The sequence below is a fragment of the Adiantum capillus-veneris genome, chromosome 16, assembly GCF_014529385.1.
Source record: "Adiantum capillus-veneris isolate H3 chromosome 16, ASM1452938v2, whole genome shotgun sequence".
Taxonomy (NCBI): Eukaryota; Viridiplantae; Streptophyta; class Polypodiopsida; order Polypodiales; family Pteridaceae; genus Adiantum; species Adiantum capillus-veneris.
In genome coordinates, this window is record NC_140946.1 from 44,930,339 (window position 1) to 45,002,427 (window position 72,089).

At 43.2% G+C, this 72,089-nt stretch overlaps 1 protein-coding gene across 1 annotated transcript; it reads right to left on the bottom strand.

Annotated features, from left to right (window-relative positions):
- Window positions 1–3,733: 3,733 nt before the first annotated feature.
- LOC147438949 (uncharacterized) lies at window positions 3,734–47,500 on the bottom strand. The gene is made up of 2 exons (XM_086484909.1): window positions 45,798–47,500; window positions 3,734–5,488 (listed from the first exon to the last, which is right to left on the bottom strand). The coding sequence occupies exons 1-2, from the start codon at window positions 47,374–47,376 to the stop codon at window positions 4,104–4,106; spliced, it is 2,964 nt and encodes a 987-aa protein (XP_086341035.1). The 5' UTR covers window positions 47,377–47,500; the 3' UTR covers window positions 3,734–4,103.
- Between the last annotated feature and the right edge of the window lie 24,589 nt (window positions 47,501–72,089).

Here is a 72,089-nt window from a genome sequence, read left to right on the forward strand (position 1 = left end):
TCGTGGGATAAAACACCAATGTACAGTGCCTTATACACCTCAGCAAAATGGTGTTGCTGAGAGGAAAAACAGGTCACTTACGGAAATGGCACGATGTATGGTCAAAAGTCAAGCTTTGTTGCATTCTTTTTGTCTTGAGGTCACCATGTGTACCACTTATGTACTAAACAGGTGTCCTATGAAAGCTTTGCAGTATATTACTCCATATGAAGGATGGCATGATAGAAAGCCTTCTATTGAGCACATGCGTGTTTTTGGTTGTTTGGCATATGCTTTGGTGTCACAAACACAGCGCAGAAAATTGGATAATAAGGCTATCAAATGTATTTTTTGTCGGTTATAGTGTTGGAAGCAAAGGTTATAGGTTGTATCATCCGCAAACAAAACGTATTCTGGTTTCACGCGATGTAGTGTTTGTGGAAGATTCTATTCAGCCCTTGCTGTCATGTACTAGAGACAGTAATGTAAGCTCACAGGACATTTATGACACTTTTTGCCTCTTTTCAGTGGTGGAAATACGAATGTAAGTTCCAATAAGGCAAATGTACAGCCTATGGGGGTTTCTTAGAAAGTTATAGATCAGCCTATTACTGATGCAGATGTACATGATGTACTTGATGAGAAAAGGGCTGAAAATAAGCAGACTAGAGGTATGCCAAAATAGCTGGTGCACACTTTGCGTGACAATAAATTGGATGCACCTTTGTCTAGTCATACTCGTTCAGAATCTTGCCATGCATCTTATGCATCAGTTTGTTATGCTTTGGATGTGTCTAGCTTACATGATGTTGAGGAGCCTCTCTTTTGATGAAGCACAAAATTCAGAGAATTGGATGGCTGCCATGCAATCAGAATATGATGCACTTATAGAAAATGACACATAGACTTTATGTGATTTGCCTTCTGGCAAAAAGGCCATTGGTACGAAGTGGGTGTACAAGTTGAAACGCAAGCCAGATGGTGAGATCGATCGCCATAAGACTTGTTGCAAAGGGTTATGCACAGCAAAAAGGCATAGATTATAAAGAGACTTTTGCTCCCACTTGTCGTATGACTATTGTACGTTTTCTATGTGCATTGGCAACTCATTTTGGTTGGGATGTACATCAATCAGACATTGTTACTGCTTTCTTGAATGATGACAGATTTGAGAAAGTTTATGTAATGCAAACTCGCGGTTTTGTCAAGAAAGGACAAGAGGACAAAGTGTGCAAATGTAACAAGGCTTTGTATGGGTTGAAGCAATCTCCTCGTACTTGGTATGAGAAAGCTGACACTCATTTGGTCAAACAAGGCTTTCGTAACAGTCCAACAGAAAGCACATTGTATGTAAAGCGTAAGGGTGATGTATTTCTCATTGTGGTTCTTTATGTAGATGATTTGCTGATCACTGGACCAAATGAGAGACATATTGCTGAATTTAAGGCTGATTTGAATACTACTTTCAAGATGAAAGATTTGGGGTTGTTGCATTATACAGTTTAAGCAGTGTGATGGTGGTATTGCCTTGTGTCAGAAAAGTTACATAGAGACATTGCTATGTAAGTTTGGACTTGAGGATTGCAAACCTATTGCCACTCCCATGGAAACAGGTATGAAATTAAGTCTTCATGACGCTGGTGATCCTGCTGATGTCACTCTTTACCAAACTGTTGTTGGATGCCTCATTTATGTATGTAACACGAGGCAAGATATTCAGTTTGCAGTCTCACAAGTCAGCAGATTTATGCATAGCCCAGGGTCTAAGCATTGGCAGGCTGTCAAGAGGATTTTTCGCTACCTTAGTGGCACTTTACATCTTGTCTTGTTGTATCCCAAGGGGGGATCATTGCCGCCAGACTTACATGCTCGAGTGTCCACAAGTGGTTTTTATTTCATGCTTGGCAATTCATGTATATCATGGTTGAGCAAGAAGCAACCTACTATGGCCACTTCGAGTTGTGAGGCTAAGTACAGGGCAATCTTTACAGCTATGGTTGAGTGTGTATGGCTCAAACGCCTTATGGCTGATTTGGGTGTTGGACAGGACACTACCAACACTATCTACACCGACAGTCAGAGCATTGGTAGTTGCGAGGAACCCAGTTTTTCATGCTCGCACAAAGCACATTGAGATGCATTACCACTATGTCAAGGAGAGGCTCTCAGCAGGAGAGATCAGCTTGGCTTATGTCCAACACAGGACAACCTTGCAAATCTTTTCACAAAGGCATTGTCTCGTGAGAAGTGAGAAGCTTTCCGCAAAGCTTTGGGCTTACTCCCCTTTGTGGACTGATCATGTCCTCCAGGCATGGCACTTCCCTTTACTCATGTGCCAACTCTCGTTCACCGCATCACTCCAGGGGGGATTTGTTACCATACACATGTGGTAGTGATGTGTGTGAGCACAGAAGGACCGCCGGGGCATTTTTTCCCTCTTTAGGAGTTTTTTTCCCCGTGCATTGTATATACGCCCGTCACTCTAGGGCTATCTATCTTTCCATTACACACTAAGTAACACACTCTCTATTGTGTGCCTTGAGCTTCCTTCGTCTTCTCCAAGCTGTGTGTGTTTCTCTGCAACCCTAATTCCAACAAGGCCCCTATAATGCCGCCAATAGACATAGCCTTCGAGCATGCATCACTTTGCCAATCAACCCAACAACTAACCTACCACAACATCCACATCTAGAGCAATTCATATATCCACATCTAGGGAAATTTATATGTCCACAATATTTTTATTAAGGCCCCCATAATGCCACCAATAGACATAGACTTCAAGCATGCATCACTTGGCTAATCAACCTAGCAACTAACCTACCACAACATCCACATCTAGAGCACTTCATATGTCTATGACATATTAGTCAATAGTGACTTAATCCATAGATATCAATCACTTTTTGGTGCATCAATGACTTCTTATTGATATATAATGCATGTGTGATCATATTTGTAGGCGTCTAAGAATGCCTCCTCACTCAGTAGGAAACAAGCATGGATGCACTACTAGGATGCTTTGTCAATAGAATACTTTTTAGCATCACATAAGCGACAAAAATAGCGTCTCTATTTGTGTCGCTATAAGATCGTTGCGTAAGAGACACTCATAGCAATGAAAAAGCATCATATAAGCAATAGAAAATGGCATCGCTTAAGCGACTCCCATCATTGCTTATGCGAAATAAATAATAACCATTTCGTGGAGTCATTTAAGCGACACACTATGAAATACAATGCTCAAACGGCGCTATTCTTTTTTTTTAGCACATATTTGTCGAGCTCTTTGGATCCTGGTCATATATTACTTGCTTAATTACCAAGGCTCTCACACAAAAGAATTTCTCTCTCTCTCTCTCTCTCTCTCTCTCACACACACACACAAATCTCTCTCTCTCTCTCTCTCTCTCTCTCTCTCTCTCTCTCTCTTTCAACAACAAGATTTGAAGCAAGAAGTACACACTCGGGAGAGTTCTACATACACTACAACAAAAAGATAACCGGTAAGTTTATGCAAACACAAAATCAAAAGTATGAATGATCACGATATGATCTTTTCTTCCTTGACACTATGCGATTAAACAAAAATGATTGAAATAAATTGAATATGAACAAACAAAAACGATTGAAACAAATTGAATATGAATGAAGAAACTTAACAGCCTTATACTACAAGTTCACTAGAATTGACTGAAACATAATGAATATATAGATCATCAATGTAAGTATATAAACAATGTCAAAAACCAGATTGTACATTTAAAGAACTAAAACATTTATTGCTTGGTGCCATAATATCTACATAGGTTTGAGGTTTGATGCATAACAAGTTATCTAGGTGAGTAACACAGCTTCTTGTGCAATCGAGGGAGACGGATGAGGAAACAAGTAGGGTAAACGTCCCTTGATGAAGACACCCAAATTGGACACCTAATACGAGGCTTATAATAAGGACACCCAAATTGGACACCTAATATGAGGCTTGAAACAAGAGAAGCCTTGATTTTTGTTACGGAGATATCTGGATGAGGAAAAGTTTCTCTTGTTGTTGCAAGCCTCAAGGCGCCCAATTTGGGTGTCCTTATTATGGGAACTTGTTATTACAGAGATGAGATAGTTGCCTAGGAAATCACCAGGTTTTCAAGGAGGTGGAACTTGATGAGATTGCTTTTGAGCATCTTGCGTAACTCGGAGGAGCCGCTGAAGCAGCCGATTTTGGTTACGGGTTCATTACTACTAGCACAATCACCCTCCACGGCCACCGCTTCAAATTCAAAGCCGAGATTATCACGAGCCGGAGTGCCTGTTTCAGGCCGCACGAGCACCTCCGCAGGAAATACAAGCGAGGCACAGAAGCTGCCCACTTCGTTTCTCTGCAAGAGCTCAACATCATTGCCTTGCCCAAATGTCCGCACTGTCGGAAATTCGAAGAATTCCTCTATGTACATGCGCACTCCCAAGGGATCGTGCAAACCACACCGACTCAGATTGTCAACTCTCTTTGTGTCCATAAAGAAGTATTGCCGCATGGCTGCAACCCATGTAGGATCCACCGATTTTGTGGAGCAATAACAACAGAAAGATGCCTCACGCCAGTCCATCCTCTGCGCTGCAGATGATATTGAATGAGGCACATTCCCAATGATAACTTGCACAGGTGTGTCGTCTCCCTCCAGGCATATTGCAGAAATTGTAATGTCTTTGTTACCTAGCAGATGCTCAGAGTATTCCTTCAAATGCTCTTCCTCCCGGAAAGGCTGATGAGGGGGGACGAGAGTGGGGAATAAAGCCTGGCCTACCACTTCACCAGTACTCGGCCATAACACTTCACGGAAGAACATGTCTACTGGACCAATTTTAAGTGGGAGTCTACGCAGAAAAAGGCCGAGGCAGCCATCATCATCATTCGACCTGTGAATTAAATTTGCTAGTTCTGCATCGTCAGCGGCACCCACGCTGCACTCAGTTCCGCTTTTTCTAACCTCCTGCGGACCTTTCTTCCAATAGAACCGCACTGGCACACACACCAGTGATCCTGTGAGTTTGATATGGCCATTCTTTAAGACGTCAAACTCGGTGTTGCCTGTGTTGAAGACGTTGGCTCCTCCCTCTTGGAAGTGAGAAAGTGGTAGGGATATGCTCCCACACAAACTAGGAAGCCATGTCCGGCCATGAAAGGAATGCTCCTCCAAGGAGGGCGGTGCATGATGGTTAGTTGTGAAGACTGCAAATTCAAGGCCTTTCTTGCCCACCCTCTTGAAGAACTCCACTGTTGAAAGCTCGATCTGCTCATCCTTATGGACGCTGAACTCTTGCACCCCAGCTAATGCAAGAATGCTGTTTATGTGGTCTCCAGGGTGCTTTGAATCACGACTTGAGGAGCTCTCTATAGCATGCACCATGGTTGGGAAACAGAAGAGGCCACTTTCCAAAAGGTTGAGCATTGACTCTAGACATGAAAACCAAGCCTCCACTTTGAGAGCCCCAACGGTAGTATTCGGAATCCCTGAAATCATGAAGTTCAAGAGGACGATATTACTGTCAGGACTCGTAATTGAAGCAGAATTAACTCCAGCAAAAACATTGTGCAGCTTTCGTTACCCGTCACCACTCCAGCAACAAAATTTGGGTTTGAATCTCAATGAAACTAATTCTCATGCACCACCTTTTGCACCATAAGCATGATAAGAGGTTTGACAATGTGATCTTCATCACGGGATAGTCCCTTACTCTTGTAACAACCATTGTAAACAATTTGAATTACCTTTCACCTGATATGATGCCCAATTGCCTCTGTGTATGTGGCAGAATACACACAGCGAGCACTACATCTCGTAATTGAAAGCCTACACCCACTTTTTTCTGAGGATATGAGAGACATGCATAGATGTGCCTGCATGGAATGATTGCATGCATACATGTATGCATGCACACATGTATTGTATGTATTATGTTACACAAACAAGATGGGTCTCCCTGAAAGCTCCAGATTTTCAAGACAAAGCACTTAGGAGCCGCTGGAAGGAGCCAATGAAGGACATAATAGATCAAGATCGTGTAGCAGACAAAATGTGAAAACGACACAGCCTGGCTGATTGAATTCTAATTTAAAATCCCTCGAGGCCAAAGACATTAGACGTCTGATAGAGCTTACATGAATTTTCAGAGTTGGTTGTCTTGAATCTTGCACATTCTCTCCTCCCAAGAATGAATTCAGTGGCATTTCTGAATGTGATAATATGCCCTTGGAGTAGCTGAGTTGGGCAAAGACGCAAGCAGTCCAGCCCTAGTTGCTGTGAACTGCTGGCTAAGTACACCCTTCACACCCAAAGCGTAGCATACCAGGAAATTCCACTTGCACACATCCAGGTACAAAAGTGCTCCCCGCTTGCGAGTCTTTCCTAGTAAGTAGTGATTTCTATGGCATGATTGTCACAAAAAGATGAACCTTCCCAAGAGGTCACCCATCCCATTACTATTCCTAAACATACACGCTTAATGCAATGTTCCATAACCTGGTCAACCTTTTAGACCCCAAAACTTGAAGATGTTAGGACCTCCAGTCTAGCAAATTTATGTAAGCCTCATAGCTAGGCAGCATTGATAGTTCACGTTGGGCTTACCCCAAGTTCCCAACAACCATCCCCTTAAGCCAAACTTGGGACTTCTTCTCTGTCCTCTTAGTACCAAGATGGCCCGGTTTCTTTGACTTAGAGGTTGAAGTAATCCACAACTTCAACATGTCCTTAGCCCAAGAGGTTGAAGTCATCCACAACTTCAACATGACCCTTTCTACGAACTTAAGGGTTGGACTTCGAACCACAGCCTTGATTCCGCTTGAAGGTACATAGGGTAACCCCTTCCCAAAAGGTCGCCCATCCTAGTACTCTTCCTACACATACACTCTTCAGTGCAATGTTTCACAAATTGGTCTAGTCATCCAACCCCAAAGCCAATCTATGCAAGTCTGCACCATTGATAGTTCACAAGTTGGGCTTACCCCCAACACAAGCAACATGAATACCAACATGGATGATCTATCATCTATTTTCATCTCCTATGTAGTACATTTTGCGAAGGCTTGAAGTCTAAGAAATACATGCATACCCACTTTCATTAGCCACATCATGTTCATCATACAATGCATATGTGCATGACCCTCTTTAAAGACCGTGAGTGCCAATGGTTGAACTCATGTTCCAACGGAAGTAAGAGCTAAGCCATTTGTCCATACCCAAGGAAGAGCAAAAGCATGGGCAAGTAGCAATGATTGTGATTTCTTTATCGTATTTCAACATCACGGTCTTCTAGGTATAGCATCTACTCAACTCTCGCACATGGAACAATCTGCTCTTGCGATTAAACGGCTCTAAATTGACTAGGAAAAATAAGCAAGAATGGCTATGGGATTGCATTAGGAAGGGCATGGGGTTTAAGGGGGGCTCTTTATTTGCCATGGGATTAAAAAGGAGATTATGGAAGGGGCAAATCGGTGGATGTTATGTGGATTGAAATGGTGGGTATGGCAGGGCCTAAAAGTAAGTGGTCAAACTTGTACTCTTTTATAAAATATAAAGAGAAAACTTTTTATAAATTTTAAAAAATGAACTTTTCTCTAAATAGTTGGGTAAAAACCAATCCTTTCTCTCTCTAGTGCCTGCCAGTTTCTCCTTCCCTCTCTCCTAAAAGGGGGTCCCTCCAAAAAAGTGTTGATCATTCCCTCCCTCTCTCTCTCTATTGTACCATCTCTCACTTCTCTTCACTTCACCTTGCAAGTTGCTTCTCTTTCCTTTTTTTCACTTTCCCTCCCAAGAGCTCTGCAACAACAGAAGTTTGAACCTCCTTTCCCTCCTCAAGCTTGTTGCATTCTCCTCAAGCTGAAGTTCTCCTTTTCTCCATGAGCCTCACTAAACACCTCTGCCTAAAGCTAAAGATCTGCAACATATCTTTCTGCTAGATCCTCCCTCTTTCTTTTTCCAACAGGTTTTCTGCTCCTTCTCCATTAAGCTCTCTAGAGAAGATCTACTTCCCTCTTACGCTTTGCAACATTATCTTCTCCATTAAGCCAAGCCGCAGGAGGAGCAGTATAGCAGTAAGTGGCATCAACCGTCTTTGTGTACCATCAAGAATCTTGCTCTTTATACAGCTGAGAACATGGATGTGCAATGATTAATCAGAAGTATTTGTCTGCAGATTGTGCCACTATTCCCCATGGCATCACCATGACCTAGAAGTGTCATGACTCCATTTCATGCAGCAATGTCCAAGACGATAGTGGATGTTGGGTGACCATGGAGTTCAAACGATTGATGTGAGTGACAATGTAGCCCACCTCAAGAGGTGCACACAAGGTCTCAAGGAGACACATGGCTTCTCGAGCATACCATTGGAAGGGAAGAATCATGGAGTTCAAGCAAACACAAGACGGCAAGCGGCTTGCAAAGGTGCAACATGTGTATGTTGCTTCACAACTGAAGCTAGAGACAACAGTGGCTCCATCGAAGTTTCTTGCAAACTGTAATTTTACTCCTCTGTCAAGTTTCTAGATTGTCTATTTTGTATTTCTATCGTTTACGTTGCTTTTTATGAATGTAAGATTTCCATTGCTTGTTCATGTTTGGAGATGTTTTCCCATCCGATTTTGTAGAGTGGGAACCAATAGAGTCCTTCACAAGCCATCTACGCTGACCTTGGCAAGTTGCTCTATGATGGTTGTCCATCCTCTGAGCTTGCCTCACAGGACATTTTTTTTATAACCATACTTATGTCACGCCTAGGCGAAATGGATATGGTAATCTTTCTCTGGTTCACTCGCCGACGTTGCAATCGCCTACGCCAGACAGTGCCTTGATCGCAGCAACCAAAAGGAGAATCGAGGCGCATGTGCAAGCAGCAATGAAGTGTATCTATGGTTCCCACAAAGCCACGGTAACATGGTTTATGTCTCTTCATGTGTTTGTGTTTATCTTTTGACTGTAGAGTGTTCACAGGAAGCCAACAATGTGCAAAGGAGGAAGTGCGATCAGCGAATTCCTTGCAGTTGGATGGGAGACCAAAGTGGTCAACCACCAAGGAGATAGAACCAAGTGATCTATAGTTGCTAAGAATGTGGTGTTCAGATACCATATTGTGAAGCAATGTCACGTGACACATCCAACCCTATGTGTCCGTGGACAAGCTACAACATGACCAGGGTTCAGTCCAGTCAAGTCAGTCTAGAATAGGAAGTGATCTGGCACTTTTGTGAGTCTGTTCGCAGACCGTGCATGTCCAGACACTTAGATTAGATACATATCCTCTGGTTGCACACAGCATGATCATCAAATTACAGTCAGAACCCATCAGGAGCATTTTTCCAATGCATAGACCTATTTTCCATATTTTTGACATTTTTCACCTATTATTTTGAAGTGACTTTTGTTGGAAACTAGGTAGGGCAATTTCGCTAAGTTTGTATAGATAGAAGCCTAGCGCTAGCACTTTCTGGCAGAAGAGGCAACGGGAGCACCTTTGCTCAACAGGCAACTTCTCAGCAAGACTCACTCCAGCAGTAAACCTAGCGCTTTTGCTCTGGCAAGGCCTAGCGTTTTTGGACAAGATCAGCCCTGGCATTTCTGTTCAACAGAACAGCCTCGGCTACCGCAAGACAGCAAAACTTAGCGTTTCCAACAGCAACACAGCAGATCATCTCTAGCGTTAGCAGATTCCACAATAGCAGAACAGTTTTCAGCCCTAGCGTTTTTTAGTTGCAGATCAACCCCGGTGTTTTGTAGATTCACCGCGACGGAACACCAAGAAGCATCAGCGTTTTCAGTTTTCATCAGTCAGACTCTGCAAAATAAGTCCCAAACCTTGCAGATCTCACCTTCCCGCAACAGATCCTCGCCGCACGGTCAGATTCCACGAAGTTCGCACTTTCAACCTGGAAAATGCAGATTTCAGCATCTGCGTTTTCAGCTTGTCGTCGTCATACCATCATCATCGACATCGTCGCCGACATAGAGTCAGAATTCAGCAGATAAAGATTTGCAGATCTCAGCCCTTAGCATTTTCAGATTTCAGCCCGTCTCGTGGTCGTCCTCATCGTCGTCGATATCGTCGGCAAGTCCAAGCATTGTAGAGATTTGTGCAACCATAAGTAGACCGCTCTCGCCAGCTCTCCAAAGGTCGGTAGAAAAGGTTGCCCCTTAGCTCCTCTCCTTTTTGTTGTAGCAATAGATGGTCTCAATTGTTGCAAAAATCAAGGCAGGGCTCATCACTTTTATGCAACGCTTCCCGATCCAAGATTAATAAGTAAAAGACATGGGTTTAGCCCACCAATAGGAACATCCCCTTTTGGTTTACCATGCTGGCTGTTCCACTATCCAAGAAGGCCCAATCTTTCGACTTTTAGGTATACCCATGGGTTTTGAAGTGTCATACAAACAAAGGTGGAACTCGGTTTGTAACGACATTAGAACAAAACTGAACGGATGGATTGGCAGTCACTCATCAAAAGCTCCCTATGTCACGTGCGTTCAAGAGATTCTTAATAATATCCCAATATGCATGTTACATTTACATTGTGGGCCTATTTAAAGAACCCCACCCCCCTCTAATGTATACACAAAAGCATACATTTTTTTTTAGTATTAAGAATCCTCTTCGGTAAACTCACGTGATATGATATGCACTTTGAAAAGTGACCGCCCCAGTGACCACCCCGGGTCATCAACCACTTCCTCATCGCATACATAGTGTTCTTCCTTTCCCACTGGAAGCCCCCGGACTACCATCTAGAATAAGTGATATATGCAAAAAATTTATGTGGGCAAGGGACCCCTTACCTGCAAATCAGCCAAAGTAAATGGAATTATTGTTGCCTTCCTAAGGAGAAAGGGGGGCTTGGCATCATAGACGTTAAGCTACTAGCTGATAAAATGGCTATTAAAACATTGATTATTTGCCCTCTGTTCGCCTAGAAGTAAGTGGGAAACCCTGTTGCTGCTACGCCATACCAACAAGTTCAAGACCACTACCTCAAGGGGATGGGCCAAACTCTCACTTACCATCTTCTTCGGTAAACAAAGTATCATCTCCCAAGCCTCTTAATTGTTGCGCTCTGTAACAAACTTGGACACCCAGATCAAGATTCTACCGCGACACAACAGAGATTCACTTCAAAACAGTTCACAAAATTGACACGGCTCAGCGTAATTCCATGCCCAGAGTTATTGGCCCCAAAGATTGGCACCCCTTTCAATATTTCTTTTTGTATTAATCTGTCTTCAAAGTAGAAGAGAGCGGGTAGGTGCTCACTCTCAAACTCTGCGTCCAAATGCACCTACAAGTGAGGCCACCTCGCTTATTTATAAGTACAAGGGATGCCCAAAAGTAGAGCCCAAAAAGCATTTAACTAAAAAGCTTTTTAACTCAAAAGCAATTGCCCCAAAAGCTACCAGCAAATTCAGCCAACGCAATTTACGGAAATCCCTACAAAATGCCACGTCAGCAAATCAGCATTTTCTGCGAGGCAAATTCCGAGCTGCCATGTCAGCATTCAGTCAACGCATATTCTGGCGTTCGTACAGCTGCCACGTAGACAATCAGCCTTATGGCGCAGTTCTGGGGTTCCTTCAAGATGCCACGTCATCAATTTGTGTGTGTGTCATACCCCCCTCTTAAAAGAATTGTAATCGCCCTAGATTACGCCTGCAAAACAGACAGAGGCCATAAACTGTCTTAGTAGACACTGACTGTTAATACCGACGCACTACGCACAACACATCTAGCACATGTACCAATGGACAGTCACATTAGCAGACATCACATGACAAATCACATTCAAATTCATTCCAAATCTCAGACCATGATTAATCGGCAACGTATTTAGTGATCGCATCTAGATCCAATCGGGACCTCACAGATGCCCGATTAACTAATCCATATTGCAATCATGTCTACAGAGATTTATGAGATCGAAATGCTGCACTCATTTCGTCTTTCAGTTCCTGCACTCAAACAAGTCAAGTACAAATCAATCAATATCATTTTCATTTTCGAGAATTCCAGTAGTATCCCTGAAACCCAAAGAGACATTAGTGACTATTTGTCAAAAATCGGGCTAATCTGTTGACAAAGGAGCGGAGCAACTCCCCTCTTGTGCAAGCCTGTTGCACAAGATTCACCCATGCTTAAATCAGGGTCTATCGGAGTAGACTATGCTAAACCGAATGCTTCAAGGTAAAGTTCCACAATCTTAGGAGTATCTGCTAGGTCCTCCTCCTCCATCCACTTCGCATCCAATGCAGAATAGTTCTTGAATTTAACCAAGAACCGCCTAATCACTTTAACTTTAATCTTTCTATCTTTATGTGCCAATATCTGTTCTGGAACGAGTATCTCCTTGCTTTCCTCCACTTCGGGTTGCTCATCAGGCTCCCCATCATCGGGCACATCGACTTTAAAAGGCTTCAAGAGACTCACATGAAAAGCATTGTGAATTCTCCTAGTATCGGGCAGCTTATTTTTAAGGAGACATCATTTATCTTTTCTGTTATCTAGAAAGGTCCATAGTATCTCATGCTAAGCTTTGGAAAAAGCTGCTCCTTTCCCTTTTTCTTTCTCAAGCGTGCCTCTCAAATCGTAAGAGCACCCAATCGTCTTCCTTTAATTTCAAATCGCGACGGTGTTGATCTGCTGCCTTCTTGTGTCTTTCATGAAATTTCGCTAAAGCCTCCCGGACCTTGGCAAAAGCAGTGTCCAAGTCCCTCGTGTACTAGTCGGCTTCAAAAATCTTATCTTTCGTGCTTAGGAAGGGTGTAACCTTCGTAGCACCTTCAATAATCTCAAATGGCGCCTTCTCCATCGAAGAGTGGATCGTGTTATTTTAGGCAAATTCCACTAAGGGCAAAAAGTTTTTCCATTGAGTCTTCTGATCAAAAATGTAAAGACTTCAATAAATCCAGTACGATTGAATTTGCAATCTCAGATTGCCCATCGTCTGTGGGTGGAAAGATGACGAGAACTAAAACTGTATGCCAATGTTCTCCCAAATAGCCTTCCAAAACAAATTCGTGAATTGGAGATCTCTGTCAGAGACTATTGTCTCAGGCATGCCATGTTATCTGTATATCTGGGCAATGAACAATCTCGCTAAATGATCCGGCTTGACTGTTTCCTTCACTGGAATGAAATGAGCTTGCTTGCTAAATCTGTCAATAACAGCCCAGATACCACTCTGTTTTCGGGATATCAAAAATGAAATCCATAGCAATACTTTCCCAGGGACGGGTGGAAATGGATAAAGGCTGTAACAATCCCTGTGTTTTATGCCTGTCAAACTTGACCTTTTGGCATACCAAGCAACTGCTTACAAAATCGTCCACGTCCTTCTTGAGTCTCGGCCAAAGGAAGTAACGCTCCACACCTTTCAAGGTGGTATCAATGCCGCAGTGACACGTAAATGGTGGACAGTGGCATTCGGTTACAACCTTTTCCCTCAACGGCTGTGTAACGCCCAACATCATTTTTTTCATCAAGTAGCCATCCCATATAGAATATCCCGCTACTACCTCCCCATTCTGTATTCGATTGAATACATCAGAAAAATCTTGATCTATGGCGTACTGATCGACCGTGTCCTCGAAGCTTCTATAATGAATCGCGAAAATAGCCATGACTAACAGCTTCCGGGACAAAGCATCTGCCACCAAGTTCTTTTGTCCCTGTACATAGACAATCTGGAAGTGAAACTGTGACAAGATGTTAGTACACCGCATCTGCTTTTCCGAAAGCTACTTCTGTGACAAGAAGTAGCATAAACTCTGATGATCAGTGAAGACCGTAAAATCGGCTACAAGTAGGTAATGCCGCTATTGAGTAAGAGCATGGATAACCGCCAAAAGCTCTTTCTCATAAATCTGTGCTGTCAATTCCGGCCTTGAAAACAATTGGCTCTCATAATGGCCTTCTTGCATTAAGACCACACCAAGACTATGACCACAAGCATCACAATATACTTCGAATGACTTTTGCAAATCCGGCAAAGTGAAAACTGGTCTTGTAGTCAATGTCTCTTTCAAAGTCTGCAAGGCAGTCACCTCTGTGGGTCCCCACGAGAAAGGGACTCCTTTCTGTGTCAAAATATGCAAAGGGGAAGCAACCTCTGCAAACTTTCTCATGAACCGCCGGTAGTAAAAACATCAGCCCAAAAAGCTTCTTACTTCATGAACATTCTTCAAATCGAGCCAATCACGTATAGTCTCAATCTTGGCCGTGTCCATCTGTACTCCTGCTGTTGAGACTATGTGTCCAAGAAAGTGGACCTTCGGTAAGAAAAATTTACTCTTCTTGGCATTGATTACTAACTTGTGATCTCGCAATGCCCGATAGACATGTAGCAGATGTTGTTTATGTTCTGCCTCAACCTTGGAGAAGACTATAATGTCATCAAAGAAAGTGCCAACAAAAAATCTGTACTCTCTGAAAATCCTATCCATCATTCGGTTAAAAGTCGTTGGAGCATTGGTAAGGCCAAAAGGCATTACCAAAAATTTATATAAACCGAAGCTCGTCCGAGAAGCTGTTTTGTAGACATCTTGTAAGGTGCAGCGGAAGTGAATGTTTGAACTTTGCTCAAGATGAGTGCTCCGAACTGTGCTCAAGGTTCCTTTTGTTCCTATGGAAGGGAGAGCCTTCCGTTCTTAATGATAGAGTGCAATGAACACAAACAGAGTGAATGGACAATGTACGTGAAAGCATATGAGATTGAGAGATAGAGAAGAGAATACAACACCAGAGACGTAAAAACCTCCTCCGAAGGCCCCACTCTCTATGGCGAGAGCGGTCTACTTATGACTGCACAAAATCTCTACAATGCTTGGACTTGCCAACGATGTCGACAACGATGAGGACGACAACGGGGCTGAAATCTGAAAACGCTAATGGCTGATCTGCAAATCTTCTATTTGCTGAATTCTGACTCTATGTCTGTGACGATGTCGATGACGACGATACGACGACGACGACGCGCTGAAAATGCAGATGCTGAAATCTGCGTTTTCCGGGCTGAAACTGTAAACATTGCGGAAACTGACCGTGCGGCAAGGAACAGCTACGGGAAGGTGAGATCTACGAGGTTCGAGACTTCTTCTACGAGTGCTAACTGCTGAAAACTGAAAAACGCTGATGCTTGTGGGGATTCCGTCACGAAGATCTGCAAAAACGCTGAAGTGTCTGCAGATGCAAAACGCTAGGGCTGAAAATCTGCTGCTGGGGAAAATCCACTAACGCTAGGGCTGATCTGCTGTCGTGAAGTGGTTCTACTGTGTCTACCAATGCCGAAGCTCCTGTGCAATGCAAAATCGCCAAGGCTGAACTGTCCTTGCAAAACGCTAGCTTGATGCTGAGAATGTAAAAACGCTAGGTCATGCAGTCAGGGGTCCTGCTGAGAAGGTGTCTGTTGAGCGGTGCTCCTGCTGCCTCTTCTGCCAGAAAGTGCTAGCGCTAGGTTTTGCTTATATACAAACTTAGCAAAATTGCCCTACCTACTTTCCAACAAAAGTCACTTAAAAATAATAAGTGAAAAATGTCAAAAATAGGAAAAATAGGTCTATGCACTGTAAAAATGCTACTGATGGGTTCTGACTGGAATCTGATGGTCTTGCTGTGTGCAAACAAAGGATATGCATCTAATCTAAGTGTCTGGACATGCACGGTTTGCAAACAGACTCACAAAAGTGCCGATCACTTCCTATTCTAGACTGACTTGACTGAACTGAACCCTTGTCATGTTGTAGCTTGTCCACGGACACATAGGGTTGGATGTGTCATGTGACATCCCCTTCTTTTCAAAGTGAGGTACTGGTACCGAATTGTATGGCGTCGAGGGAGATCGCCAATAGCATCCGGCATCTTGTGAAGGACTCTTCGCCGGCCCACTCTGACACGTGGGTCGTGTGATACTTGAACTTCATAAGGGTTTGCAATGCTTGCTTCTTTGGGCCGCGCCGAAAGCGACACAAAGTCTCCTGTGGCCCCTTCGATGCTTCAACTTCGTCTAGAGTCATGCTTCTTTCTCCTTTAAGAATCTCCATGGCTGAAAATTCTTGAAACCACTTCCGACACAAAAACATGAACATACCCATTCCATGTAAAGTGACTGGAATAAATCTTGTCTTCCTCAAAGATTGTGCATGCAATGTAGATGAACAAAGAGACGGAGTGCTAACCCGTTCACCACACATACGCAAACAATAAGATCGAATCTTTCTCTTATGATCTAGAGCAATCAACTGTGGCAATTCACAACGGAAATGCCCATGCTTGGTGCTCATACTTTCATATGCTCTTTCTACAACTGTGTCGTGCCAAGGAAGAGACATGGAATGTGACTTCACTGAATGCATACTTTTCAGCTTTTCATGAATAATCCGCACACATCTGTACTCATTCATGAGTGAAACGTGCTCAACGTACAATATGTCATGCCTAGGAAAAGGGATCACATAAAGACGCCGACTAAAATACATGAAACGATCACGAATGAAACACTCGAACAATGCGTGCTAACGAATCATTCAAACACATAGTACTTCCTATAAGGGTTCTTTGGACCTAAGCTCGAGAGCCTTCGTGATCAATCGAATCTTCTTGTTGGGGTTCTTGGACCTCGACTCGGAAGCCAAGATCGGATCTTCGTAATTGATCGAATCTGCAACGAGGTTAGCTTCACTAGAAAAAGTATCCACTAACTCATCATCCTTGTGAACAATCACGTCATCTTCATGCAAATCATCATGCTTGTGAGAAATCACATCTTGATCATGCAAATCATCATGCTTGTCATTGGCATCCAAATCATCATTATCATTCAAATCATCATGCTCATCATTATCATTTAAATCATCATGCTTATCAACATGCAAATCCTGTGTATCATGCTTTGGAGAAGAAGAAACTGAGAGAGTCTCCTTCTCCTGAATCCATTCAATCTTCGCCTGCACATTAGCAATGAGAGATGGAGAATGAACAACTTGCTCTCCATGAATGACAATGGGAGAGTCACTTTTGGCATTGAAAGTGAACGTATTTTCCGCCAAATCAATGAGAGGGTTATGCTCACGAAACCATCGAATACCCAAAATCATACCACATCCTGAGAGAGGAGAGACTAAAAATTTTCTTCGGAAAGCAGCTTGTTGAACTGTAAACAACACATCAAGCCACTCTTTCGTGATGAGAGAGTCCATACCGGGAGCAAAGCCAGAGACCTCAAGAGGAGATTTCTGACTAACCTCTAGGCGGGCTCTCTCAACAAGAGAGGGACTAATCACATCATGCATACGACCTGGTCAAACAATATGACAAAACGTTGCCCCGTCATATGACCATAACATTTAATGAGAGACTCATCAATGGGAGGGTCATGAGAAACTTGGGGCACACTCGTGTTGTCATTGATTGCATTGACAGAGAAAGTGGGTTCTGTGGATTCTTTAGATTCATTAGAGTCAAGCTTAGGACATGTTCTTTTTATGTGACCCTTAATGTGACAATGAAAACAATGACCTTCCTTAGAATAAGTGCTTTGTTCTTCAAACATATGTATCCTCCTAAAATTCCTTGTGCTACCTTTTCATCTGGAGTGACTAAGGTTTAGCAATTGTGTTAGCTTTACCCTTAGGTTCATTGGAAAAGTAATTTTCCGAGAGACTATTGGAAGATTGGTTAGAAGAGTTACCATTCTTACCATTCTGAGGGTTCTGAGAAGTCTGAGAGGTACTTGTGAAAGTCTTGTTTTCCTTAGGCTTTCCCTTGTTGTGCTTCATCTCCTGTGCGAGAGCAATCGCTGCCGCCTTGTTGAGATCGATTGGATCGAGCACCTCGACATTGTACTTGATATACTCGTCCAGTCCATAAAGGAATGCCTCTTTGCGCTCATCATCCGACTTGCATAATTGGGTACCTAGCTGCAAAACACGATTAGAGAAAGATATAACTGGCATACCATTTTGCTTGAGACCACACCAATCGTCCTTCAATCGTGCAAGGTACTGAGGTGGCATAAACCCCGTCTTGAGCTTGTCTTGAAAATCAACCCAATTGAAGAAAAGGGGCGTGAATTCGTCGGCTTCCTCTAGGTGCGCGGCTAACTGTGCCTCTTGCCATGCGTGGTACCAATTGATGGCATCACCGGCAAGGTACATAGCTGCCGTCAAAACCTTGCTATTTCCTATCTTCTTAGTTGTCGCAAAATAAGCATTAAATTGATGCAGCCAAAAATGAATAACCCTAGCATCCATCTTACCATCATACTTACTGAAAGTCAACTTCTCTGTGACTGGGTTGTTGAAGGCCGCATCCCAAATTGCGTCACTTGAAGAACTACCAACATCTTTGGCTGGTTCAGACTTCGAGGCAAGAACTTGTTGAACCAATTCTTGAGTGCGTAGGTCTCTTTGAACCTCACGATCGGCCTTCAAGGCCACTCGTCTTGCTTCGGCTTCCTCCTTTCTTTGTGCTTTTCTTTCTTTTCGTGCATCACACTCGCGCTTCTTGTTGTTGTGCCAACGCAACTCGATTCGCTTCTTGTTGTTGTGCCATCATGTCCAACATCGACTTGACCATCGCCTCCATAGGATTTGGTACAACTCGTGGCGTAGATGGAGAAGGGGGAGGGTCGGAAAAACCTCCTGGTGGGAAAAATTCTTCGTCGCCTCTCTCATGCTCATCACCTGTATGCGAAGTATCCATTCCGCTTCGGGTGATGACCATGCACTATGATCTTTGGTTCTTAAGTTCACGAGGAACTTGGGTTCTTGCGGGTCTTGGGTTCTTGGATTCTTGAGGGTCTTGAGGTAATTGAGGGTATTCTTTTGCTTGCAATCTGTGTTTGAGAAGGATCTCTTCACCCGAGTGTTGCTCTTTTCCGCGGGCGCACCCCTTGGCAGCCTTGCACTCACACCAAGGTTGCTTTTTCCCACCTCACGTCGATTGGCCGGCCGCTAAGTGCACGGTCCGCTCTCAATGAGTGAAAAGAGGCACAAGGGGAGGATGGACAAGCCCTTCTTTCCTGGGATTCCTGTCACTCTTCAAAAACACGATTAGGAATCGACACGCCCAAGCGAACTTGGGTTTGTGCGACCTCAACAAGCAAAAAAAAAGTTATGTGGTTCTTGTGGTTCTTTCCTTGAGTGATACAGAACACTGCCAAAGCTCTGATACCATGGTAAGGTGCAGCGAAAGTGAATGTTTGAACTTTGCTCAAGATGAGTGCTCCGAACTGTGCTCAAGCTTACTTTTGTTCTTATGGAAGGGAGCGCCTTCCGTTCTTAATGATAGAGTGCAATGAACACAAACAAAGTGAATGGACACTGTGCGTGAAAGTGTATGAAACTGAGAGATAGAGAAGAGAATACGACACCAGAGACGTAAAACCCTCCTCCGAAGGCCCCACTCTCTATGGCGAGAGCGGTCTACTTATGATTGCACAAAATCTCTACAATGCTTGGACTTGCCGACGATGTCAACGACGATGAGGACGACGACGAGACGGGCTGAAATCTGAAAACGCTAATGGCTGATATCTGCAAATCTTCTATCTGCTGAATTCTGACTCTATGTCTGTGACGATGTCGATGACGACAGTACAACGCCGACGCGCTGAAAACGCAGATGCTGAAATCTGCGTTTTCCGGGCTGAAACTTTAAACCTTGTGGAAACTGACCGTGCGGCGAGGAACTGCTGCGGGAAGGTGAGATCTACGAGGTTCGAGACTTCTTCTGCGAGTGCTAACTGCTGAAAACTGAAAAACGCTGATGCTTGTGGAGACACCATCGCGAAGATCTGAAAAAACACTGAAGTGTCTGCAGATGCAAAACGCTAGGGCTGAAAATCTGCTGCTGGGAAAAATCCACTAACGCTAGGGCTGATCTGATGTCGTGAAGTGGTTCTGCTGTGTCTACCAATGTCGAAGCTCCTCTACAATGCAAAATCGCCAAGGCTGATCTATCCTTGCAAAACGCTAGCTTGATGCTGAGGATGCAAAAACGCTAAGTCATGCAGTCGGGGGTCCTGCTGAGAAGGTGCCTGTTGAGCGGTGCTCCTGCTGCCTCTTCTGCCAGAAAGTGCTAGCACTAGGTTTGCTTATATACAAACTTAGCAAAATTGCCCTTTCCTACTTTCCGTCAAAAATAAGGAAAATAGGTCTATGCACTGTAAAAATGCTACTGATGGGTTCTAACTGGAATCTAATGGCCATGCTGTGTGCAACCAGAGGATATGCATCTAGTCTAAGTGTCTTGACATGCACAGTCTACGAAGAGACTCACAAAAGTGCCAGATCACTTCCTATTCTAGACTGACTTGACTGAACTGAATTCTTGTCATGTTGTAGCTTGTTCACGGACACATAGGGTTGGATGTGTCACATGACACATCTCCCGGCGTGATTCGAATCTGATGATATCTGCTTTTCAAATCGATCCTGTTGAAACAAGAGGATCCCTGTAATTTGTCAAGAATATCATCGATCCTCGAAATCAGAAATCTGTCTTGATGGTGATTTTATTGAGAGCTCTATAATCAATGCACATTCTCCAAGATGTCTTTTCTTTAAAACCAACAACACCGAAGAGCAATAAGGTGAAGTACTCGGCTAGATAAGACCCTTTTCCAAGAGGTCTTTCACTTGGTTCATAAACTCTTCATTCTGAGGTCGGTTCACACGGTAAGATGGCCGGTTCGGTGGTGTACTTCCAGTTTCCTCATGATGAGATGGTGGCAGCTTGCCTGGCAGGCCCTCGGAAAGCAATCGGCATGAGTGTGGAGAAAATGAGAAAATCTTGGTGTTCTTTATTAAGTTCAGACATATTCGTCATGTGTTCATCATTTGACTCTTTGCAATAGATCGAGTAGACAAACAGATTTGATTCCATTAATTTAGAAACGGCTGAAGCCGATACAATAGGGACAGACTCACCCTTCAATTTCACATCAAGCACAATTTCTCGGCCCTTTCCATTTGTCAATGTCGCTTTCTTTGCCGGATAATCGACCACGGCGTTGTTCTTATGGTACCAAGGAGGACATCACAACCTTCCAAGGGCATTATGTAAAAGTCCTCGCGCTCCAAATACCCCTGACAATGCAACCGAAGTTTGCCAATGACAAGTGTAATGGCTGTCCTGTCCGGGTGCCGCTAGAACTGCCTCTACTTGTGGTTCCATCCGATCGTGTGTAATCTCGAGCCGCGCAGCCAATTCAGGTGAAATGAATTTGGCCTTGGCTCCTGCATCAAAGAAAATCAGGGCTTCTTGACTTTTAGTTCGCCCCAAGCTCGGCACAGTTCTGTACTTTCATCAATCGTGCTTGGGTCAGTACCCATGCAATCTGGAACCAGTCCTGCTTGCATCTTGCCTTTTCTGCCACGTTCCTCTGTTGCTCTCGAACTCCCTAGCCTGTATCTTCATTCTGTTCTTGTTGTGTCTTTTTAGCGCACTTCGCGGAGACATGCTCATGTTCCCCACATCCAAAACACTTCCCCTCTTTGATGTAGTTTGCCCTCTCTCGAAGAGTGAGCCGGGGTCGTGAATCCTTGTCTTTCTTTTCTTGGGAACTCTTTCTCTTTCTACTTTCATTGTTAGAAGTCCGTTGAGTTCTCTGAGTCATGATCTCATCAGTCACCAGTGGGGTATCTATTCAAGAATTGATGGGTCATGCGAAACGGGGTGCGATACATTCGGGAAATTTGACTTTTGTTCCAAGCAGTAGTCTCCGATCTTTGTAGGAAGTCCGCAGCAAAACCGCTCAATCTATTCTTTAAACGAGACCTTCTTAAATGAAGAGGCTGGTAGAAAAGAGCTCCAAAATTTCTCGCAATAAGCGTCCAAAGAATCTCCCTTGGTCATCCGAAGATGATTCCAAGCAGTTCATATATCTCGTTCATACTCACGAGTCAGCCAAGAAGAAATAAAAAAGCCTTTTGATGTCAACCATTTAACTGGAGCTTCCTTTCTCAGTAGAAGGGTGGACCACCCTGTCCGAGCATTTCTCTTGAAGAAAGATGTAGCCCTCCGAATCTTGGAGTGCTCTGAGTAATGCCCTCCAGAGAAAGCTATGTCAAACTGTTGTATGAAGGCCAAAGCCCTCAGAGCACCTCGGAATCCAAAAAAAGAGTTGAACTTAATTGATTGTCCACCTTCTTTGAATCCTCTTACTTTCTTGCTTTTATCTTCAAGGAAGTCATATTGGTTGGCTTTATAGAAATGCTCCTTCTTTGCATAAAACATGTGATCCTCGGTGTTGCTAAATGGACTATTTTCTTATTTTCTTATTTTCTCGAGTAATTTCTTTTTATTGAAATTAGGATATTTAAAGATGTGCACTTGAACCGTAAGATTAGGAACTGTAGATCTACTGGAATTATTAAAAGCATCAGGAACGGAAAACTTTGATGCGTCATATGATGGGTGACATTAAGCATCGCGAAAGGGTTTTACCATTAGTTCGGTGGGAGAGACCGGGAAACAAATATTCTTGACGCGTCACGTGATGGGGTGACGGGAGCATCGGAAAGGGAATATCTCGTTGGTCTGGCAGGAAACCCGAGCTGGAAAGAGGAATACGCGTAAAGACGCAAGCACAAGAATAAAGATGGGTTCTGAGAAGCTTTTCTTAAACAGCGGAATATTTTAACGAGTTTTCCGGGAAGAGCAGACGCTTTCCCGCGATGAATCTATGTTTGCATTGCATTCGTGCATGCGGTTGCATCTAGGGACGCCTGGGAAGTGTTGTGAAAGGCATTGTTTTTAACTTATAAGGTTTTATTGAGTTTTTGGGCAGGTTCATACCAATTTTAAAATATGCCGGCCGTCCACTTAATAAGTGGGCAGCCACTTAGAAAATAAAAAAGCAACAAAACCAGCCAGCGAATTCTCTCTCCCTATTTCGGGTAGAACAGCGCCCCAAAAAAAAAACGGCTGCGATCTCTACGCGAGCAGCTATTCGGGTCGTGGCCAAGGAGCTATAAAGGCACCACATGCCCTCACTGAAGGAAGGTTACCAACGTCAGCAAGAGAAGACTCTACCGCCAGATAACGTAAGAGATCGCGAGACTACGAAGCACGGAAGTCGCTTTTCTCGCGCAAGAGCGACAGGTATCTATTGTGGATTCGCCATACGAATTGTTGTCGCGTGTTTGTGTGTGTTTGCAGGTACTTCATCGCGAAGGAGAAGGGAGAAGGCTTTGGCCTACGCTTGGGAATTCCGGGAACGGAATTCGGAAATTATCTACGGAGTCTCGACTCCGAGTACAAACGGAAAAAGGATTGAGAGCTCGTCTCTCGGATTTCCCTTACGGGAAGGAACGACCATTGAGTCAGAGATTTAGAACGGAGGGGTTTTCTCCAATTCTTATGCTTGTAAAAAGATTCTCCCTAATAAAGGATTCTCTTTAAGGGGGGGGACCAGCCCATCTTCTGGTCCCAAATACTGTGTCGAACTTCTCCCTCAACTTTGTTTAGTTGAAAGATTATTTATTTTCATCTTGTTGATTATTCGTGTGCGCTCCCGTTTGTGACAGTGGTATCAGAGCTCGGATTTCTCTCTTTCTCTACAAAGAAGGACGATTCCGGGAGGGAACGGGAAGAACCATGACAAGCCACGAAAGAATCGTTGAAAACGAACTTCAACAAGTGCAAGCCCAACTCGCGGAATTGCAACAACCCATTTCGTTGCCGGTTGTCCAAAAGGCTTTGGATAGAATCAAGAAGCCACAAGGATCGGATGCCGATGGGCGTCAGGAAAATACTGTTAATGGAAGCAACCCGCAAGTGGATGGTGCGGAAAAAGGTGCCGAAACACACAAGGGATCTCCGAATCAGGACAAACGGCCTTCCAAGAGCAAGGGCCAGGAAAAAGAACTTTCTGTGCTTAATGAAAGCAAGGATATCTCTATCTCTTCTCCATCATACTCTCCTGATTATACTACTACATCTACTTCTCATACAGTATCTAAATCTTCTCCCAAGAAGAAAACTCCTACTACTTCCCTACATGCTACTAAAGAGAAGCCCCAGTTCAAGAGGGATAATTGTAGACGTCACCGCAAGATGCGGATTTTCAAATCCGGTAACAAGGATGTGAAGTTTGATAGCTACACATGACCGAGAGATATCTCCAAGGCACTGTCTTTCATCAGGCAGTTTGAAGTTGCTTTTGCCAACGGAAACTTCACTGAAAAATCCAAGTTGCGTCATGTTGGGATGCATCTCAAGGAGACTGCAAGCAACTGGTGGCTAGCCAAAATTCTGGAAGGTACTCAAGCCAGAACCTGGACTCAATTCAAAGCTGAATTCTATGAACAATTTCTTCCACCTGATTTTGAGAAGGACATTCGGAAGGAATGGGACTGGCTCGCCCAGAAGGAATAAGAGAAAGTCACGGCTTATGTTGACAAGTTTTGGTCGGTTCTTCTAAAAGTTACGCCTTTTATGAAGATTTCCGACGAAGAAAAGATGCGAAAGTTTGAAGCAGGTCTTCAACCACCGCTTCGGAAGAGCATGAAGGTGTACCCACACGACACCCTTCAGCGGATGATGGAGTCGGCAATCATTGCCGAGGATTTACATTCCACTGGTACCCCCAGACGAATGGAACATAGCACATACCGTGCAAGGCAAAGAGAGGTCTATGATGACCATGGCAACCAAGGCAAAAAGCGTTCCCCAGAGGATCCGGATGAGCCTAAGAAGCCATAGGGTACCGGAAAACGGCTTAAGTATCTCACACCGAACCAAGTACAAACCTTCAAAGAGCAAGGAAGGTGCTTCTACTGTGGTGAAAAAGGACATATGAAGCTCGATTGCCCTCTTCGGCAGCAACGGCAGGAACAAGCATCTTCGAAGAAGGAACCCGCTCCACCGAGCTTGAATTCCATTCATGATGTGCAAGGGAATACAGACACCGAGAAAGGGAAGCGCCAGCTCCTTAAAGGCTGGGGATCTGTGAATAACCAGCGGGTGTTGATCCTCTACGACCCTGGATCGACGGACAACTTCATCTCACTGGAAACTGTAGAACGTTTGGGCCTTACACCGGCTCAGCTTAGAACTCCAGTCACTTCCGGATCGGCATTTGAGGGGTTGACCACCAATGAAACTCCCGTGCAAGGACAACTCAATCTCCGGATTGGTGAATACAAGGACCGCGAATGTTTTTTGATGGCACCTATCGAGGGATGTGATATCATCTTGGGTATGCCATGGCATTACCATATGCAACCGGTCCTAGATTATGTAGAAAAGACCCTCGCTTTTGAGCATAAGGGCAAGAACATTAAAATTTTTGCTGATGCAGGGGATTGGCTATTCCCTATTGTAAGCCATATCTCCATTAGGAAATAAAGAAGTGTGTTTCTGCTTACTTGATTTTCGCACGTGAAAGAGATAAAACTAATGAGGGTTCGCTCTCTAGTTTGGAAATTAAACGTTTTCAATTTCTTGAAAAGTATAAAGATTGTTTCACGGATACTCTACCAGACAAGCTACCTCCGGAACGTCCGGAAGATCATCGCATTGATCTCGTACTAGGTAGCTCTCCCCCAAGCCTACCCCCTTATCGGGTTAGTCTTGCTCAGCAAGAGGAAATTTTGAAGCAAGTCAACGAGCTTCTGGAAAAAGATCTAGTACGACCAAGTACTTCGCCTTACTGCTCTCCAGTTCTACTGGTGCAGAAGAAAGACGGCACATTTCGAATGTGCATAGATTATCGATCTCTAAACAAGATCACTATCAAGAATCGCTTTTCGATACCCCGGATTGATGATATTCTCGATAAGCTGCAAGGAGCAACATCTTTAGTCGCATTGACTTAAAAAGCGGGTATCATCAGATACGCATAGCCCCTGAAGATGTCCATAAGACTGCCTTTCGTACAACTTTTGGACTTTATGACTTTTTGGTAATGCCGTTTGGCTTGACCAATGCTCCTGCCACATTCAATCGAATGATGGACCGAATTTTCAGCCCACATTGAGCTTTCACAGGAGTGTTCTTTGATGACATACTCGTCTTTTCAAAGACCGAGGAGGAACATCGAAAGCACTTGGATGTAGTGTTTCAGGAATTGCGAAAGCATGAGTTGCATGTGAATGCAAAGAAGAGTGAGTTCTTCCTCACTGAGATACACTATCTCGGCCATATAGTCTCACACAACCAAGTGAAAATGGATCCCGCAAAGATCCAAGTCCAAAAGGAGGCAGAACTAAAAGAAAGGTCTCCATCAGGACAAGAGCCTGCTGACTTACATACGGCTCCTGAACATTTTAAATCTTATACCACGGGGGAGCGAAAGGTTGTGTATGCCAAAGCCCAACGAATACCTACCAATGGAAGCAAGATTGGCCAACTCCCACTACGGTACATGATGTACGAAGTTTTTTGGGATTGTGTTCTTATTATCGGGGTTTATCGGAGGCTTTGCTCAAGTAGAAGGACCACTTCATGACCTAACAAGGAAAAAGATCCCTTTCAGGTGGGGATCGAGACAACAAGGTGCCTTTGGTAGGCTAAAGTACCTATTAAGCCATGGACCTATTTTGATAGTGCCAGACTTAAGGAAACCATTCGAGGTTCACTAAATGCTTCAGGTGATTGCATTAGTGCAGTGCTTAACCAAGAAGCCCATGCAATGGCTTATGAAAGTAGACGACTTACGGATGCAGAATTGCATGCCTCGATCTACGAGAAGTAACTTATGGCTGTGATCCACGCCTTGTCTACCTGGAAGCATTATCTTCTAGGAGCGTGTCACAAATACGGAAGCGAAGCTGCTCACTCAGATAAATATCATGCGGAATTTAAGAGAGACGGTTCAACATGACGAGAGAGAGAGAGAGAGAGAGAGAGAGAGAGAGAGAGAGAGAGAGAATTGACACAGTATTGGGGACCAGAAGATGGGCTGGTCCCCCCCCGTCAAGAGTATTCTTTATTCAGGGAGAGTCGTATACAAGCACAAGAACCCGAGGAAACCCCTCCGTTCTGTAGTCTTAGACCCGAAGGTCGTTCTTTCCCGTAAAGGGCTTGGGCACAAGGCCGTTCCTTCCCGTAAGGGCTTAGGCGCGAAGCCGTTCTTTTCCGTAAAGGACTTAGGCACGAGGCCGTACTTCCCGTAAAGGACTTAGGCACGAGGCCGTACTTCCCTTGCTGGGTACTTAGGCATCAGTTCACTTCCCTGGCTGGGAACTCCGTCATCAATTTCCTTACCTTGCTAGGAACTCGGTCATCACTCCTGCATCATCCAAACACAAGGACTTCATCATAAACAAAGCTGAAAATCGTTACCTATCACTTCTCGGATGTGGAGGAGAGTTTCTGTCGCGATAGATTTCTTCTGGAACTCGTTCTTCGTGATGAAAGCTTGGTAGGAATGTGGGAAAATCCTCTTGCCACTGAATTCTGGCAACGAGATCTCTTCACGTGAGCAGTAGGGCAGCGTGAGGGTGCTTCTGCGATCTCTTCCATGGCTGAAATCTGCTAGCGCTGGCTGCTTTTTGCTCCTCCTGCGAATTTTTTTACCTCTCAGAGATGAGAGCGCTGGCTGCTTTTATAAGCCCTGCAGGTCGGCCAGAATAGGGAGGGTCGACTGCTTTTCTGCCAGAATAGTGGGCGCTGGCTTTTTCTTGCAGGTTTAGGAGGCGCTGGCCTTTTCTGCTTTTTGGAGAACGTCCTGCAGCAATTTTAGTACTTGGCTGCCCACTTATTAAGTGGGCGGCCGGTCACTTAATAAACTTATTAAAAGTTAGTCTGTTCACTTAAAATTGACTGGCCGGTCAATGTGAACCTGTTTAAACTCAGTTTAAACCTTATAAACTTATTCCAATGCTTGCACTTATTCCTTCCAGGCGTCCCCGGATATGAACTCAAGCATTCTCTCGCGGAAAAACATCCGCTTCTCGTCTTGCTTTTTACCAAAGCTTCTTAGAACCCATCTTTATCCATGTGCTTGCGTTCTTACGCGTATTTTCTTACTCAGTTCGGATTTCCTCCTTAGACCCTTAGTGTGTCCCCTTACCGATGAACCTGTCACCCATCTTGTGACTCATCAGGGACCACCATTACCTCGTCTTCTCCCACCGAACTAACAGGCCAACTCCCTCACGATGCTTCTTGTCACCCATCATATGACACACCAGAGTTGTCTATTTCCTGATGGCTTTTCTTACAGATCTGTGATTCCTTAACTTATTAGTTAACTTGTGCACATTTCTTATTAAGGTCCTAATTCTAGAAAATAGAAATTAGAAACAAAATAGTCAAATTAGTTTCATCCCTCTCACTTATAAACAGTTGTCCTCAACTGTAGAGGTCCAACTGAACTGCCGGGGAGAAACCGGAAAGATTCCAAATCTTACTCAATGGTGAGTTGAGCTAGTCCTTTCTCAAAAGAGAGCTTAAAAATTAATTTAATAAAATTCAAGAATTCAATACTTACCTTACCGGCTCATATCCTTCCTCTAGTACCTCGAGGATATCCTTCACAATTCATCAAACTTACGAGCCATGTAAGAACTCGTCATTCGCGTCTTTCCAACAGATTGGAAGTTTCCTTATCCGAGAATCTGTTAACTCAATTCCACTTTCTCAATCCCGAGAAGAATAATCCTCCTAGAAATCAATCTAGGCATCTGTCCTTGCGCATAATCCTGCGCTGTTAGTCCAGAGGGTATTAAATCTCTTGTGTCCTCCCACATAGGGAATGCCCAAATCATAAGAGTATTAATTTCGATATCTTCCTTCACAAACAAGGTCTTCGATCACCTTAAAGAAGGTTCTTGTTTCGGGCCGTCGCTCAACGTAGGCGAGCGGTTCCAATCCGAAGATTCCTTGTGCACGACGGCACTTCCTTCCAATCTTTTCCTCCTGTAAGTTATTACCACTAGCAGTGTTCTCGTGACACCTACTAGCGTCTCTTCCTTGCAGAGGCCATCCTTGCAAGCATCTAGGATTCCTCGCAAAATCTTAGGCAGATAAAATTCTAGCCATACCATTCTGTGAACATAAGTTCAAACTTGGCCCACTTAAGGGTGAACCCGCTTTGGATCTCAAGGATGTTCTCCCATATGTGGTTAAGGTAATTCTTACCATTTTAAAATGGTTGGCAAATTTTACTCTTACGAACATAATAGTTCGAATTTATTCCAGCAACGTGTAAATGCTACTTGACCTGCTCATGGAGAAACATATGCCGCAACCAAAAGTTGCTACTGTAACAATAAAAGCACATAGCGTACTCAATAATCAACGACCATCAGAAAACCTCTTCTCTGTAGAGAATCCTTCTACCGAACACATCTCAAATAGAGATTCTCGTGTCGGAATATCCTTGCGCATAAAAAGGCGCTCAAGAGAGTATAAGAAACTCTCGTCCAGTTCCTTGGCATAGGTCTGCATCTTCCTGTGTTATCCATGTACCCAAAGGTGTACATAATTCTTAAGCTGTGTTAGAGTTTTGGTGAACCTGGGAAATTACCTTCCCTTCGTAAGATCCTTAGAGCGAAGACGCTCAACTTGACGATCCCTTGGCTCGATCTTAGAGCAAAACCCGCTCACTAAATAACTAGGATTTCAATCCTTGGATTCCTCGAGCACAGGCCGTAGTCGTCGCTTGTTCCTTCTCTCATAAAGAGAGTGTTCATTCATTTGTGCGAAAAGAACTACCATGTCCTCCCTGACCGGGTAGGGGGTGTGGGCTTAAAGAGTATTCAAGCTTAATGAAAGCTTTTCTTTGCTTGGAATCTCGGAATGGTTCCTTCCTTTCTGCCGTCCTACTCAGGGCATGGCATCCCTACAACGCTTTTCCGACTCTATTTCCAAAGTCCTATTCCTGCAGAGTAACTCCGCTTTCTTGGACACGAAGTCCTTTCCTTGGGAATTTCAACTCCCGGATCACATCTTGAGAGTCTACCTCTCTTCAATCCGTGGATCTGCTTCCCGAACTTGGGTACGAAACCCTTGGGCTGATCTGGCTCTAGTTCCTCAGAGCACTTTTATCCTGCAGAGGCTCATGCCTTCCTCTGCTCCTACTCCCTCACGAAGAGGAAGTACACCTGCAATCAAATACTTAGAGATCATAACATAAAAATCGTACCTTCAAAGTCACGACGCTCGTAACACAACTCGGTTCTCGAAAAAGCAATTCCCCGGAAGAGATCTCTGCATAGAAAATCCTCTCTTCCAATCCTACACACAAAAGAGGTGTGTTCTCGGGTTCCTTCTCGTAAATCAGCCCCGTCTACGACGTTTATGGGCTGAAAACAGAGAAAAACAGCAGCTTGTCGCGATGAAAACACGCTCCGTAGGCACTTCTTCGCGAGGGAACTCGCGCACTGGGTCTTGACGACATCTGGTACACTTGGGGCAGCCATGGGCATCACCGGCAACGTCTTCTTTACGGCTGAAATCTGCAGCAGCATCTCTTCCTTGCAAAGATTGGTCTTCCCTTACCGGGTAGGGAGTGTTGGTTTGTAAGGTACTTAAGCTTGATAAAAGTTGTTCTTTGCTTGAAAGCTCAGAATGGTTCCTTCATAATTTCCTACCCGCACTAGCAGGCAATTTGTTGGAGAACTACCGGATACCGGATCAATCATGGGCCTTCCGGATGGTTAAGCAAAGCAGTTCATCGTATAAAACAATGTTCTGACTCAACCCTACTCTCATAAACACTCGAGAGTGATTGTCCTGGTTAGACACGTGCATATGTCGTGCATAAAAGCAATACGCATTTTATGAGTTCCTCAAAGATTTAACTTTGATCAAAGATCTACCCTCTCACTTAAAGTTTGAGGGTCAAAAATTCAGGAGTTAGATTGAGTTCTGTTACTCCAAACTTTCTCCGGATAGCAATGTATCCTTCGAGGAGAGGTAACAAAAATTCGTTGTTTCTGTGTTCAATGGTTCTCGTCCCACTACAGGGATTGTATTTTATGTACACCAAGGTGTACACTTTCAGCTTTTATTGCTGACTCCACCATCTGCTGCAAAGTATCTTGCAGATGGGTTTACAAAATTCGGCAAAAGTCCTTCGTTAAATTTGTTCATCTTTCCTTCCTCAGAGAGGATCAAGAATGGACCTACCTTGGCAAGAGTGAACCACTACTTGCTTTGACTCGCTCGTGTTCCTATTGGGCAAACCAATCCCAATCTTCTTGAATGCCCTCCTCAAAGCGTAGAGGAAAAAATTTTGTTGGAGAATTCAGCCTTGAATTGTTGTTGTAAGTTCCTTGCAGAGCTTTGGTATACCACCAAGTACTTGCAATCCCCTGGAGGTGTTTGGTCACATGCCTCACCTTCGACACTTCTCAGAAATTGCCGTTTGCAAATGCAACTTCAAACTGTCGAATAAAAGCAGTAGCTTTCAGGACATCTTCCCTTCCGTCAAAAGTATCAAGCTTGACTGGAGTGTTCCTAAGTCTACAGACCTTCTTCATATCCTTCCCAAAATGACGGGATTTCTTGGCTATGGTTCTCGATTGATGTTCATGGATATCTTCTGGGTTTTGAAGTATCTTGAGCATTCCGCTTCTCAGATTCTCTAGTTTCTTGAGCATCATGCTCTTGTCACCTTCTCAGAGAATCCCAAGTCTTGTGTCGCCTTCCTGCAAAGAGAAAAAAAAAAAAAAAATCCAACTCTACGAGCTTTTCCTGCAGGACTTAGGTTTCCGCCTGCTTACTTCTCTCTTGGCTTGTCATGGCTTCTTCCCGTATCTTCCCAGAGTCGTCCTCCTTTACAGAGAAAGAGAGGAGACCATGCTCTGATACCACTGTCACAAATACGGAAGCGAAGCTGCTCACTCAGATAAATATCATGTGGAATTTAAGAGAGACGGTTCAACATGACGAGTAGGGAGAGAGAGAGAGAGAGAGAGAGAGAGAGAGAGAGAGAGAGAGAGAGAGAGAGAGAGAGAATTGACACAGTATTGGGGACTAGAAGATGGGTTGGTCCCCCCCGTCAAGAGTATTCTTTATTCAGGGAGAGTCGTATACAAGCACAAGAACCCGAGGAAACCCCTCCGTTCTGTAGTCTTAGACCCGAAGGTCGTTCTTTCCCGTAAAGGGCTTGGGCACAAGGCCGTTCCTTCCCGTAAGGGCTTAGGCGCAAAGCCGTTCTTTCCCATAAAGGACTTAGGCACGAGGCCGTACTTCCCGTAAAGGACTCAGGCACGAGGCCGTACTTCCCTTGCTGGGTACTTAGGCATCAGTTCACTTCCCTGGCTGGGAACTCCGTCGTCAATTTCCTTACCTTGCTAGGAACTCGGTCATCACTCCTGCATCATCCAAACACAAGGACTTCATCATAAACAAAGCTGAAAATCGTTACCTATCACTTCTCGGATGTGGAGGAGAGTTTCTGTCGCGATAGATTTCTTCTGGAACTCGTTCTTCGCGATGAAAGCTTGGTAGGAATGTGGGAAAATCCTCTTGCAACTGAATTCTGGCGACGAGATCTCTTCACGTGAGCAGTAGGGCAGTGTGAGGGTGCTTCTGCGATCTCTTCCATGGCTGAAATCTGCTAGCGCTGGCTGCTTTTTGCTCCTCCTGCGAATTTTTTTACCTCTCAGAGATGAGAGCGCTGGCTGCTTTTATAAGCCCTGCAGGTCGGCCAGAATAGGGAGGGTCGACTGCTTTTCTGCCAGAATAGTGGGCGCTGGCTTTTTCTTGCAGGTTTAGGAGGCGCTGGCCTTTTCTGCTTTTTGGAGAACGTCCTGCAGCAATTTTAGTACTTGGCTGCCCACTTATTAAGTGGGCGGCCGGTCACTTAATAAACTTATTAAAAGTTAGTCTGTTCACTTAAAATTGACTGGCCGGTCAATGTGAACCTGTTTAAACTCAGTTTAAACCTTATAAACTTATTCCAATGCTTGCACTTATTCCTTCCAGGCGTCCCCGGATATGAACTCAAGCATTCTCTCGCGGAAAAACATCCGCTTCTCGTCTTGCTTTTTACCAAAGCTTCTTAGAACCCATCTTTATCCATGTGCTTGCATTCTTACGCGTATTTTCTTACTCATTTCAGATTTCCTCCTTAGACCCTTAGTGTGTCCCCTTACCAATGAACCTGTCACCCATCTTGTGACTCATCAGGGGCCACCATTACCTGGTCTTCTCCCACCGAACTGACAGGCCAACTCTCTCACGGTGCTTCTTGTCACCCATCATATGACACACCAGAGTTGTCTGTTTCCTGATGGCTTTTCTTACAGATCTGTGATTCCTTAACTTATTAGTTAACTTATGCACATTTTTATTAAGGTCCTAATTCTAGAAAATAGAAATTAGAAACAAAATAGTCAAATTAGTTTCATCCTGGATTTTGTGATCAAAACCGATCACCAGAGTTTACGGTATTTTCTTACGCAACGGAAATTATCTGAGAAGCAAATGAGATGGGCCAGCTTTTTGTCCATGTTTCACTTCCAGATCCTCCATACGGCTGGGAGTAAGAATGTGGCTGCAGACACATTGTCTAGACGGCCTAGGGTGAACACAGTTACTTCTGTGTATCACCAAGAATTGGAATCGCTTCCAGAGTTGTATTCGAATGACCCAGACTTCTCCTCCACTTGGAATAAATTACAGAACCGAGAGGATGAATATCCCTATTCTATTCGGGATGGTTACCTCTATCACCACCAAGCAATTTGCGTGGCAGAACCATTGAGAAAGAAAATCATGGAAGAAGCACATGCTTCACCATATGCAGGTCATCGTGGAATTCTCCCTACGACCTTAGCATTGGAAAGATATTTCTTTTGGCCAAGCCTTAAAGCAGACACTGATCAATATGTCGGGGAATGCTTGGTTTGCCAAAAAGTAAAGTATGATCGGCATAAGACGCCTGGGTTACTCCAACCTTTACCTGTGCCTGATCAACCCTGGGAGAGTATTGCCATGGATTTTATTATGGTCCCAAAGACTCAAACTGGGAATGATGCGATCTGGACTATCGTGGACAAATTTAGCAAGCAAGCTTACTTTATTCCAGTTAAGAAAACAATCAAAGCAGACCATATGGCTAGAAATTTTTCTAGCACAGATCTTTAAGCATCATGGGCTGCCCAAGTCTATTGTGAGTGATCGAGATCCTCGCATGACAGGCAACTTTTGGCGTGCCTTGTTTGATAACCTTGGCACAAAGTTGAATTTTTCTTCTGCATATCATCCTCAAACGGATAGGCAGAGTGAGATCGCTAATTCCACAGTATTGGATATGCTAAAATCTTATGTGTCAAAAAGACAGTCTGGTTGGGAGAAGTATTTGCCCCTTGTTGAGTACGTGTATAACAATACCGTGCATTCGTCTACGGGGAAAGCACCTTTTGAGATTCTCTATGGTAAGCCTTTGCTTCCACCGATCCTTGTCACTAAGGATAAGATTTTCGCAGCAGATGAGTTTATCTGGGATTTGGACACGGCCTACGGGCAAGTTAAGAGAGCAATTTTGCGCTCTCGGGAAAAACATAAGAAAGCTGCGGACGAGCACAGAAGGAATCTGGACTTAACAGTCGGTCAATTAGTCTTACTCAAGTTTGAGAAGGCAAGACTAAAGAAACAAGCGACTCATAAAGGGAAAGTGGTAAAACTTTCCAATCGCTATTATGGGCCGTTTAAGATAATTGACCAAGTGAACGATGTGACGTTCCAATTAGACTTACCATCTAATTGGAAGATCCACAATGCTTTCCATGTTAGTTTACTCCGGCCATATGTGGGATCGCCTCCAAGTCAGCCTATTGCTGAGGAACCTCCTAAGGTTGAGGAAACGGAAGAAATACTCCAACCGGAACAGATCATTCATCATCAGGAGCAGCCACTTAAGTCCGGGAAGATTACACGGAAGTATTTGGTAAAGTTTAAGAATTATTCTACTCTAGATGCTCAGTGGATGACCGAGCAGGAATTAGCACCCTATCCCGAGATTCTGGAAGGATATGTACAAGCACTACAGTTGAGGATAACTGTTTAGAAGCCAGAGGGATGTTGCTAAATGGACTATTTTCTTATTTTCTCGAGTAATTTCTTTTTATTGAAATTAGGATATTTAAAGATGTGCACTTGAACCGTAAGGTTAGGAATTGTAGATCTACTGGAATTATTAAAAGCCATAGGAACGGAAAACTCCGATGCGTCATATGATGGGTGACATTAAGCATCGCGAAAAGGTTTTACCGTTAGTTCGGTGGGAGAGACCGGGAAACGAATATTCTCGACGCATCACGTGATGGGGTGACGGGAGCATCGGAAAGGGAATATCTCATTGGTCTCGTAGGAAACCCGAGCTGGAAAGAGGAATACGCGTAAAGACGCAAGCACAAGAATAAAGATGGGTTCTGAGAAGCTTTTCTTAAAAAGCGGAATATTTTAACGAGTTTTCCGGGAAGAGCAGACGCTTTCCCACGAGGAATCTAGGTTTGCATTGCATTCGTGCATGTGGTTGCATCCAGGGACACTGGGTTTAACTTATAAGGTTTTATTGAGTTTTTGGGCAGGTTCAGACCAATTTTAAACTATGCCGGCCGCCCACTTAATAAGTGGGCAGCCACTTATAAAATAAAAAAGCAACAAAACCAGCCAGCGAATTCTCTCTCCCTATTTCGGGTAGAACAGCGCCAGAAAAAAAAAAAAACGGCCACGATCTCTACACTAGCAACTATTCGTGCCGTGGCCAAGCAACTATAAAGGCACCACATGCCCTCACTGAAGGAAGGTTACCAACGTCAGCAAGAGAAGACTCTTCCGCCAGATAACGCAAGAGATCGCGAGACTACGAAGCACGGAAGTCGCTTTTCCCGCGCAAGAGCGACAGGTATCTATTGTGGATTCGCCGTACGAATTGTTGTCGCGTGTTTGTGTGTGTGTTTGCAGGTACTTCATCGCGAAGGAGAAGCGAGAAGGCTTTGGCCTACGCTTGGAAAAACAGGGAACGGAATTCTGGGGTTCCTTCAGGATGCCACGTCATCAATTGTGACATGCTCCTTCCGGCAAGCTTGGTATTGACACAAGTCAAAGATTGAAATCAATTGGGCTTCTTACAAAAGCCAGACCGTTCTCAATGTGGATTCCATATGGTGACCCACTATGGGCATCCCTGAGATAGCTGAAGGCTCCACCAGGCATGCGCTACAACTACACAACGAAGGCTTCAAGATGTGGGGAGATCTATGGGACCCCAATGGTGGGCATTGACTCTCATAGCTACCCCTATCCATGCACTTTAACCGAGCTATAACCTTAGGTCCTTGGAAATCCAACAGGTTAGAAGCAGATGCAATCTCTTTCCCTCTAAACTAAGATAGACTCTCAGCACCATTTTCGCCTTATGCCTAAAAGCCTTTCAATGGAGGGGAGGCTTCAAACTCCATCACCCCCAATCACTAACTTGACCCAATTCTCTCCTCCACAGCACCCTCAACTAGAGGTGGCTACTCTCTAAAGACAATAAGTACTGGAACTTCAAGTTTCACAACATTTGGGTGCTAGGCATCCACCCCAAAAAGTTCGCGCTATTATGGCTTATTATGCACAAAGCTGTATGGAGAGGGCCAAGCTTCAAAAGATATAGATAGGCATCAGTTATGCCCCAAACGTCAATAGTGTGCAGAAGATAAATTGCACCTAATTTTTAGTTGTCCCTTCAACCATCCTATTTTGATCCCCTGGCTTCTTCCCCTCCTCACAACAACTGCGACTAGGGGAGGCAAAGGAATTTTAATGTGTATGAAGGGGCTTATTAGACTCCTAGACTGGGAACATTTTTTGATGATGTTCACTTGCACGATGAGCAGTTACGTCACGGCCAAATCAAATTTTGGCGAAAGAGATGTGCCATTTTGAAAGACACAGCAGAGCCCTAAGAGGCCCTGGGAGAACCAAGAAGGATTGCCGAAATTGAAGAAAGGCAACTATGCCAACTTGGATGACTAAACCATAGAAATAGAAGAGGATATACAGAGGATCATGCCATGGACCTAGAAGGGTCAAGCCTTCTTGGAGAGCATGCAGGCAGAGATTGGTTCTACATAGAGTTTTTGGTAAAAGTTTAAAATATTGCACACGATGGATGTGTTAAAATTTTGGCATCTCAAGTGAACTGCCAAATGTGATCCCATTATTTAGTTTGGCTTTAAGGTACTTATTTTACTTATTTGTGAAAGTCTTGGGTAGGGCAACTTACTGGGAGTCTGGGATTGCTATATAAGGAACCCCTTGCCTCCATTATATATACATTCAATTATTCATTGCCAAGGTTGATTGGTTCAGGAGACTCTCTCTCTCTCTCTCTCTCTCTCTCTCTCTCTCTCTCTCTCTCTCTCTCTCTCTCTCTCTCTCTCTCTCTCTCTCTCTCTCTCTCTCGTGCTCACTCCCCTTGGTCTCTGACATGGTATCAGAGCTTCTTGGTGGAGCTTAGTGCTTGAAGCCCTTGGCGAGGAGGAGCAGCCTTGAAGAGAAGAGAAGACCCATAGTCGTCGGCATCCCTTGCTATCACCCTCCTGCTACCTACGTTCCAAAACATTGTCCTTCCCGATGTTCTACCCCCTGGCACTAGCTGTTGCGTTTTAAAACGCTGTTGCACACAGCTGCGCCAAACCCCCCTCCGCTCCTGTGCATTTTGAGACGCCAGCGGCCCCGCCACCTAGCGCCCTGTCGACGGCGCCCTGTCCCCTCCCATTTGCATTTTGAGACGCCCCAGGTGACGCCACTCCCTGCAGCCCTCTGCCGATTGCACAGCGCCCAAACCCCCTACGCACGCCTGCGTTTTGAGACGCCGGCAGCAATTACTCCCTTGCCCGCCGGTTCTGAAGGCACTGTGGCCAGCGTTTTGAAACGCTAGGCTAGTGGCCTAGCTTGGCGACAGTTTGGGCAGCAGAGGAGTTTTCCGGCCTAGTCTTGGACGGCCTTGGGGATTGGGCCATTGGAGCATTTTTGTGAAGATTTGGAGATCTTTTTGAACAGAGTCGAGAAGAATCAGCTTGGAAAGAGCGGAGAAATTGGAGTTCGAGAGAGGGTATGGAGTGGCTTTGGAGTACCAGAGGAATGGCTGTGCAGCTTGGACGGAACTCTTAGCCCTTGTTATGCACAGTTTATTGTGGAGCCTTGGATTTGTTCAAGGCCTACCACAGGGCAAACGTGCGAAGCGACTATCGGTGATAGAGTTTCAAGAGGGATAGCAGATTGTGCAGAGCCCATTGCGTGTGGAGTTTCCCTTGCGGTGGAATTGAATCAGTCTGGAGCATTTGCGGCTTGGTTTGTACGGTCATTTCTTGGAGTGCAAGAAGGTACCCAATTACCAGACCTTGCAACTTCAATCTGTCCCTACCTTGCTCGAGGCCCGACAACATCGACCAGAACCAACCAAAAGCTATGGATAACGGATCGACAACCATCCAGTTAGCGGCCTATGCAACGGCACAGTTCTCAAGGAATTGTTTGGCTCAAGTTCGTGAAGTCAAAAGAAGATGGAGAAGTTCGCTAAAGGACAGCGAAAAAGGTCAGTTGGACAAGGATGGCGGTACCAGTACTCAATTAGCTGCCTTGGTACCCATGAGGTACGCCCAGAGTTATTATAAATGTGCCTTGCCGCTTTGTTTGGCTCGAGAGTTTGAAGCCAAAGAAAAAAGCAAGAACTCACAGAAAGACAAGGACAAAGGCAAGCTGGACAAAGATTGTGGTAATAAAGTTTTGGCAGAGATCGGCATGGCACACGTGGCGGTGGCCACAGTGGCCTTGACGTCAGATTTCTAGTCAAATGACCGGTGTCACCACTAGCTTCAGCCAGTGAGAGGCTTGTGAGTGGCAAAGAGGGACAATGACTGCTCCCTATAATTAATTTGGACCCTTGTGTTGGAGTTCAAGTTATTGGTGTTTGGACCCGTATGTAAGGTGCAGCGGAAGTGAATGTTGAGCTTTGCTCAAGATGAGTGCTCCGAACTGTGCTCAAGGTTCCTTTTGTTCTTATGGAAGGGAGAGCCTTCAGTTCTTAATGAGAGAATGCAATGATCACAACAAAGTGAATGGACACTGTGCGTGCAAGTGTATGAGACAGAGAGATAGAGAGAGAAGAAAATACGACACCAGAGATGTAAAACCCTCCTCCGAAGGCCCCACTCTCTATGGCGAGAGCAGTCTACTTATGATTGCACAAATCTCTACAATGCTTGGACTTGCCGACTATGTCGACGACGAGACGGGCTGAAATCTGAGATCGCTAAGGGCTGAAATCTGCAAATCTTTATCTGCTGAATTCTGACTCTATGTCGGTAACAATGTCGATGATGACAATGCAACGACGACGCGTTGAAAACACAGACGCTGAAATCTGCGTTTTCCGGGCTGAAACTGTAAACTTCGAAGGATCCCACCGCGTAGCGAGGAACTGCTGCGGGAAGGTGAGATCTCCGAGGTTCGGGACTTGATCTGCGGAGTCTAAAGGCTGAAAACTTAAAACGCTGAGGTTTCTTGATGTTCCGTCATGGTGAATCTGCAAAACGCTGGGGCTGATCTGCAAATCAAAAACGCTAGGGCTGAAAATGGTTCTGCTACCGCCGGATGTCCTGCAAATGCAAAACGCTAGGCTGATCTGCTGTGTCGTGTTGACGCCGGGCTGATCTGCTGTGCACAAATCGCCAAGGCTGGTCTTGTAGATGAAAAACGCTAGGGTTGTCCTGCTGATGCACAAAACGCTAGGCCTCTTTATATGTCTGCCACGTGGCAGTCACTGGCCATATGCCCCCTCAAGCCCACAAAAAACTCTCCAAAAAAAAACAAAAAAAAACAAAAACAAATATATATATATATTCTTTTTTGACCCTTCTTCTCCTGGCTCCCATATCCTACTCGATAGTCCGATATCCAAGCCGCAAAGCCGGTCGAAATTTCACTTTGCCGACTCAAAAGTACCCGGACCTTGCCGCATTTCAAGATTCCCCGAGACCCCGAACCGAGGCCGCCAAAATGCTAGATTTCATCTGCAACCAATTCCAAGCAACTGCACCCCAATTTCCAACTACTATATCTTTCCGCTTTGGGCTCCGTTTGACGAGCAGTCAACTCCTACTAGCTCCATACACTGCATAGCACCTTCTCGAACTCTGTCAAGGTCCAAAAAACGCCAGATGGCACGGCTCCCCATGCGGTCAGGTGGGCACCAACCCGGCCCATGGTAAAACTTCAACTGGCCATAACCTGCAATCCATAGCTCTGATTTGCAATCTGAAAAGACAGGTAGGCTCCATAATCGAGCACTACACGTCCATACACTGACATCCACTCGGGCCACCTGTCCCCAGCTGCCCTGCCCGGCAAGAATCTGCAACACCCCGCACCTTCAAACTCAAATATCTTGGGCTCCGTAGCTCTGTTTGATGAGCCGTCTGGACTTGCTCCTTCAGCACTTCAAGCTCTACATTTCTAGGCCCAAAGACTGCACCTTGAACCTCTTTCATCGGCTCCTCAAATTAGCCCCTTTTGGAGCCTTTCTTGGCCTATAAACCGCATCAGCCATGCATATCCGTTGCTACCTGTCTGCCCATGATCTTCATAGATGCTCTAGCCCTTTGCCATGCTTCTGCTAGCTTGCACATACCTGCCCATGCCCTCTTCTATGGCCTACCAACTTTGGCTGCACCATCATTGCCCACCCCCTTAGTTGAGCATTTATGCTCAACCAAAAAAGAGCTTTATTCCACTTCTAACTGCAAAACCTGGCACACACTATGAGAAAATCAAAACCATATTTACACACAGTCTTATTGCATCTTACTGCCAAACCTTCAAGTGGGTTGCCCCACCCCTTGCATCACATACCTTCCGCCCGGATCAAACACCTGTCATTGGTGTCTTCCACCCATCTGTAACAGCTCACCATAGTGCCATACCCCAGCACATATACCACCATACGTGTAGGCTGCCCATAGCCTACCTTCAACTCTCCATGCATCCCTCTGCAAACTTTTTACTCCATACCAAGCATACCACCATCAAAAAAACATGTACCTGACACCGAGCTCGAACACATTTCTGACCCTCTCTCCCAACCAAATAAAGTGGAGGCCTCAACCATAGATCCCTGCACCTGCTGAACCATCCACCGCATAGCTGTATCTACCATCATATTCATCAACCATAGCTCACATATCTTCAATGGAAGCAAAGCCACTACCTGGGATTCTCCTTTATCCACCACTTGACATGTCTGCTGCATCGAAATCTCCACCATCTTTGGCAACACAACCTCCTCTTTGGCCACACTCGATTCTAGCATCATCGAGCCCTTCCTCGTCAACCGGCCCTTCAAGGTCGATCGGCACCACCTGCTCTTCAATGACCTCTTCTATCGTTGCATCATCATCCGCCAAGGAAGAGAGAAACTCGTTCTAACTTCTCTATTGCATCATCCTCATCTTCTCCATAGTCACGGCTACTTTATCCCTTCTGGCAAAACTCTGCACCTGTTGCACCACCATGGCACATTCCACTGCTACTTTCATCAGCACGGCCATTAGCATGGCACCACACACCACCTTTACCTGCTTATCATCACCTGTAGGCCTGGACCTCTCCACTTGGTCTTCATCATGCACATCGGCTTGTTCTGTTCCCTGCTCTTCTTAAACATTGGCTACTACCATATCATCAAACACATAATAAGGCAGCTTTACCTTTACCAGCTCTGGTTCGTCAAACTCCATCTCCTCGCCATAGGATGTGGACTCATCCGCTCTCTCCTCCTCGCTTGTCTCCCAGCAACTCGAGCTTGTATCATCCTTATCACCGACATCATATACGGACTCCGTATCTGCATCTTCATCCGCTTGCTACTCCACCAATGCTTGACCATCTCCATGACTTTGCTCACTTTCTCCACCTGCTTCTGAACCCTCGGTATCTGCAACCTGATTGCACTCCACTACCTTTTCATGCAAACTTTCCACAAGAACGCGCTTTACCTCTTTAATCCACACCGGAACCTCAACATCTGCTACCGCTTTTGCACCTTAGTTCACCTCAACATGGAGCTTCTTCTCGTTGACAAGCTCGCCCACCCTCCGCACATGCACATCACAAACTGGAAATCACCAAGGAACATAACCAACCATAGGCCTTATCTCAATAGGCTCTGCACTTTGGACAACTGGAACCGCCTTTGGTCGGACCAAAGAACACTTTGCTATCTCCACAACAGGCACATAATCTGCCAGCTTCAACACACCCAGCTCCAACTTCCACTTTACCTTTCTACTCTTCATCTTGGCCAGATAGACCATGTCTTCATATGTATCCGCACCGTCCTCGACCTTTTCTCTAATCCTCGGATGCAAACACTCTAACAGCTTCGACGGCTTCAAATACTGATGGTTTTTTACCCCAGTAGCAATCTCTAACTACTCAATGAAAATAGAAAAATCCTTACATCCTGGCATACCGCCTTCAGCTTTGCACCAGCTTCCTCCTGCATAATTACCTCTCAAAACCGCTCCAAAAACTGACTTTGCAACCTTTGCCATGATCCTCGATCGCTGCTCTTTAAACTATCGAACCAAACCTGAGCTCGTCCTCGCATCAACAGCGGCACCGTCTGCAACTTCTCCTCGTCCGTCAACATATGCATCAACAGCAGCCATAACTCGAAATCTGCTATGCAATCCTCGAGATCTTCAACGCCCGTAAATATAAGGCTAAAACTTGGCTCCATCATCTCTGTCAGCTTCAAATTCGACCATCAAACACTTCAACTATCAACCAACCACTTTGTCGGCTAAAAAAGATCGCTTCAAACTTCACATCGGAGCATCAGACAGCTCCTCAGTGGGGGCACCAGGAGATGGAGAGGGGAAAAGGGGAACACACCCAGCACAGAACACGGTGCCTCACTATAGCCCAGGGTATACACAGCGTCCCAATCCACTAGAGTTCACCTTCAAAACTCGACACTATCCGCCAACAAACCACAGCCTGCATACGACCATACGCACACACGCCTTGCAATGCACCAAACAGACCCGATCATTTTGCTCTGCTCAATTCACAACCTTCCACACGCACATAACCCCTCTCTATCTCTCTTTGCACGACAAACCTCGGGGGGACACACACGCTGACACACGCCCGGAAACACATGCACACAAGCCGAGAAGAGAAGGGGGAAGGGGGGATGACGCCAAGAGACAGCAATGATGGCTTCTTTGCATATACAACACCATGTACAATCCGCACCCTACCCGCACGAACCTCAGTAAAAAAAGCTCAAATGGCCCAAAAGCTTACATTGGCCAAAGCCCCAACGGCTCCCAAAAAAGCCCTTAAAAATTCACGTTTACATACTTTTATAGGGGAGGCTAAACCCAAAAAAAAAGAAAAATGTGAGCTTCTCTAGCTCGTCCGCTTCAACTTGAGCTCATATTAGCATTTTTGTTGCATTGCTAGCACTTGGCTCACTTCAATGGGAAACTCCTGCATGGTGCACCTTGATTTGTCTTTTGTCCGTCCGGCTCGACCACCTGCTTGCTTTTTGAGCTTGCCCTTTGGCCCCTTTGAATTAATATTCTCTCTCTCTCTCTCTCTCTCTCTCTCTCTCTCTCTCTCTCTCTCTCTCTCTCTCTCTCTCTCTCTCTCTCTCTCTCTCTCTCTCTCTCTCTGTGGCTCCACTTTACCGCCCTTTGACCAGCCTCGAATTCTCTCTCACCCACTTGCCTTTGTGGCAGGATACACCCCCTAGAGACCCTCTCTCACCGTTGACTGCCGCCGCGGGACACCCCCCTATGCACTAGCGATATCGCTAGTGGGGGATACCCCCTTGCCTTCAAAAAATACTTAGACGATGAGGACCGGGGAACTCCGCCCTACCGGGCTGCCACGTCCTCTCCCTGCAAACCGCCCAGTGGGCGCTATCAACAGTCGCCGCCGCCGTGGCCAGCCAATGCACCACCGGCGTGAACCATAACCTAGCGCGGCACGCCCCTGTAGGGCCACGAGCACCACCATCACAACGCCCTGAGCGAGCCGCCATATCCACAAGCTCCAAGGGAGTGTCTCTTACCCAAGTGATGCCTATAAGTGGCGCCCCTCTTGGCCCTTATACACTGCGATCCACTGCATAATCCACACATATGGGATTATATGTCTGCCACGTGGCAGTCACTGGGCATATGCCCCCTCAAGCCCACAAAAAACTCTCCATATATATATATATATATAAAACCTTTTTTGACCCTTCTTCTCCTAGCTCCCATATCCTGCCCGATAGTCTGATATCCAAGCCGCAAAGCCCGGCCGAAATTTCATTGTGCCGACTCGAAAGAGCCCGAACCTTGCCGCATTTCAAGATTCCCCGAGGACCCGAACCAAGGCCGCAAAAATGCTAGATTTCATCTGCAACCAATTCCGAGCAACTGCACCCCGATTTCCAACCACTATATCTTTCCGCTTTGGGCTCCGTTTGACGAGCAATCAACTCTTGCTAGCTCCATAGACTGCATAGCACCTTCTCGAACTCTGTCAAGGTCCAAGAAACGCCAAATGGCACGGCTCCCCATGCAATCAGGTGGGCACCAACCCGGTCCCTGGTAAAACTTCAATTGGCCGTAACCTACAATCCATACCTCTGATTTGCAATTTGAAAAGACCGGTAGGCTCCATAAATTGAGCACTACGCGTCAATACACTGACATCCACTCAGGCAACTTGTCCCTAGCTGCCTTGCCCGGCAAGAATCTGCAACACCCTGCACCTTCAAACTCAAATATCTTGGGCTCCGTAGCTCTTTTTGATGAGCCGTCTGGACCTACTCCTTCAGCACTTCAAGCTCTACATTTCTAGGCCCAAAGATTGCACCTTGAATCTCTTTCATCCGCTCCTGAAATTAGCCCCTTTTGGAGCCTTTCTTGACCTATAAACCGCATCAGCCATGCATATCCGCTGCTACCCGTCTGCCCATGATCTTCATAGCTGCCCTAGCCCTTTGCCATGCTTCTGCTAGCGTACACATACATGCCCATGCCCTCTTCTATGGCCGACCAACTTTGGTTGCACCAATGTGATGTGTTCACAGTTCACAAATGGGGATTATTGGACGTAGTGTGGCCTACAATTCAAAGTTTCTAAAAGGCAACAGATGCTCAAGATGGAATTATTTTCAGGTACAAAGTTGAGGGTAGCAAAACCTAGGTGTATCCAGTATCCCAGCAGGTGCTTGGGTGTCCATGGTAGCTTCTCCATCGACTTGGTCTCACTATTGATGTCCACTATGAGCTGCAAAGAGGGTGTTAAAGTTTTGGCATATCAAGTGAATTGCCCAATGTGATCCCATTATTTAGTTTGGCTGTTAGGTATTTATTTTACTTATTTGTCAAAGTCTTGGGTAGGGCAACTTACTGGCATTGCTATATAAGCAACCCCTTGCCTCCATTGTATATACATTCAATCATTCATTGACAAGGTTGATTGGTTCAGGAGTCTCTCTCTCTCTCTCTCTCTCTCTCTCTCTCTCTCTCTCTCTCTCTCTCTCTCTCCCCTTGGTCACTACGCTTCCACATCGTCGACTTTGACAGGATGATTACCCTGATATATCTAATTCCCTGAAGGCAGAACTTTGTAAAATTTTGAAATTTTGTTGGCCATGGTCAATGAACCCATGCTTGGGTTCTCCTGTTGTATATTTTGTCCATTATAATACAAATATTCTGCACTTTTATGGAAAAAGGAAAAAAGAAAACTCTGGGCTGCATGAGACATAATCTACTCACATGCTAATTTCTTTCAATTGAAGTATCAGAATCTACCTTTTCCATAGAGCACCCTCAGTTTTGTATGGAGAAGGATAATTGAGTGAAAGAACTCAGCCTCGCCGATTATGAGGACATTAGAAGAACCATAGCACAAAGACAATCTGTCCTCAAAATCCTGCCAATCTGAGCAATTATCCAAGCTGCCTGTACTCTGCAGCACACAGTAACGCCGACACTTGGAGAGGACAGCCTCTTGAAAGGTCCAAGCCCTGGTATGCCAACGGGATGTAAGTGGTGTGTTGTCATTACCAGTTCCAATAAGGGCCATGGGCTGGCCTGCATAGTGGAGAAAAATGATAGTGTCCTCAGCATTTGCATAGATCCAGCCTATGTGGCCAATGGCATCATTCACATCCTCCTCATCATATTGAGCGATACATAAGCCATCATGCCAGGCATAGCGCACCCCTCCCTTCTCCACCAAAATCCTGCACATATAGAGCATATCGCCTATGACTTTGCCCTGCTTCTCCTCACCATCTGGGCCAGAATGGCCATTACAAGGTATCTTCGCGGGGTTTGCACGAGCCTTTACAGAACCAGCGTACCTCGTAGCACAGCCACAGTCAAATACTTTATAGACGTCTTGGCCATAAGTGTGAGAAATGGCAGTGTAGGCAGACTTTATCGTAGCTGGATGCCAGTCAATGAGCACTATCACTCCCTCTTGCAGTGACTGATTGCAATCAATGATGCGCATATGCTGTGGTGGCAGCAGTCCAGCCACAAACTTGTCTCTCTCCAAAAGGTGTTTCTCCATCAAATTTGGGACGAGCAAAGGCCGTCTCAATGCAATTACCAGACCTCTCTCAGCATGCTGCCATTTCCCCCAGTCTTTTTCCAGCCACAGAGGTACGATCACCTTCTTATAAAAGGAGGGGTCACAAAATATCCGAAGCCTGTTGATGCCCTTGAGGATTTGCTCCTCCTCTGCTGCATCTCTGGGTGCATCCTCTTCTTTTCCAGTCTTCTCTCCATATAGAATTCGACCCTCCTGCTTGAAACCCAGGTGAGCCTCTGGATCTCTCTCCATGCAGTCTTTGCAAATCAATATCACGTCCAGCTCTGTGTCGGCTTTACAGATAAGTGCATGAGCTGTATGCCTGTTCTGCTGCTCAAGATTTTGCATAATTTCCTCCTTTCTCCCGACCATCTCTGAATGCAGAGATCCATGTGGGTTCTGCTCCTTCTTGCTCTGATCAGTACTTGTTTCTCCCTCTACTGTTTGCTTCCACTTGCGGTGAAGGTTCCGACGGGCACAATGCTGCAGCAACTCAATCTCTGTGGGATGAAGAGTCAACGCCAGGGCCGAAGCCCGCAGCAATTCATCGTCTGCAAGAGTTCTCATAAGGGAGAGCAATGGCACCCATGTAGCTTGGCCAGATGGATCAAGAGTCTGTGCATGCTTGACAGACATTTCAAGCGCTACATGGAGAAGGATCGATGGCTCGGAGATGTCAAAACAGGCCCCGACAAGATCCGTGGGGAATCGTGCAATTTCTGCATATTGTCGCATTCTACTCAAGGACAAGGCTACAGCCAAGAGCGATTGGGTTGTAATGTAGTCTTCCATGTTACGATCAGCTGCGAGCCTGAGCAGTGCCTCATGTCTTGACTCTCAACTCCTGAATTTTTCAAATTTGGCACTGCGGCAATGCGCAACTTACGCCCAGACTCCCGAATGTTCAAACTCGGCGGACGAGGCTGACCCTCTAATAAGCAGCATATTGTGAATTTTGAAATGCGCCTATGCACACACCTCCACATAGAGCCGAAAAAGTCAACAAATAGTGAGGTTAAAATTTGTGTGGACTTAGAAAGACAAGGGGCATTTTTCTTATGGCCTCCAAAAGGGAAAAGTGGAGTCACCCTTGTCACACACACCTAAAAAAATGGAAAATTAATCGGATGGCTATCGATGTCGGATTAAGGAGATTAGGAGTTCGATGGAAAGTTTACGGAGAGAGCTTTGAAATGAAGTAAGTAATGCTTGGCGAACATGAATTTGGGAAGACTAATTGAAGATGCAAACTACTCAAAAATCGACATAAAACAATTCAAATGAGATTAAATGCAATTGCAATACACACACTATTGCTACTAATCACGAGTTTTTCTCATGGATGAGGGTAGTGGCTCGCAATGAAGAATCCATGAGAGTGCATCATGATTGTGTAGCTTATTTGCTATTAACACAATGAAAAAAGAGTGATTAAGTGCGTAATTAAGAGAATTAGGGAATGCTAATCGTGCCAAAGATTTAGACTGAATGAGTTAACCAAGTGCTAGAGGATATGCTACGCGTATACGTTAGCAAGAAACAAACAGACTGGGAAGAATATCTACCTCTTCTTGAGTTTGCTTACAACACTTGCTAAGCATGTCGCGACTGGATTTAGTCATTCCATGCTCATGTACGATTTTCAACCTAGGTCACCAGGGGTTGGCAACCGAAAAACTTCAGCAGGTTAAAGGTTTTTCCCAAGACCATATGGATATGCTGAAACTCGCTCATCAGAATGTCCGACAAGCGCAGGATCGGTATAAGAAGTAGAACCCGGCTCTACTCACAGCTTCATATCAATGGAGTTGGCCACCAAGTTTGGCATTCAAGCTTTCGAGATGGGAGATGTTGTGACTGCCAATGCCGCTCTCAAGGGACAGCAAGCCTCCATTACTCCCTTGATTGGGAAGTTGAGACTTCATGTCCAAAGCTATGTCGACAAAGAAGACTTCTTTATCTCTCCTCTCCAACATGAGGATGCTATCCTAGGGGCACCATGGTTCAACCGCATGGCTGCCAACATGAAGTTCCCTAAAAGGAGAATCTACTTCACCTACAGTGGAATCAATATGTATATAGATGCTAATGAGTCTAGTCGCACTATACCACTTGTAAAAAGTTCAGTTTTTGCGTACATGAATTTTGTCAAAGAGTCCCTAAAAGGTCCTAATGTTTCATCAAATGTAAATGGTAGGAATCAAGAAGAGTTAGACTTGTCTAACTTTCTAAAAGGATTCCAAGATGTGTTCATCGATGATATCCCTATGAACTTACCTCCAAAACAAGGGGATGATGACCATTGAATTGAGCTCCTATCGTGAAGCTCAATGCCTAACAAACCTCCTTATTGAGTTTCACAGGCTCAACAAGAGGAGATTATGAGGCAAGTACAAGAATTGGTAGACAAAGGGATGGTGAGGCCTAACTCCTCTCCCTTTTGTTCTCCAGTCCTTTTAGTGCAAAAGAAAGATGGTACATACCTCATGTGTGTGGACTATCGCGCACTAAACCATATCACTATCAAAAATAGATTTCCCATACCTTGGGTAGAAGATCTATTTGATAAGCTACAAGACTCTACCTACTTCAGTAAGATTGATCTTAAATGTGACTGAAGATATCCTAAATAAGGATATCATCAAATAAGGATAGTGAATGAAGATATCCTAAAGACCGCGTTTTGTACACATTTAAGCCTTTATGAATACCTAGTCATGCCTTTTGGCTTGATAATGCACCAGCCACGTTCAATCGATTAATGGATAAATTTTTTAGATCCTACCACAAATTCACTGAAGTGTTCTTTGATGATATCATCATCTACTCCAAGTCCTTGGAGGAACACAAGCAACATCTCCAAGTAATTTTTCAAGCATCGAGGGAGAACAAGCTTTTTTGAATTTTTCCTTCAAGAGATTCAATACCTAGGTCATATTATCTCTCAAGATGGTATCCGTATGGATCCATCAAAGTTAGAGGTAATAAAAGCATGGCCTATTCCAAGGAATCTCTACGAGCTAAGAATCTTTATTGGTCTGTGTGCATACTATAGACACTTCATAGCAAAAAAAATTCAAATAGAAGGACCCTTACATGACTTAACAAAGAAGAACGTTAGGTATTCATGGACTGCTAATGAGCAAAATGCTTTTGACAAGCTCAAAGAGAAGCTTACATCTCAACCAGTCCTCATGCTTCCAGATCTCCTAAAGCCATTTGAGGTCCAACGTGATACTTGTGGTGATTGCTTTGGAGCAGTTTTGCTTCAAGAAGGGCATGCCATAGCATATGAGAGCCGAAGGCTCAATACGGATGAACGGGTCTTGGACATTTATGAGAAAGATCTTTTAGCTGTTCTACATGTCCTAGACAATGAAAGCACTATTTATTGGGGACTCCATCCATTTTACCAACAGACCATCAAAGTCTCAAGTACTTCATGACGCAAACAATGCTTTCCGACAAGCAAATGAGGTGCGAAAATTTTATTTCGCAATTTTATTTTCATATTGCTCACATTGCTGGTAAGCACAATCAAGTGGCCGATGCACTATCACGACGATCAAAAGTTAATGTTGTGTCTATAGCAACTCGCAATGATCTATCTTCTATGATAGATGAGTATGCTATTGACCCTGACTTTAAAGACATAATGTCAGTCCTTGCTTTGGGGAAGAAAGAGGAACCGTTCACCTTGCAGGATGGTTATCTTCTCCATGGCAATAGGGTATGTGTTACCCACTCCCTTCGTGAGAAAGTCATGTATGAATTCCATCTTCCTCCCTATGCGGGGCATAGATGCATTCAACCTACTCTTTGAGGAGTAGAGATATACTTTTATTAGCCTACCATGAAAGTGGACATACAAGAGTATGTTTCAAAATGTGTGGTATGCCAAAAGACCAAGTATGATAGAGGGAAGCAACCAGGATTACTCCAGCCATTGCCAATACCTAATTCACCATGGGAGAGTATATCCATAGATTTCATCTTTGGATTACCCAAGTCTATCCATGGAAAGACAAGATCTTGGACATTAGTCGACAGGTTTAGCAAGCAAGCACACTTTATTCCTATCAAAAAAACTATTAAGGCACACCTCTTCATATATCAGAGTTTCAAACACCATGGATTACCAACATCCATCATGTCAAATAGAGATCCTAGAATGACAGTTAATTTTTGGAAAGGTCTCTTTAAAAATCTAGGTACAAGATTAAATTTCTCTGCATCCTATCACCCACAAACGGATGGCCAATGTGAGATAGCCAATCTTACGATACTCGATCTACTAAAGACTTATGTTACAAAAAGTGGATCAACAATCACAATGGGAGAAGTACTTACCCCTTGTAAAGGATGCGTACAATAATATTGTCCATACTACTACGAGAAAAGAACCTTTTGAGTCGGGAAGACCTAAAAGTCCCTTACTACTTAAAGTACATGGGAAGATCTTCGTTATCTACTGATGAGTATAGTCGTGACCTACAAGAATATTTTCAAAAGTTAAGGAGGTTATATCCATCTCTCAACAAAGGAAAAAAGCTGATGTTGATAAGCACACAAGAGCCTTAAGTTCAAAAAAAATGATTGGGTCTTACTTAAATTTCCCAAGGCTCGATTGAGGCAAACGACGGGCAAAAATTCTACAGACCATCAAAAGTATTATGCTAAACTAGCAAAAAGATACTATGGTCCTTTTCAAATTTTGAGGCCAATCAATGAAGTGGCTTATCAACTCAAGTTGCCCAACCATTGACTCATACACAATGCTTTTCATGTGAGCCTACTTAAGCCCTACAAAGGAGAGTTACCAAGTGAACCAATTATTGAAGACCCTCTCGAAATCGAAGACCAAGAAGAGGTGCTACAACCCGAAGCTATCCTTGGGCATGAAGACAAGGTACTACGGCATGATAAGATTATTTGACAGTATCTTATTAAGATAAAAAATGATCCTTTTGAAGATGCTAGATGGATGCAAGGAATATAGCTTATGGATAGTATGAACCTTGTCAATGCATAAATGCTACACTAGAGTAAGCAAATATAAATGCTTTCTAAACGAACAATGTTTTTGTCTTATAAGACTAATCCTCTTTTGTGCACAAATTAAAATAGTATGCATGCTTAGAATTATATTGTGATGACGATGTCACTCAAACACCAAGTAATTTGTCACTCTACTTTGGGAGTATGATATAGACTAAAGAGCAGACATGCTTGTGGCAGTACGTCTCTTAAGCACCAAATGGATGTCATCCATTCCAGAATGATGTCGCAGGGTGAAAAGGGATCCTCTACCCGCTAAGAAACGTAGAAGAATGACTAAGACTTTATCTCCTCTACCCGCTAAGAAACGTAGACGAATGACTAAGACTTTATCTCCTCTACCCGCTAAGAAACGTAGACTAATGACTAGGACTTTATCTCTTCTAACTCATAGTCGAGGATGACTATCATTTCAAAGAGGGAGCTGATGTCATAAAATCTAATATCTAACCAACTCAAATGATTTCTTATATTAAACTGATCATTTAATGTGGGAGAATAAACGGGAACAAGGGTTAGAATATAGACATGTGCTTACGGATCTATCTCGATACGAGGCCAAGGTTAAAGGGGTCCAAATGAGAGATGGTCGATTAAAGAGCAATGCTATCCTAATGGATCTTAAAGACCTTAGGGTTAGCTTCATTAAAGAACTCCAAAAGTTAGTGTTAAAAAGTCCTTTGATCTTAGGCTGATCTTAGGCAAGCTAGGGCTGACCCTGAGGTGGGAACCCTACCCAAGCATGAGGTGCTTGTCGGCTTGCTAGCTAAAGTGCTTAAAATGTTTGTGGAAATATTGCCCAAAGCTTGAGGTGATTTTTATGCTTAAAATGACTAAGGTTCTTGAAGTGTTCAGTTCAAAGATAACCTCTCAAGAGACATCAACAGTTTCCATGCTTGATTGACTAAGTGCTTGAAGTATTCAATTCAAACCAAATGACTTAAGAAGCATAAAAGACACATGTTCAAATGATCCTCCACATGTGGCCCTCATGATGTGCTTGAATCCTATTAGATAGGTTTTAAAGGGGCCCAAGGAGAATTTAGATACATAAAAATAAATAATTAAGTTCTTTCTCTCAAAAAGGAAAAAGAGGACACATGTCCATATGATAATACGAGAGAGAGAGAGAGAGAGGTGGACCGAGCATGAGAGGGGGGGTATACTCTCCCACACACACACACACACACACACACACACACACACACACACACACACACATTCTCTCATTGTGTGGAGTGCAAAGTGCAAGAGCTCCATCTCCTTCTCCAAGCTTGTTGAGAAGTTGAGAGCCTACACCGACAATCTTGGCTATGGAATGCAAATCCAACCAAGAGCCATGCTTCAATGCTTAAGCTTGCTATCTTCTTTATCTTCGTTACTATGTTATTATGCTATGCTAAACAAGAAGAGTGATGATAAGTGAGGAACTATTTATTTCTCCTATGGGTGATTCTTCTTCCTCTTCCCTATCCTCATTTTCCGCTAGCTCTCTCCACCTTCGAAGGTGTTTGAAGCGTTGGGACTGAGGCTTGGGATAGTTAATGCTTTTTGCAAAGTTTATGTTATGCTCGTGATGCATGAAGCTTTCCATCTTCATAGCATCACCAAGGTCACAAAGTAACACAAAGATTGTATTGTACCAAGTCTCTCTTGATGGGAGAATCTATAATACAAATGCGTTTTGGAGGGGGGACCGGCTCCAAGTAAATCCGGTCCTCAACTATTGTCTTGTTCTCTAATACTCTCTCTCTTGCAAAAGTATTGTTCATGCTAAGTTAATTAAGTACTATGTTTATATTGTTATCATCAACTAAGTTCACCCTCTATGTTCTCAAAGTAATCTAACAAAAATACTCACTCTAATTCTCTTAATTCTTCTATTCTCAAAGTTCATAGGCCATTACATTACAATTCGAGATTCTTTAGGAGTATGATGCAAAGATTCGATATTGTAAAGGACGATACAATCTGGTAGTTGATGCTCTTAGTAAAATACCCAGGATCAAGTCTCTTTTGTTCACAAATTTAAAAAGTGAGTTTTTGAAGTCTCTTAAGGGTATATGTGAGCATGATGATGCATACTGCAAGGTGTGAAGTCATGTCAAAAAGAGGGACCCATCTCACTTTAATGCTGGTAGTGTGTTTATTTCCTCCACACTTGGTTCTCCTCTTTCAAGTGATGAGCTGACTAGATAAAGTAATTTTTTCATTGATGATGGGTACCTAATCCAAAACGGGAGAATTTTGTACCAAGGAACACAGACATTCCGTGCCAAATTCTTTATGAGTGTCATGATAGTCCAAGTGGAGGACACCCAAGCATAAAGAAGGCTGGTCGACAATGTTATCGGCCAAGTTTACATAGAGGATATGCTAAGAGTGTATGTTAGCAAGAAGCAAACCGATTGGAAAGATGATCTTCCTATTTTGGAGTTTCCATTGAATCGTGCCAAGCATGTTATGACTAAGTTTAGTCCCTTCATGCTTATGTATGGTTTTCAACCTAGATCACCACTTAGAGTGGGGTTGGCTAATGAGAAAATTTAGCAAGTCTAAGGACTTTATCCAAGACCATATGGATATGCTAAAAATTGCTTGTCAAAATGTTCGACAAGCACATGACAAATACAAGAAGTATGTTGATGAGAAACGCCGGCACGTCACTTTCATGGAAGGTGAAGAGATATTCTAAAGTGTTCCAAAAAATTCAACAATTCTAAAAATTGGTCCTATGTCCAAGTTATTTCTAGATATTTTGGCCCATTCAAAATACTCAAGCGAGTTGGAGATATGGTCTACAAACTTTCTTTACTTGCACACTCTCGTATTCATCGGGTTTTTTATGTAAGTTGTTTATGTAACTGCTTACAAAGGGACAAGAATGTAATTGATCATCAAGTTTTGGTCGATGTCATTGAATCACCAACCCAGCCACATGAACCTGAGCATATTCTCAACTATCATGATTTACGCAAGGCAACATTAGTTTGAAGAAGGTGCCACTTGGAAAAATATTAGTGTTTTTAAAAAGAAACACCTCAAGGTATTTTAAGAAGAAGTATTAGTGTTTTTCAGAAGAAACACCCCACTTTTGTTGTGAGGACAAGAACACTTCTCCAAGGGGGGAGTAATGTGAGGCCAAAAGCTAAGTGGAAAACCAGCACAGAAGCTATTCTGTAAGTAGAGGGCATGACGGCTGAGTGGAGTATCGGTTTCCACACCCTAAGACCTCTCAAAGATAGAATTTGTGATGAGGCAATGGAAAAGAAACATTCATGTTGTAATCTCCTCATTTGGGCCAATTGACCACATAATAGTGGGAGAGACATGTTTAAAAGGTCTTCCTCCGTAGATCATGAATATGGGGAATGTAGGTGGATGTGGGAGATGTTGACCACCGTTAGGTTGTTTAGTTTAGATCCACTATTTGAAGATAATGTTTACCAAAAAATTACTAGATGTTTGTGTGTGTGTGTGTGTGTGTGTGTGTGTCGGGGGAGAGGAATGCATGTGTGGCTTAATGTGCAATTGTGTTGCGAAGTGGTCAAAATGATGCGTTCTTTAAGCCATAAAATGAAAGATTGGTCGCTCACAAGTAACCTTAAGAACTTCCACACAGCCAATACAAACTTTCTATTGACTCCAAAGCAGAAAAAAGAGAAAGTGGGAACCTGAGCGGGATAGGCATGCTAGTAGGTATATAAGGCTAGTTACTCCAAGGAGAGACTCAATACTAATTTGTTCGAGAAATAACAAGTGAAAGGGTCACAGAGACTTTCTAAAACAATAAGAAAGCGATTAAATCATTAGGCTAACTTTAACTGGAATCAGTGTTCGGGAAAGGATTGCCTCAGCTTAGTCTTGAGCCGGTTGAAAATCGAGACTAACTATTTGCAAACCATGGTAAAGGGAAGAAAAACCGGAAAAATATCTGAGAAAGTAGTTCAAAAATCTTGCAAATCTCAATTTTTTTGCTAGTATTTCCAGGTTGCTTCTTTGCAAGAAGGAAACTTGGCCGACGGGCACTTACTAAAAGAGAGTTTCCCAAACACTGACCGGAATCAAGCTATAGAATGCAAGAAAAGTCAAGCCATGTGAGACTGTGAAATGAAAGGTGAAAAAAAAGAACTAATTATTATATATATATATATATATATATATATATATATATATATATATATATGTGTGTGTGTGTGTGTGTGTGTGTGTGTGTGTGTGTGTGTGTGTGTGTATTTATATAATTTACTAGAATTATGCAAGGTGAAGCTTCACTTTAGTATTCTAAAACAATAGAATGCAAAAAAAGTATATACATACATACATACATTTACATATATATATATATATACACACACACACATGTGTGTGTGTGTGTAATTTACTAGAACTATGCAAGGTGAAGCTTCAATTTAGTATTCTAAAACAATAGAATGCAAGAAAAGTCTACACATACATATACATATATATATATATATATATATATATATATATATATATATATATATATATATATATATATATATATATATGTGTGTGTGTGTGTGTGTGTGTGTGTGTGTGTGGAAGTTACTAGAATTATGCAAGGTGATGCTTCACTTTTAGCATTCTAATTAAGGTAAATTTTTTACGATGGCCTCCAGAAGGCACTATTTTTTGCTGTAATAAATTATGAGTGTGTGTGTGTGTGTGTGTGTGTGTGTGTGTGTGAGAGAGAGAGAGAGAGAGAGAGAGAGAGAGAGAGAGAGAGGGGGGGGGGGGGGGGGGGGAGAAAGAGTTCAATGAAAAGTTTGGAATAACTTGTGCTTAAGAGTGCACTTCATTTATAAGACATTCTTAATTGAAATAACTTGTGCTTTTGAAACAACTCTTATGCCTAAGAGTGCACTTCATTTATAAGACATTCTTGAGAGAGAGAGAGAGAGAGAGAGAGAGAGAGAGAGAGAGAGAGAGAGAGGGAGATCATACAAAAATAGAAAACGATGTGATCGTTACCCAAAAGCTTCATCTTTTCTTACAATTGAATTAAATGTTATGACAAAGATAAGACTTTGTGTTGATGATTTTAATGCCTTACATCAGCACCAATATGGAGACACCTTTTAAAAACACTAAAATGAAGAAAAAGTCATATTGTATTTATTCCAATGGTGAGTAAAACACTAAAGTGCAAACAAAGGTTATATTACATTTAATGTGATTGTGAGAGGTTTGCACGTCTTCTCCATCACTCCTGTAAGGCCTTCTTCAGGCCAAACAATAGAATGCACGAAAAGTAACGACATATCAGGATGTGAAATGAAAGGTGAAATAAAAAGATCCATATAATATTTTAAAACCAAAATAACATTTTTGGTAAGTTCAATCATCACTGAAAACATTGAAAGTATGCGTAACTCAACTCTCCTTTATTCAGAAAGCCAAAATCCATTTAGGTGTTATATGTGCAAGTACAATCCTAAGAGGGTTCCCCCATAAGCTGTGCAAAATGGAGGGCTCTTTATATCGTGGCCCTCTTGGTTAGAATCAGAGCCTCATACAATGCCAACCCAACAATTTTACCTGCAATGGTCGGTCAACTCTGCAAATTTTGTGTGCGATGAGGAGGAGGTAACCCGCTGCTGCCTGTAAAAAGGCGATTCTCTAATGTAGGGGGTGCTTGAAGCGTCCGCTAGTGAAAAGATAGGGAACTCTTTTGATGATGATGTAGTCGAAAAAGCCGGAGTCCTTATGGGGCTGCAACAATTTCTCACGAGGGTCCTCCAAAGATGCCTTTAGAGGGCCTATAGGGAAGCCCTCTAAGACCCCTCAATACTAAGGCCTGGTTAGCTAGAGAAATAAAAACCAATCAGGTGCCATATGTGCATCTACAAAGCCTTGGCTTTCATGTTTGATTTAGTTCTAACTCTCTAGACCAAAGAGTACAAGGCCTTGCTTTTCATGTTTGATTTAGTTCTAACGCTCTAGACCAAAGAGTACAAGGCCTTGCTATACAAGGGAATGTACAAGGTCTCGCTGTGGTCCACTATGCTTTTTGATGCATGCAATTCGTGCTTGCTGCTGGCCGCACGCCCTCGCACGTGCGCGAGGTACGTATACTTCATGCCTTCACGCTTCACTTGCGTTGCGGGTTACCCATCGTTAGTTCTTCTCCTTGTTTGCTCTGCCTTTTTATTATTAAAAGTACATTTTGCAGTCCTCTTAACTCCTCGCTTACCGATCCAGCTTCCTACACAACGTTCACTTTCGACGTGTGATCTTACAAGGCATAAAGCACCGTAGTTGGTGATTCATTACAATGCAATGCCTAGTAGATGATTTCTTTTGCTTGGAGTCTCTCTCTTAGGTGGAGAAGCTTCTAATTGCCATTGTAATGCCTAGTAGATGTTTTCTTTCGCTTGGGGTCTCTCTCTCTCAGGTGGAAGAAGCTTCTAATTGCCATTGTAATGCCTAGTAGATGATTTCTTTTGCTTGGGGTCTCTCTCAGGTGGAAGAAGCTTCTAATTGCCTCACAAAGATTATTGTGTAATGGAGGCTCAGGCCCAAAAACCTTGGCATCTTCTGATATTCCCCAAATTCCCTCCTCTTGAGCTTCTCATCCATATTGCTTCGAATCCTGAAGCTAGCATTGTCAAGGAAATAGGCAAATGTCCTTTGATCTCTATTGCACTTACAGGTTGTTTGCAGAACTATCATTTGGTCTGGATGTTTGGCTTGGTCTGCTACATTCCTTCGCAAATTTGCTAGACACCAGTCACTACACGAGATTCCTTTAAGAGCATTTTTATGTGACACCCAAATGAGGTGAAACCCCTTTCAGTCACTCAACATATCATGCAAGACATGCTCATGTAGCCATCTCATGGTTTTGGTCTTGAAATATTGTTTTGGCACAAATTGGGTAGGATATCTGGCAAGTTCAGTCTATCTGGTCTTATCCTGTCAAGATATGGTCAAATTTCCACTTTCCAGTTGAAATTAGGATAAACCCCACCTTCTGAACACACTGGTCAACTCAAAATCCCAAAATTCCCACCAGATTAGCATGTAGACATCCTACGCGTAGGATGTCTCCTGCTTAAAATTAATTTTTTTTCTGACAGGAATGCTCCAGATGCTTTGTAGATCTATCAGAAACACTCACAGTAACTTTTGGACTTCAATTAGGCTTTCAAACACACTTTCGTGTCTTTTTGCGTCTTTTTGCGTCTTTCACAAACTTGTGATGACTTTACCAAGCAAGTGTACATGCATGAAATGCTCTAGATCCTGAATCATGATGTCCTACTTACTCTACTCCTACTTATCATGTGAAATGGTGATAATGATGTTTTGGATGCTTTCTGGCCTCTCCGGACTCTCAAGCTCTCCTTTCACCGCTTCTATCACTCCAACTCCTACTCAAGAACTCGACTACTACCTAAAACTATCTTGGTCTACCTAATCTACCTAAGTTGAAGGATCTTGGCCAGACACACGCTTCCTAGACTCCCACTAAGATCTAGAGAGTCTTCCACCCTCTCATCCTATCTAAATGTAAAACGAGACTCTTGGCAAGCCAAAAATACCAATCCTCAAGGATTAGTCTCGGTCACCTACCTAAGGTTTTCGTCCCCGACAGCGGCGCCAATGTTGGACGGATACGCCGCGACGGACGTCAGCACAGCGAGAACTCACCTAACATATAATGTCAGCTAAGGACGAAGCTCGACCCGCAGGCGCGTGGAAGCAAGCATAAGGTGTCGACCTACACTCGACCGACTCCTAACTAATTCCTACAGAGGTCTCTACCAATTGTCTAAGTCACAGCCTTCAAGAGTGCATAAGAGGAAACTTCCTACAATGCTTTCTAGAGCCAAACACCCATCAGACAATCTCAAAACACCACAGAACTTGAAGGAGACCCTACTAATACCAATAGGTCGCTCTCCCTAAGGTCTATGAACCAAAATCCCAACCTAAAACACCCGGTGCAAAATCACGTAGGATGTCTGGCCGAAATCTTCAAGTCTTCGTTTCCGGAATCTAAAGTGCCTAATGTGTAGTTCTACTCAATGTGGACGCGTGGATATGCTGCAATCCAAAATCGGACAACGTATGCTCACCCAAACACCAGATGAAGCTCGTAGACGGAGCTCGCAAAACCGGACCGTACACGTACAATGTAGGTATCGGCGCGTAGCTCTCGTCGGGGGCAACACGCTGCACTTCTCCACACTTGATTCCGACCACCAGTGCACACGTAGCGTCAAGATGAAGCTCACACACTCTCTCGCACACAGTACACTCACTCACAGACTTCAAAAAAACTTCTTTTAAAAATGACAAAAGGTCCTTCATTAAGGTCAAAAAGTGGTATATATACCTTACAATTCTCAAACCCTAAAGTTCCAAAATCAACCATCTACTCAATCTAACTATCAAAACTGAGATACAATCTGGAAACTTCTGTAAGTCCCAATATTTACAAGGTGAAAAATCAGGTTTTCCTCAATGAATGAATAATTACAAAAATAATAATCTTCCGAGTAGTTAGTTGCCGTGGGGTGTGTCCAGCTTCTAACAACATGTTCTTTTTCCAACAGCGAGAGGTGTAAATGCCCGAGACACAATAGTTGGTTTCTCCTTTTTGTTGTGTGGTAGGGAGCACATAGAGTAGACTATGCATACAAATTTTGATTGTCTCCATGATTAGGCCCTTGAGTTCTCTCACCACACGGGGGACTTGGGAGTCACAGACTTGACATAGACCCCATGACCACTTGCTAAGTTCTCTGTGACACCACATGATGTAGTAGGTGGCAAACTCATTGTGGTATACTTCTTTGAAAATAACCAGAGAAGTCTTAAATTTTAACTTTAAAAAAAAACGCTCAAACCCCTTAATTTATTCCTCTCTCTCTCTCTCTCTTGATATTCTTTTGATTGATATTTTGGTACCACAAAATGCCCAATAGGTACCCTAAATTAATTTAATGAAACTTTGAAAACTTGCTTGAAGCAAGCAATAGTAAGGTTCATGCAGGTGTGAAAAGCCTTAGAAATAGGAGAGAAATAGAAGGTATAAGGATATACATCATTGAATTTGTGGAAAATGAGTTGATAGATTAGAAGTTAAAAACATTCCTCTGTGTGTGTGTGTGTGTGTGTGTGGTCCACCATTCCCAATCATGCTCCAAGGTTCATGTGCTTTTGGCTCTTTGGGTGGATAGTATGTTGAACTAGCCCCATATTCACTTGGCTCTTTGTAATACATAGGTACAGGCACTAAGGCTTGTTCCTTTGATTCCTCTCTAGTGGGTGTATATCAGACGCCTACGGGTTGCATTCCTAGTAGAGGTGGTTGTTTCCCCAAAATTGGATATGGCCATTCAACCCCTTTTGGAAAATTACCCCTTGTGTTATAGTAACACTCTTTTGTAGTGTGATTTGTCCATTTTTACTCAATGGCACACCATTTAGGTTGCTTAGCCTATGGCTTAGCAAACGTCTTATTCTCTCTCTCTCTCTCTCTCTCTCTCTCTCTCTCTCTGTCTCTCTCTAGTGCAACTGTTTTTTGACCTAGTAGACAACAATTCACTCTTTTTATCATAACTTCTTCATTCAAACTTTGATTTGGGTGATATATAGCCTCAATCAAAGAGCACAATGCCCTCTACACATCGATATAAAGACAAAAAAATTTAAAGTTATGAAAGGGATTTTTGTAACAGTATTTTTGAAATGAATAGGTTCAGAAAAAACGACTCTCATCTCTTATTTTGCATACAATGTCTTCCGGCACTCTCAAGGGTTCTTTTTCTTCAACAAGGTCCACAACCATTGTGGAAAATGATCCAAAATCTCATAAGTGTGGAGATAGAAACACAACCACCCAACATACGACATTGGAAACCATGATCATGGCATACTTTGCAAGAGACCGTAAACAAACAAGGTGAAGGCTTACGGGTACTTGCAATGGAGAATGGCACACTAAGGGTACTTGTGGTTGAGAATGAGAATCTCAAGAGGACACTTGAGATGCAAAAAACATGTTTGATGCAACTTGAAGAGGCAGTCAAGGAATGTAAACACTCTCTTGTGGACTTCAATGCTTTGAAGGAGCGCATGAGCAAAGTAGATGTATTGAAAGAGGAGAAATTCAACACCATGAGCCGGAATGTATGTGGCATGAAAAATGTATGCACAAACAAGTCTTGGGCTGATATATGTGGTAACAATGTGGTTCCTAATTCCTCACTCATGCAAGCTATGGTTCATACAAAGGATATTGAGAATGTGGATGTGGAGGAGTTGAAGGAACGGGAGCGACGTTCAAAGAACATTGTTATTCGTGAAATTCTCAAAGAGAAGTTAGAGACACCTCCTTCTCTTACCATTGTTATAGATTTCTTCAAAAACCACTTTGGCGTGTTCGGAGTTATGGTCTATGGAGCACATAGAGTGGGTAAGCAAGGAGCTCCTCACTTGGGAGAATGGCTATTTGTATGCACTATGTCAGATGCGACAAAACAAAAAGATTATCCATGATAATAGTTGGATCTATTTGAGGGATACAAAATGTTTTGTATGTGAAGATTGCACTATTAAGGAACAAAATATGTGTCTCAAGGCATATGAGGAAAAGAATAAGAAAAACAAGGAATCTCTCACGAAGAAAATGTGCCCAAGGAGGAGACGAGTCCCTTGAGAAAATAGGGATGTGTGACCTATGAGATTGAGTTACAATTGAGAATATGCTTTTGGAATTGTAATGGATACCCATGGAATGCGGGGGTTGGTATTGATGAACTAATAAGCAAAGATGACGTTGTAGTTCTTGTTGAAACTTGGGAGCATGATACACAATGGATTAACGACTTGGAGGATTACAATGTACATTCATTGATGTGGAAAAAGAACCTCAAGCAACAAAGAGGTCAAGGAGGGATAGCATGTATGGTTAAGAAAGGATTGAAATATTTTGTACCAATTGTGAAAGATGACAATTACAAATGTTATGTGTGGCTGAAAATTATGGCACCAAAAAGAGCACCCATTTTTGTAGCCGATTGCTACATTCCTCATCATGATTTTCCCGTTTATGCTTGCATGGATAGAGATAAACCATTTTTTCATTTAGAAGAGGACATTGCTTATTTCATGTATTTGAAGATATGAATGCTCGCACAAAAACATCGCAAAATGATACTCAACAATTCGACATGCCGTACATTTCAAGGGAGTTGGAGGAATTTACTTGTATGATCATACTTCAATATATAAGAAAGAGCCATATCACTATGGAAAGTTACTTTTACACATGTGTAATAGCACCGGTATGCTCATTGCCAATGGTGTATCTTCGTGGAGTGAAACCAATGGATTTACATGTAGGAAACATAATGCGGATAGTGTGATTGACTAATGCTACTCTCCAAAGCCCTCATGTATTACATAAAGAGTTTTATGTTTGGCCAATGGACCCCAGAATCAGACCATCGGACCTTCTTGAATTTCTTGACAAAAACTCGTTGGTGTAATGAAGATGGAAGCTTCATGCACCAAATTATGCTTGAAAAACACACCTAGTGTCCTTAGCCTCAGTCCCAAGACCTGACACACCTTCAAAAATGGTGAGAGCTAGCAAGGAATGAGGATTTATTGAGAGGAAGAAGAGGTATCTTACGAGAAAGAAGTATTCTCCTCACATAATCACTCTAATAGCATAGCTTAGCTTAGTAATTAGCACGGTAGAGGAGATGAGCATTCCATTGAAGCTTGGCTCTTGGTTGGATTTGCATTCCATAGCCAACAGTTGTTCGTATAGGCCTCTACATCTCAATGCTTGGAGAAGGAGATAGAGTTCTTCTTGCACACATGAGTTGTGTCTGTGTGTGTAAAAATGAGTTAGAGTAAAATGCAATCTTTTTCCTCATCTTAGTTGACCCCTCTTGCTATTTGCTCATGATGGCATCCCATTGGCTTCTAGAAAGCTTAGCCAATGACAATTTAGAATCATAATTGATAGCCTTGAGACATGTGTCCCCCTTTCCCCTTTTATGAGAGCTTTAGGTAATTAAATAATTCAATTAAACTCTCATTGGACCTCTTAGTCTTCTGGCCAATAGAAATCAGGCAAGCCATTAGGCTGTTGAATGCTCATTGGACCCTTTGGTAGACTATCCAATAGTCTTCTAGGGAGCTTAATTTCTATTGGTTATTTTATTAAGAATTTTTAAATTGATTATACTAATTTTACTCTAGCCTAATTCTCATTGGTCCACCTCTATGGCCATCCAATAGGATTTGAGGGGAGGTTGGGGGCAACTAGGCTAGGAGCTTGCCAGTATTCCCTTTATGTAAAGGGGGAGCCTTGGAGTGTGTGTGTGTGTGTGTGTGTGTTTCTCTCTCATCCCCTACAATAAGGGCTCGCCCCCTCCTTCCTAGGGATGTGGGAAGACTTTTTAGTCTTCCCATGACCATCCAATTTCTCCTTGCTTTGGCCATTGGATAAAAGAGTTAATTTTTGGAGCCTTAGCCTATGGAAGTCTTAATGGAGCTGAACCTTAGGTTTTTTTAACGCCATTGAAGCACATTGCTCTTTACCAGGCTGTCCCCCTTTGGATCCCTATTTTCCCTCCTTTGGATCCCTGACAGAGAGCGGTCTGGCAGCCTTACCAATATTCTAGCTTTTACTCCCCTGGTACTTCCCCATATTAAATGATCAATTTAACATGAGAAAATAACTTGGGAGTATTAGATATTAGTTTTTATGACATTACCTCTCTCTTGAAATCATAGTCGTCCTCGACTATGAGGTAGAGAAGATAAAGCCTAGTCATTAGTCCGTTTGCTAGCGGGTATAGGATCCCTATTTTACCCTACAACATCATCCCATAATGGATGACTAGTCCATTATGGGATGACTAGTCCATGGTACTTGAGAGCGTTAGCTGCCGCAAGCATGTTTGCACATTAGTCCGTATCAATCTTCCATAGTAGACTGACAAGCTCTACTTGGTGTTTGGGAGACGTCGTCTCCACAAACATGATCCTAAGCATGCATACTCATTAACATGTGCACACAATAAAGAAAAAGAGAGTCTTATAAGACAAAAACTTTGTTCATTTATATATATTTACATTTGCTTACTCTAGGGAATCATTGTAAGCATCGACAAGGTTAAGGTCATCCTTTAGTTGTATGCCTTGCATCCATCTAGCATCTTCAAAAGGATAATTTTTAAACTTGGTAAGATATTGTCGGATAGTCTTACCGCCTTGTAATATCTTGTCTTCGTGTCTGAGAATAGACTCGGGCTGCAGCACCTCTTCTTGGTCCTCGATCCCCGATGGGTCTTCAATTATTACTTCTTGAGGTGGCTCTCCTTTGTAAGGCTTTAATAGGTTCACGTGGAAAGCACTGTGCATGAGCCAATGGTTGGGAAACTTGAGTTGATAGGTGATCTCATTGATTGGCCTAAGAATCTGAAAGGGGCCATAGTATCTTTTTGCTGATTTAGCATAGTACTTTTGGTGTCTCGTAGGATTCTTGCCTGTCGTGTGCCTTAATTGAGCCTTGGGAAACTTGAACAAGACCCAATCATTTTATTTAAAGGCTAGGACTCTTTTGTGCTTATCAGCAGCAGCAGCCTTTTGTCTTTGCTGAGATGTATATAACATCCTTAATATTTTGGAAATATTCTTGCAGGTCTTGGCTATATTCATCTGCAAAAACGAAGATCTTCCCATGTACCTTGAGTAGCAGGGGACTTTTTGATCTTCCCTCTATCACCTCAAAAGGTGCTTTTCCCGTGGAAGTATGTACATTGTTATTGTAAGCATACTCCTCTAAGGGTAAGTACTTATCCCATTGGGACTTTTGATCTACTTCTGTGACATAAGATTTTAGTAGATCAAGAATTGTTAGGTTAGCTATTTCACTTTGGCCATCCGTTTGGGGATGACAGGCCGAAGAGAAGTTTAGCCTTGTACCTAAATTCTCAGAGAGACCCTTCCATAAATTATTGGTCATTCTAGGATCTCTATCCAACACTGTGGACATTGGCAAGCCATGGTACTTGAAGATTTGTGATATAAAGAGGGTTGCCATATGATGGTCTTTGATAGTCTTTTTGACATGTGTGAAATGTGTTTGTTTGCTAACTTGTCTACTAGCGTCCATATTCCTGTATTCCTATGGATAGACTTGGGCAATCCAAAGATAAAATCCATGGATATGCTCTCCCACGGTGAATTAGGGATTTGCAAAGGTTGAAGCAATCCAGGTTGCTTCCCTCTATCAAGCTTCGTCTTTTGGCATACCACACATTTTTAAATATACTCTTGTATGTTTTCTTTCATGGTACGCCAATAGAAATATGTTTCTATCCCTTTTAGGGTAGATTGAATCCCTCTATGTCCTAGATAAGGAGGAGCATGAGATTCATACATTACTTTCTCACAGAGTGAGTTAGTAACACATAGTCTATTGCCATAGAGAAGATAACCAACTTGTAGGGTAAATGGTTCTTCTTTCCTTCCTAGTGCAAGGGATGAAATCACATCTGTAAAATCAAGATCGATAGCGTACTCATCTATCATAGAAGATAGATCATTGTGTGTTGCTATGGATACCACATTCACTCATGTTCATCTTGAGAGTGCATCAGTTACTTGATTATGCTTGCCAGCAATGTGAGCAATATGAAAATGAAATTGCGAAAGAAAATTTGTCCACCTCATTTATTTGTCGGAGAGCTTTGTGTGCGTCATGAAGTACTCAAGACTTTGGTGATTCGATTGCAGAATGAAAGGAATCCCCAGTAAATAGTGCTTACGTGAATCTAGAACATGTAGAACTGCTAAGAGTTCCTTCTCATATATGCCTAGAGCTTGTTCAACGTTGAGCCTTCAACTTTTGTAGGCTATGGTGTGCCCTTCTTGGAACAAAATAGCTCCAAGGCAAATTGTAAGAAGAATTCACTTTTCTTTCGATTAATATAAAGTTTATTCTCTTGTAAAACTTGAAATATTACCTGGAGGTGTTGCTTATGTTCGTTTAATGAATTAAAGTAGATGATTATATCATCAAAGAACACTCCAGTAAAGGTTCGATGAGGATTGCATAGCTTCTCCATCAAACAGTTAAATGTGGTTGGTGCATTGGTCAAGCCTAAAGGCATGGCAATGTACCCGTAAAGACCAAACGTAGTGCAAAATGCGGTCTTTACAATGTCTTGATCAACTATCCTTAATTGATGGTAGCCACTTTTTAGGTCAATCCTACTGAATTAGGTTGACCCTTGTAGCTTATCAAATAGGTCTTCTACCCATGGAATGGGAAACCTATTCTTGATAGGGATCCTATCTAATGCTCTATAGTCAACACACATACAATATGTGTTGTCTTTCTTTTGCGGACATGAGCTAGGCCTAACCATGCCTTTCTCAACTAACTCATGCATTTACCGCATAATCTCGTCTTGTTGAGCTTGGGAAAGTCTATAAGGAGGTTTATTAGGCGGTGAACTTCCTAGAAGAAGTTCAATTGCATGGTCGTTAGTGCCTCGTTTGGGAGTAGTTCACAAGGGGTGTCGTCAATAAAAACATCTTGAAATCCCTTGCGAAAATTAGATAACTCTAATTCCTTGTGATTGTTTATATTTTCTTTTGCTAAAATACTAGGTTCATTTTGAGAATCTTTAACAAAAATCATATACATAGAAATAGATCTCTCTATTAACTTATTGAAAGCTTGCTTATGTACAAGAGGTATGGTACTACCCAACTCCTTAGCATCTATGTACATATCTTTTTTCCTAAACCTAAAGTAGATTTGCCTTCCAGGGAATTTAACATTGGCAGCCATGCGATCAAACCATGGTGCCCCTAGGATTACATCCTCGTGCTTGCGAGGAGAGATTAAAAAATCCTCCTTGTCCACGTAGCTTTGGACATGGAGCCTCAATTTTCCAATTAAGGGAGTCACTGAGGCTTCTTGCCCCTTGAAAGCACCATCAACAGGTAGGACATCTCCCATCTCATAGGCTCGGATGCCTAGCTTGGTGGCCAACTATGTGGATATGAAATTGTGAGTAGAACCAGGGATAAAGAGAATAAAAGCATCATGTTCTCTTACCTTTCCCCAAGCATGGCATAGAGGAGATTCTTTGTGATGAGCATCCTCTTCTTGAATTTCGACCAAGGTAGCTCTAGGAGGCTCATTACATGTATTCTTGTGGGAGCAAGCGTGATAGGCATGCTCTTGCTTCCCGCACTTGAAACAACGGTTATCTTTTTGATAATGCTCTAGCTCTTCAGGAGAGAGTTTATTTTTACCTTTATAAACTCCATTCTCCTTAGCCTTTTTGTTGTTGGCGTTGCCTTTGGGAGACTTTTGGACGTTGTCCTTCCCGTTTACGGTCCTTGTTTTCTGCGGGCTTAAGATTTCTCTTAGCCCCTTGTTGGAAGTTGATTTGTGAAGGAAGCCACCATGATATGGTGTATGACCGCAGATATGGTGCGTGGCCTCTGGGAGTTCACATACTCCGCTATATCCTCAGTTAAACCCTCACAAATTTTTTGTTTTTGCTCTCCAAAATCCACCTTTTTGAAGCTAGTGTCTTTGAGATGTGAATCCAAAAACTTGTCTACATATTTGTGAATAGATTCGTAGGGAGAGAGCTTCAAGCTTTGCCATTTGGTGAGTACTTTTTCTTTGGCATCGGTAGCCAAAAACTGCTTCATGATGGAAGCTTTTAAAGCTTTCCATGTTCGTGAAGGTTCACCGTTTGCTAGTAGGCTAGACCACCTTTGCCTGGCGGACTTTTGAAAATGCATGGATACATGATATAGCTTAGAGGACTCCGTGAAGCCCTCGTCTCCAAACGCCGCATTGAATTGTTGGATAACGGCCAAGACTTTGTCCATAGCACCAAAAGTGCCATCGTAGGTAAGGAAAGAGATGTTCTTTCCTCCCTCTTTAAAATTCTTGAACTTGGACAACCTCTTCCACGCGACATAGGATTTTCTATGGCCTCTTCTTTTAGGTGGTTCAAGAGCTGCATCATCACTTTCTTCAGAAGAGGAAGAGTATGAGGAGGATGGAAAAGAGGGTGACCCCTTTCTCGCATTTTTCTTCCCTTGTTCCTCCTTGTCTGCACCATCACTTTGTTCATAAGAGGAAGAGGATGAAGAAGATGGAGAAGAGGGTACCTATTTATCGCCTTTTTCTTCTCTTGTTTTCTCTCGTTCGTCTTTGAATTATGGTGTAGAGAAGTATGCGATGGTCTTCTCCATTTAGGGAGTGCTGGAGAGTGTTTTGTCCACCGTCTTTGTAGAGCCATCTGTCGAGGTGGCAGGAGACTTACTTCTTTCTCATTCTTTAAATGGGGGCTCTACCCTTGAAACTTGGGTTCTCCTTTGGGAAGGAGATATGTCATTGAGTAGTAGATAAATATTTCAATCAAACTCTCATTGGACCTCTTAGTCTTCTGGCCAATAGAAATCAAGCAAGCTATTAAGTTGTTGAATGCTCATTGGACCCCTTGGTAGAATGTCCAATAGTCTTCTAGGGAGCTTAATTTCTATTGGTTCTTTTATCAAGCACTTTTAAATGGCTATTGGGTTGTTGAATGCTCATTGGACCCCTTGATAGACTGTCCAATAGTCTTCTAGGGAGCTTAATTTCCATTGTTCTTTTATCAAGCACTTTTAAATTGATTAGATCAATTTTACTCTAGCCTAATTCTCATTGGTCCACCTCTATGGCCATTCAATAGGATTTGAGGGGAGGTTGGGGGCAACTGAGCTAGGAGCCTAGCATGTGTCCATTATTCCCTTTGTGTAAAGGGGGAGCCTTGGAGTGTGTGTATGTGTTTCTCTCTCATCCCCTACAATAAGGGCTCACCCCCTCCTTCCTAGGGATGTGGGAAGACTTTTTAGTCTTCCCATGACCATCCAATTTCCCCTCGCTTTGGCCATTGGACAAAAGAGTTAATTTTTGGAACCTTAGCCTATGGAAGTCTTAATGGAGCTAAACCTTAGGTCTTTTAAGCCCCATTGAAACACATTGCTCTTTTGCAGGTTGTCCTCCTTTAGATCCCTATTTTCTCTCCTTTGGATCCCTGACAGACTGGCAGCCATACCAATATTCTAGCTTTTACTCCCCTAGTACTTCCCCATATTAAATGACTAGTTTAACATGAGAGTATTGTTTGGGAGTTTTAGATATTAGTTTTTATGACACCAATGTACTTTGAAACGGTTGAGCAAATGCTATGGATGACAAGCTTTAATATGACACACCGTTGGAAACTAAATGGGAAGATTTGAAGAAAGTTATTTGTTCTTGTGCCAAAGAATGCTTTGCCATAAAGCATCTCCATGGTATCAACAAAGATAGATCACGCAAAAGGTGGTGTGATAAAGAATGTCAAAATGCTTGAAAGTCCTTTTTTATAAATCTTGATAAGTAAAACAATAAATTTTTTAAGTCCAAGAAAAGGTGGAAGATTTTGGAGAAACTTGAGGGACAAGCGGGCTGAGAATTTTGGTAACTTGAGTCTTGTGGATATGTACACACATTGTAGGCAATTATATGAGCAAACAAATGTTGAAAAAATGCCATTTTATGGTTCACTCCCATGTATGCTTTCTTTTTTTACTATTGAGGATGTATGCGGTGGGCTTGAAAAGTTGGCTGTTCGCAAAGCGGCGCCATGGCGTGGTACCTTGTCTTCATGCGGAAGGATAGCTTGGGGTTGTAGCACCTCTTCTTGGTCTTTGATTTTGGGAGGGTCTTCAATAATTGGTTCACTTGGTGGCTCTCCTTTATAGGGCTTAACACTAGAATGGTAACCTAACAGGACATAAAAGTGTCCTTTGAGGGTTTTGGGAAAAAATTCCAAAACCATAGTAGATCCACTCATTTTGAAAAATCCTTTCGTGAGCGTATAGTTCAATAACTACTACATATGGAAAAAAATGAGAAACTTGTAATTTTTCTCATTCCTTGGTCACTACAAGCCTCTAAAGTTGATGGACCAGTGCATTTGGCCCAAAACAGCAATTTCTTACGGTTGATTGTATATAAATAAGAGTGGGGATTTTTGTAGGACCTGAGATAAAATGCCCCGTTAACTTCAATGGGTTGGTGACCAAAACATGTGGTTGCTTTTACCTCACTAAATGTTTTTTGGGCCAAAAAAATAGGTACAAAAAAGTTGCATTTTTGCTATTCTGCGGACCTATCATCAAAGTTTATATAGTCACGCTCAAGACAGATACTATATACATGTTTTATTAGTTCCCTTTGGGCCTTTGGATTCAAAAGGAGCCATGGAGCATGTCAAAAGGATAATGGATCTCTTACAATTGGAACCTTGGGGGCAACGATAAAGTGCTAAATACAACAAACATGAAAAAAATTGGGTTTAGCATTATGACCTCTAGAAACCCATAGAAACTACTCAATATCTAGCCAAGTTTGTATTCTATGATTAGATACGGTTACTACCTACAAAATACACACAATTGGCTTAAGAAACTAGCAATATTGAGAAAGTTGTACTTGCTACTCTAAAATGTATCGTGTTCTTCAGCAATCAAAAAACTCAATCATCATCATATACTATGCTATATAGCATATTAGGTTCCCCAAAACTCAAGGAAGATTAGATCTATGTTATACATTACACTTACACAATCAAAATTGAATTTGGATATCAAGAAAGCCACCAAAAAAATCATAAAAGTGCTAATTTTGGCCAAAAAATAGGATTATGCAATTCTTGTAAATTGGTCATAACTTTCAATTTTAACACTTAGATCTCCTTACAAGCATCAAAACATGTTGAGAACTATGAAGGCATAACCTCTAGCCATCTAAACCTCACAAACATGAAGTTTAGAGTGGTATAGTTGCCAAAATTTGAAAAAAAGCAAAAAACAGGACCGGTTTTTTCACACAGTTTAGGTTCAAAAATGTTGTGCAAGAGTAAGGTTAATGGTGAGATCGATACTCCAAAAAAAATGCTAAGTTTTTTTCAGCTCATAAGGCAACTTTGTGGATATATAGCACCTAGAAATTCATTTTCATACTCTTCAAATAATTCAAGCAAAATGGTCACTTAACAGGACACAAAAGTGTCCAAGGACATAAAAGTGTCATGTTACCATTCTAGTGTTAAGTAGGCTCACATGAAAAGCATTGTGTACGAGCTAATGGTTGGGCAACTTGAATTGATAAACCATTTCATTGATTGGCTTCAAAATTTGAAAAGGAGCATAGTATCTTTTGCTAGTTTAGCATAGTACTTTTGATGGCCCGTAGAAGTTTTCCCATTGTTTGTCTCAATTGAGCCTTGGGAAACTCAAATAAGACCCAATCATTTTCTTTGAACGTTAAGATCATTTTGTGCTTGTTTGCAGCAGCTTTTTGCCTTTGTTGAGAGATGGAT

Excerpts from the sequence above, each read along its gene's own strand:
- LOC147438949 (XM_086484909.1), bottom strand. The coding sequence starts at position 47,376 with ATGGAAGACTACATTACAACCCAATCGCTCTTGGCTGTAGCCTTGTCC. Across the intron at positions 5,489-45,797 it reads GAGGGTGCTCTATGGAAAAG|GGATTCCGAATACTACCGTT; the intron begins GTAGATTCTGAT and ends TCATGATTTCAG.